Source organism: Taudactylus pleione, unplaced genomic scaffold (assembly GCF_031769625.1).
Source record: "Taudactylus pleione unplaced genomic scaffold, aTauple2 ptg000575l, whole genome shotgun sequence".
In the NCBI taxonomy this organism is placed as follows: Eukaryota; Metazoa; Chordata; class Amphibia; order Anura; family Myobatrachidae; genus Taudactylus; species Taudactylus pleione.
Window position 1 is genome coordinate 794,330 of NW_028284977.1, and position 59,680 is coordinate 854,009.

The 59,680-nt window shown below is 43.8% G+C and overlaps 1 protein-coding gene across 1 annotated transcript; it reads left to right on the forward strand.

Moving 5' to 3' along the window:
* The first annotated feature begins 10,664 nt into the window (after positions 1–10,664).
* Positions 10,665–55,768, forward strand: LOC148481524 (vomeronasal type-2 receptor 1-like). The gene is made up of 3 exons (XM_088453282.1): positions 10,665–10,744; positions 10,852–11,143; positions 54,938–55,768. Exons 1-3 carry the CDS (start codon positions 10,665–10,667, stop codon positions 55,766–55,768), a joined length of 1,203 nt encoding a protein of 400 aa, XP_088309408.1.
* The last annotated feature ends 3,912 nt before the right edge of the window (positions 55,769–59,680 follow it).

Here is a 59,680-nt window from a genome sequence, read left to right on the forward strand (position 1 = left end):
AACGATTTGAACGATTTTAACAAAGTTTTGAACGATTTGAACGATTTAACGATTTTTGACTGCATTAAAATGAATGGAATCGTCCAAGTCTGACTGCAAACCCATCAGATGTCAGAAATCGTTATCTGACCATCGGGAACGCGCATCGTTGATCGTCCATCGTTCAGGCATGTCAGATATGAACGATTTTCCTTCAGATATAAACGACTGAACGATTTTTAAATCGTTATCGTTCATATCTGAAGGAAAAATCTGATCGTGTGTATGCACCATAAGAGTGGGAGGGAGGGACAATTCCATCTTGCGCCTCTTTCCTTTATATTTGGCACAATTTGGGGCATTGCCGACTGACATTATTATAGTTTATTAAACTGCCATCCTGTCTGCCTCTGCTGTGTGCAATGTTTCATAGATGTCTGATATTTTTTTAAACTGTCGTGCGTTTGTGCCGCTGCTCTGTCGCTTACTTTACCAGCCAGTTCACTGCAGCCTTTGGCCAATATTGGTGAAAAATAGTTAAATCAATATTGTGAGCTGTGAGGTGGTTAAAAATGCCTATAAATGACTGAAAGTCATTGTTATTAATGTTAATAATACTGTAGGAACAAAAACAGGCCCACATTACGTGGTTTTAGCTGTTTTTATGACTTTTTAAGTAAAAATCCAGATCCAAAACCAAAACCAAAATACGAAAACAAAACACGGAGTAAAAAAATCCAAAACCAGATTTAGATCCAAAACCAGGGGAGATCCAGATCCAAAACCAAAACACAGGGGTCAGCGCATATCTCTAGTTTATATATTATAAAATATGAAATAGTTTGGACAAATTAAGTTTAATGCATCCGAATACTTGAATAAGTTTGAGGATAGATAAGCACCCTGTTTGATATGTAATTTTGTTAGGTAAGTTAAGGGTTAAAAGCTGGAGGGAGATGTGGTTAGTATTCGTCACTTGAGGAGTATAAGCCTATGGTAGGATTTATGGGAGGGCTTAGAGGTCCCATATAAATAGCCTGGTGAGGGGAGACATCTTCCTCTTTCGGCCATCTTGTGCAGCCAGGCGCCGCATGGTTCTCTGCTGCACCCCTCCACCCCCCCATTCCCCCACTACTTAAGAACAGGGGGGCACCTCCCTGCACAGCCCCCCCTGCTCTGCCAGCACCAGAGACCCCCCTTGGTGTGGTGTCCCCTAGCGCGCCACCCACCAACTTGTCCCCGATCCCCTTGTGTTTAGGGGCGGCTGGTGCACAGCACAATAATCCTGCCCCATTCAAGCCTACAATGACGCGCCGCCGGGCTGCCCTCCCCCTTATTTCCCTGCCACGGGGATGCTGCACATAAGCCCAATGCATTTTTCAGCCCCTTATCATCCGCCCCGCTTCTGCACTGCCAGCCACTGCCCCCACTCTCCTCCAGTTCGCCCCCTCCACTGCTAACATGGCCCCCCCTTTTTTTACCAGGGATTGGCGCCTCACTACAAGGCGCAATAGCTATGCCCTTCCAGCCGCATGCCACTACAGCTGTTTTCCTGAACCCATACTTGTTTTCACCCCCCCTCACACCCCTCCCCCCCAAAACCTGATCCCGTACCCCCGCTGGCTACAGCATCTCCTGCTCTTTCTTCTGCGGTGGGACTTTGTTGCGTGGGTTTCAACGGATATTTTTTCGAGCCCCCAGGTTACAGTTTTTTGAGCGTCTAGGCCCATTGTCCAAGTCCTGCGGACAGATGGTGCTGATGTCGAATCATGTCATGGTGGGCGCACCGCGCAGCGAGGGACTGTTGGCGACCACAAAGGAGCCAGTAGCTGGGCCTTCCACGTCAGGATCAGGTGAGCATGGTGTTAACCCATTTGCGCAGCACACATTCCCCTTCCACTAATGTTTCTAGCGATTCTTCCAGTTCATTTGTAAATCCACGCAAGCTTATGCGTTACTTAGTGCACATTTAATGGGAACCAAGGGTGCCCTTAGAGATTTAACACAGTGTCAGCAATTGAGGTACCAGATGAAGCGCGGGTTATGGTTCACTGAGCGAATACGGCTATCCTTAAAGGTTTAAAGTTTTAAAGTAGGGAGCAGTTAGGGAAGAGTAAATTTGTGGATATGTTTGTGATTACGGCTGACGCACGTAGGTTTAGTTCAGGCTAAGTCAGCAGGAGTAATGGCGGGGGCCTTCGGGTATGTTATGTTTTTGCGGCGTGCTACCTTGAGTCTAGACACAACAGGAGGAACAGGCAGTGTTTTCAATTAGGTTTCAAGGATGTTGAGGTTTGGCTTGCTCGACCAACTGCCTAGCTTGCCTGTGGAATCCTTTGTTGGTCGGAAGCAGCCCTTTCTGGCCTGCCCAGATCTGTGGGCATCAGCCGCTGGTAGTGCTATGCGTGTAATAACATGCAGGGTCATATGGGGCAGGCTGTGGATACAGTCATATCTGCATGCTCTGCGGGAGCATTCATCCAGCCAAGGTGTGCGGGTTGGTCTGCCGCACAGGGTCAATGAGAATATTGAAGCAGCAGCGCAGAGGTGTTCAGAAAAGCACCGTCATTGATTAATTTGGGGTTTTTTGGCGTGGGTTTCCATTTATCTTTGACACAGGAATATCCGTGGTTTCTGAGAGGAATCTGAAAGCGGAAGTCGGGTGGGGGCCCATGCGTGGTTCCTTTTGCTCCACCCACTTTTTGTTGGGTTTAGGTGCACCGCCTTCAAGGGGGTGTCGTAGAAGGAATTGGGTAAATTGGGGTTGTTACAGAGTCTCTTACATAAATGGAAGGGTTCGGCAATCACACAAAATATCTGTCAGATCACTGCGTCATTTAACAAATGGGGGGAGGGCTGTACTAGCTAAGGCAGATATCGCATCTGCTTTTTGACTGATGCCCATTTCACCCTGAGTCCTTTAAATATTTGGGGTTTGGAGTTGCAGGGCTCAATTACGTTACATAGAGGGAAAGCCCTTATGGCCTTGTGGTTAAGATGACTGTTTTTACATGCCGGCCGATTGGCCTTTTCATTTCGTGTACTTTATTTGAAGGTTTTAGTTACTTTTTCAGTAGTTGTCCATGCGGGTATTGGGACATACTGTTGTGTCCCGCTACCTGGATGTTTTCATGTTATGGGGCTAGTAGATACCAGAGTTTGCCCATATTTAATTAATTTCCTTAGTTTAGTCGTTATGGGAGCCCCAATGGCTCGTGACAGGTAAGAAGGTTCAGTTATGCGCATTATCTTATTTGCGGATAGAAATCGATACCTTGATAGGATTATGCCGCTTGCCTAGGGCGAAGGCGTGGCCCTTTGGGGAGTTACTAGTAGCATTTCATTTTGGCAAAAAAAAAAAATAAATAAAAAAAGTTTTGCTACTACAGTTGCAGTCGCTATCGGGCCCCCTCAGTTTGGCATTTAGAGTCATACATAGGGGTCGGTTTTTCAGTAGACAGCTAGAAGGAGCCACAGAAGGGGTTAGGAAGCCTCGTTACCTCATATGCGTCCCTCTGGAACGAAGTGGACATGCTGTGCATTTGTTTGTTTTTTATGCGCAAATTCAACGGAGTACAGTTCTGCTCGCGTCACCCGTAGCCAAGTCCGAACTTAGACCATTACATATGCATCCTGTTCCTTAAGTGGTGCATTTGAAGGGGAGTGTGGCATGGAGCCTTGGCCGGTTTCCTGTGGGGTTCAGGGCCTAGACAGGAACATCCTTATTCTTGAGAATTTTTCAATTGTAGTGGCGGTCGAACTGCAGTCCAGCAAGCCTTGCATTAGGCAAATCCTGTTTGGTGATAACTTAGGTGTGGTATAAGAAGGCTGTAATCTAGGACGGACTTGGATCTGGCCTCGTAGTGGTTAGGCATCTATGTGTTTAAGGAAAATTGAGTTTAGGGCACGGCATGTTTTCGGGCTTTGCTACCAAGATAGCGGACATCTTATATCGTTCAGTAAGACATGTTTCATTCGCTCACTCCTCCTGCTAATTTACATGGTTTCTCCTTCCCCTTCCATGCCTGGCGGATCATCACGCCGGCATCCAGGGACTAGCACGGAAGTCATGGGCACCAGTACATTAAGACCTACATGCTAGTTTTGTGCGATTGGCAAGGTGTTTAGCTTCCAAGAGCGGGCGGTTTCAGATGGTTAATGATTGTATGGCAGAGTTTGACTGTAGCTGCTATGACAGGGGTCGTTCCAAGGCGGCTTGTCTCCAGCATTACCCAGTATAATTTTCCAAGTTGCACGTTTGGCGGATCCTGACAAATTATTTGTATTAAACAAGGCATTTACTAGGGTGTGCAAGAGAGTATTAACAAAGGCATTTAATAGGGTGTGCAAGAGAGTATTAACAAAGGTATTTAATAGGGTGGGCAAGAGAGTATTAACAAAGGTATTTAATAGGGTGGGCAAGAGAGTATTAAAGGCATTTAATAGGGTGGGCAAGAGAGTATTAACAAAGGTATTCAATAGAGTGGGCAAGGGAGCGTCCTAACAAAGGCATTGCGCGGAGCCCCATCAATGCAGCCCTATTACAGGATTTGATTGGGCCAGTAAAGGAGTGGCTTCGGTCAAGTGCTAGGTGCCCCCCCCCCCTTTTTGGTTAGCATTTTCATTAGCTTACTTTAGGGCTTTTAGGATGGGCGAGCTAGTTGCTGCTACTAAGATTTCTGCGCTATCAGGTTTAATGTTAAAATATGGTGGTTATCAAACCGGTATTGAGCTTGTGCTGAATAGATGGGTCTAAGACAGATTAACTGGCAGGGAGCGAGGGATTTCTATTCAGATGCATGCAGATCCAGTGATTTGGCCAGTTGCTCTTTGGGGTACTTTAATAGGGTTTGCCCTCCAGGTGGCGGGCAGTGGTTATCCATGTTAATCTAACTCCCTTTGTCCAGGTCGTAGTTTACGAGGGTGTTTCAGAATTATATTATAGCTAGGGCAGTGGAAGTCGTATTTAAAACAAGTAGCATTAAGTAGTTGCGCTCCTTGCGAGTTTGTTGGGAAACCCTGGGGCCTTATGCCTACTGCCGCTAGGGATTCTGAAAGGATTTTCAGCTTTTGCCCTCAAGGAGGTTTTGCTGTTTTTCATCTTCAGATGGGTCACCCAACTATTTGTTTCCCTTTCCTTGGTTGTTGTTGTTATTATACATAGCAATTTCTGTTTGTATTAAATACCAATATCTGTCTGTATAAATGCCAATTCTGTCTAGGTGAACTTTCAGACAGGGTTGTCCGGGAGTGGTAACTGTCGGGTGTGGGAAAATTCCTATATTTACTGGGCTAGCCAGCACCCTTTGGAGTTACATGCCCAATTTTGGTTGTGAGTGCGTAAGTGGCATTGCTTAGGATTACGAGAAATGCACTGTAAGTGCCTGCTAGATGCCCCATGGGCAGCAGAGGAGAAGTTTGGGGCCAGACTTGGGAGGCAATGATTTGGTCGCGTTCGTGGGTATTGAACAGATATGGCCATTGCACGCTTGTCATTTAGCGTTTGGTGGACGCGTCATACAATACCCAAGTTTATGTCACGGGGCAGAGAGCTTTCTTAGGCCCGACGGGGTACATCTCACGAGCGCGCGGCAAGAGCGGTTGACCGATGACCTCTGAAGTTTTCAATTTCATTAAGAAGGTCACAGTTTTGGTGGCGGGCCTGGTTCTGCGAACCGGGCTTTGGCGGGAAGCAGTGCTCATGGGCGGCCTATTATTAGCGCAGGAGTGCCTGTGGTAGCATTCTTCCTTTGAGAGCGGCCAGTTTGTCACCGCCTAAAGGGGGGACATGGTCATTGTTCCAAGGGAGGGACCAATGCTGTGCCAATTAGGGAAGGATGGTACTGCCCCAGGTCAGTCTGTGCAGGGCGGGGATCCGCCCCTATTATTTAGTATTGGTATCCATCGGGCTGTGGCCTTGGAGCACTGCTTTCTTCTTGCCACCTATTCTAAAATTTCAATTTGATCAATAAATTCTGGCTGTGACCTCTTTGAATTCCATATTCATGTGTCAGTGTGTTTATTTCTAGGTTTAGGTTTAAGTTAAGTTAACAAAAGGGAATAATAAAACAAATGGGTGACTTAAGTACTGTAAATAATAGGTTCAGCAGTCACCAATAACATTGTACCTGCAAGATTGTTTTTTGACATTTTAATAAACCATCAAATTTGCCACATCTAACTGTTGGAGATAATCATTACTATTTGCTGCTGTACTGAAAATGTCTAAACTTAGCCCCATTATTAAGTTCAATGCAGCACATTAGCCAAAATCTAACAAATAACGCTACACACATGTCGCCCATATTCATCCCATAGTATCATTCTTTCTAAACTTGGACCCTAGCTAACTTTTTAATACTTTTTGTATTTCTGCAAAAAGTGCCTTAATCTTCCTCTACAATGTGTATGCGAAATAGAGACCGTAATAAGAAACACAGAGTTATACATTATTGAAACATCAAAAAGTATAACAGTGTTGTGGTAAAGGACACTTTTTGTTTTAGAGGTGATCCAAAAAAAACATGTAACATATGCTGGATTGTAAGGAATATACTTACCCTTGGTTTATTCTTTAGAGCATGAAGAGGATATCCTGCCTGCATTCTGCAGCCATCATGGAGGATCCTTGAAGTGAAGAGACATTCACAATGAATTTGGAAGCTGTGTGTCGCCCGCCCCTAATACACCACTAACAATGCCTACACCCCCGGCTCAACAATTTATTGATAATTCTGATGTAGTTCATAGTCAGGATGATCAGTTTTGGGGTTCATGATCACAACATCAGACCAAACTATTAGAATTCCTGAAATCCCAGATTCAGCATATTCCTGTCCAAACAAAATCTACCCAGCGTCTTAACATAAATGTCAGCACATTAACCAATGAGGTAACCATGGTGGCTAACACACTAGATTTAATGCGGGCAGAGCACAATAGCTCCTTTCTGCAGCTTATGGAAGACAACCAATGCTTCCATCAAACCTACATAAACTTGCTGGAGACCAATACAACCAACTAGCAGACCCTAATTGGGCTATTTCAATCACAAAATGCAGCTTTTCATGATTTAAATTCAACAATTTACCAAATAGAGACAAATAATTTCCTGCCTCTATGACGCATCATCCAGTACATCAGGTGTCACCAGCACTATAAATACACATGTTCTGAGCCCAGGAAAGTAAAACCTATGCAGACGAGCTTACCAAGCTTCTCATCCGCCAGCTTCCTGACCACTAGGGGGCGTCTGTGAGATCAATGTGATATATTTTATGTGTTTATACTATAATTCTAAAGCTCAAATAGTGGATAATTTTTTGGAAAATGTCTACATCAAACAATCATTTATGCACATTGGCAAGAGAGCTATAAATAAATATATAGAAGGGTGCTGACATGAGATGCTGCCCCAAGCAGCTGCAAATCAGAGATAGCTAGGCCCGTATTCAATATGAGAAGAAAAGTCCGGATCTGCGATACTTTTTTGCCAATGATGTCACTTTTGCCTGTTTTGCTTTTACCCCGTATTCAGTTTGAAAGACTTTCCGCCTAGGCGGAAAGTCAATGCAATGTAATAGGTGGAAAAGTTTCTCCTATGAATGGGAGGCGGAAAAAAGTGCTGAATTGGGATTTTGGGGTGCAACATTGCTGGAACACCCATGCAGCCTTCAGACAGTCCCCCAAAGGTAAATTGTGTAAAGTCAGCTGCTTAGTCAGCCAAGCTAGCTGGCTGACTAAGCTGCAGCAGAGAGCGGCACAAACATGTGGTAGAGGGAGTTGTAGTATGTATGTAGTTGAAGGCAGGACAGGAAGGGTTGGTTGGTAGTAAATTCAATGTAACTTTTTTATTCTGAAGCAAATTTATGAGGAAGGAGGGGAGGCATTTACAAAAAATATTTTACCCATTTACATCAGTCCTTGCCTCAGAAGAATCCTTGAGTGCTATGCTTGCTGCTTCTGGGAGTGGATTTTCATCCCCAGAAGGGGACCAGGAAGACTACGAGTAGTGTTTTAAAAAACAATTGACTTTTAAACAATCCTTTGATAAAGATTCCACTTCACTAGAAAAGCATTTCCCAACCTGTAAAGGGACATTAAAAAAAACCTTAATTAGTGGCCTCCAAAATGCAGTTGTACCCACTGTTCACTAAACCAAAGATATGTGAACAAGCCGAACAGAGAAAATGCAAGATTTAAGTTTTTCGATTAAAGTCTTACATTGTGTCTTTATTGAAAATCATTGAGTGCTATGCCTTCTGCTGCTGCTGCTTTGAGTGGATTTTTAATTCGCATTGCGAATTCAGGCAATATCACAGGGATTTACTATAAATCCCTTGCAGGGACAGAGCTTGCGATAAAGCTCTGTCCCTGCGGATCCCATCCGCACTCTAGACGCCGTATTTTCGGAAAAAATACCGTGACTAAGAGCCCATGCATGCGCCGACCCACCGTCGCTGCTACCCCCCACCGACGCTAAGCCCCGGCCCCGGTGCTAAACCCCACCCCCCATGATTGCGGACCCCTGTAACCCCCCTCCCCCCCGCTACCCCCCCCTCCCTTCATTACACTTACCTGCATCCTCCTGGCCTCCGGTGATCTTCTCCAGGCTTCCCGATCAGGTGATCTCCCATACTGCACTGGGGCCCGATCACCTTATGACCGGGCAGCAGTGCACTGTGGGAGACCAGCTGACCGGAGAGGAGCCATCACCGGAGGCCCGATCACCGGTCCCTGGATTCAGGATAGTAAAAAAAAATTGTTTCATTTTTTTTTTCTTTTTTTTACAGCAATCAGCTTGCGGTCTATTTAGACCACATAGCTGATTACTGGGACCAACTCCCGCCTCTGCTCTCCCCATTAGAGCAGAGTGGGAGCCCGGTAACCGGGGGAGACCCTTGATAACGTCACCTCCAGGTGGCGTTATTATCACAGGGATTTCCCTGGTATTTTTTTACAATTTATTTTTAGTAACTATGGTCAGATCACATTTCCCATTACAATTATGGGAAATGCGATCTGCTTTACTAAAAATAAGTGATAATTAGGGGTTGGAGTAGAATTTTACTAATTCTACTCCAATTGCCCTATAGTAACTACAGGTGAAACTAAAATAATGTGAAAAGGGTGTGAAAACACCCTTTTTCACTTTATTTTAGTAAAAATAATGTTAATAAATAGAGCCCTTAGTGTGATAAGATTAATTACTTATGAATAAGAATAACACACTGCACTACGACTTATAGTGTCACAATGTCGACAATAAACTGAGGTTTGGCCGACAGTGTTACCAAACAATAATAGCGCAGCTAAGTTGCTATCACACACATCTTTATTTTTTTTGTGGATTGATAATGATATTAGTAATTTAATTTCACTTTTATTTTTTTCACACTGGGGTAAGGCCCCCCTGAATGAGGCAGCAGCCCCTTGATTAGCAACACAGACAGCACCCCTTTTTATGGACAACAAAGCCCCCTTGCCGAGTGCAGACGGATGACCTGCAGAGTCACAAATACGTGGACAATAAACTGATAAACCTAATGGACAGGACAACAACACAGCAGCAGCCACAGGTAAGTGACAGGACAAGTGACACAGCAGCTGCAGCACCCACTGAAGGAAGCCCCCCTTTATATACTGCAGCCTAAGCCCCTTTATGAACAACACAGCAGCAGCCTTCAGCCCAAGACCCCAACTGGACACACACACTGAGTGACTGACAGTGATTTCTGACTACACATCTGCTAGCCTCTTTCTATCTACAGTTGGAGTGAAAATGGCGCAGATCGCGGGGACCTTTATATAATCCAAAACCTGCAAGAATCCTCCAGTGAGAGGAAGACGTTTTGCCTCGTTTTGAGATCTGAGTCAGGTGGGAAAAGCCGAGCCTAGCTCAGTTCTCACCTCGGATCTGAAAGTTTGGGTGGGTCCAGTTCTCAGAGAACCAGACTGCTCATCTCTAGATATATTTAGTCAACATTTATAATGTCATCATGCCATATGTCTACATTCACAATATAGACACTGACAATACCAAACATTTTGCATTTTTAAAAAGACATTTCCTATTCAGTTTTTAATGTAATCTATGCCAATCCCTAACCTGTTACCGAACCTTAACCACAGTCTAACCCTAATCACAAAATTAACCCTCACCTGAAACCTAACCATAACCACAGTCTAACTCTAATCACAACCCTAACCCTGACCTGTAACCTAACCCTGACCATAGTCTAACCCTAATCACAACCCTAACCCTAACCGGTAACCTAACCCTGACCATAGTCTAACCCTAATCACAACCCTAATTGCAAACTATCCCTAATACAAATTGCACTGTAACCTTAACACTGAGCATAAATAATCTGGCTGTCAACATTCACAATGTTAAAATTATATCAGTGTCGACATACAGTGCTAATTGTTAATATGTTGAAGGTCTACATTCTGTATATGTTGACATTCAGGCCATACCGATATTATGGTGTCTACATTCTAATCCTGGTATCTAATTAGCCCTGATCATTGTTCAATAAAAAAAAAACAGGTTATCGCGACTTGTGCCTGATGGACATTATCAAGCTATCTAATTAGATCCAATATTATTGTGAGAAATATGTCATGTTTTGTGGGAAAACACACAGGGTGTGTGAAATCTGTGCGTTTGTGCGATTTCTGCCATGAAAACAGGGCTGTTTTCTGGGATTTTGTTTCACTTTATTTGGCTAAAGGCTAGGATTACTGTCTTCCTTCTTCATGGGTAAATGCTGACTACACATTGGGTACAGCCACATTATATTCTAAAAACTGAACTTCTAAAGATAATTATTGTTTTAGTAAATGTAGAACATGCTCAATATTTTGCAGTATTAACATTGAAGAGTACAGGAGCATCCTGGCATTTATATTTGCTGTTGATGAAATTAACAAGGACCCCGACCTTCTCCCCAATGTTACTCTGGGCTATCACATATATAACACTTGTGGGGATCCAAAGAAGACCTTAGACTATGTCCTGCAGATATTGTCTGGAGAGAAGAAGGAAGCTCCTAATTATTCCTGTAGGGAACACAGGGAAGTAGCTGGATTTATCGGTGATTCTGGTTTCCATACAAGTCATGTGATGGCCCAGTTACTGAGCCTGTACCAGTACCCACAGGTAAGTGGTCTTAGCTTAATATTTGTATTTTATTATACCTGCTAATAATCTAAAATATCACTGTAATGAATTGCAAGAACTGTTCCAAAAAAGTTTTTGGACAAAGAGCCACTCAAATGTAAACACAAGCATAGAACAGGTAAAGGCAGTGGGATTGAATTGTATTATTGTATAGTAAATGTAAAACAATTCTGTGAATATCATTCATAGTCAAAACTACAGAAAAATTGGAGCACTAGAAACGGTACTAATGTTGGGTACACATGGAACGACTTGAAAAATATCTTTCAGTGAAGTCATCTTGTCGCATCTCTGAACAGGCAACATTGACGACATTGTCCAGATTATGTGTATGCGGGAACGTGCATTGTTGGTCATTCACTGCATAAAAATGAACGATGTGAACAATATATCATTGAACAATATTATTGTTCATATCATTCATAGATATCGTATGTATGCACCTTAAGTTGTAGTAAAAATGTCAAGCTTCGCTTTCATGAAAGTTGTTCTGAATATCTTTGAGTTCCCAGTTACCTGGTTATCCCACAGAATTCCATTTCACACTGTTTTTGTAATTTTTTCATTTTGTTGGCTCTATAAGACCTCCATTGGTTTATTGGCAATTAAACAATAAACACACCTTAACTTAAAACTAAACTTAAACTAATAAATAAAGACATATACACAATAACTAGAGCTGTGTGCTGACCCCATGTTTTTATTTTGGTTTTGGATCTGGATCGCCCCTGGTTTTGGATCTGGATTGGTTTTGCCAAAACTTCACCTCCATGTTGTGTTTTCGTGTTTTGGTATTGGATCTGGATTTTTTCTAAAATAAAGCAGCTAAAGTCACATAAAATGGGCCTTTTTTGTTCCTACGGTATTAATAACCTCAATAACATTTATTTCCACTTGTTTCCAGTCAATTTTGACCACCTCACAGCTCACAATATTGATTTGTTCATCTTCTTTAGGCCCAAACTTTGCACCAAGATAGCTGGCTGACTAAGCTAAGCTGCAGCAGTGGGTGGCACAAACACATGGCAGTTCAACTTCAAACATGGCACATTAGGAAACACTTATATTATTCAAGAGAGGCCTGTGGGAGTTGGAGTATGTATGTAGTTGAAGGTAGAATAGGGACTGGAAGGGTTGATTGGTAGTAAATTTAATTTAGTTTTTTAAATTAAAAGAAAATTTATTAGGGAGAAGGGGAGGGGAGGAGGCATTTACAAAAAAATGTGATACACTAAATTTGCATCAGTCCTTGCCATAGAAGAATCCTTGAGCATGGCTGCTGCTGCTGCTGCTGCTGCTGGGAGTTGATTTTATCATCCCAGATGGGGACCAGGAAGAGTGCTTTCCAAAAAAAATAAACAATTGACTTTAAATAATGCTTTGAAAATCTTCTATAAAGGCATTTCCCAACCTGTACAGGGACATAAAAAAACATAGTTAGTTAGTGGCCTTCAAACTGCCATTGTTCAAACAGTCCACTTAACCATATGAGATATGGGAACAAGCGGAACAGAGCAGCAAATGCAACATTTCAGATTTAAGGTTTAAGTCTTACGTTGTGTCTTTCTTGGGAATTCTTTCTTGAGCGCCATGCCTGCTTGCTGGGAGTGGATTTTTTTCATCCCAGAAGGGGACCAGGAAACGTGCTTTCCAAAAATAAATTAACAATTGACTTAAGTAATCCTTTGCAAACATTCTGTTTTGTAACAGAATTTCCCAACATGTACAGGGACATTAAAAAACAGAGTTAGTTAGTGGCCTTCAAATTGCCATTGTTCCCACTGTCCACTTCTTAGATATGTGAATATGTTAGAAATTAATGTAGAAGGCCAAAAATTGGGTGGACCACACGTGGCTGATTGATAAACCATGGCGACTGGATTAGTGTCATAAGGAAGAGGAGACTGCAAACTGGGTGTCATATTATGAGTTGGCCATATGGGGTATGTTGCTATTAAGGGATCAGGCTGGTTATCAGTGGACACATTATTATAGTTGTTGTTATTTTGGGTTGCCATCTCCTGAAGGGTGTTTACCAACAGACAGAGACTACCTATCAGCTCAGGCATAGACACTTCCTAAGGAACAGAGCTCTATTCTCTGGAGGGAAGACAAATAGGTGGGAGCCCCTGTTCCAACATCTGAAGCTCTTATCTCTCCACATCATCTATTATAGATGAATAAAAAATCTCATCAGGGACATCTAGCTCCTCTTTCTGTACCCTGCTCAGGCTTTTTGTACAGGAAGTCAAGGATGGATGGTTTGGAAGAAGGGCTAGCAACCAGTGCCAGATTAAGTTCCACATGGGCCTGGAGCTGAAATTTCTGAAGGGCCTATTGTGTGCCACCACAGGGGGTGTGACACATGTGCCGCGGGTGTGTGTGTATTGATGTGGGGTGCATGATCAGTGCTGTGGGGGTGTTATGTGCACAGGGAGAGTGGCTAGCATCATGGAGGGCATAGCTAACACATAAACATATAGTCTAATTTATGCATAGTAACCAGAGGAGATATGCACAAACAATAGCTTCAATTCATAGAGGGTGCTTAGTCAATAACATAAAGATCCAGATAAACATTGACATAAATGCCAGATTGACACAGCACCAAGTAGTATATATCAAAATACGAGCTTATTGCTAAATGATTTTCAAGCAGAAAAATTCCAAGCCATGACATTTTTTAAATAAAAAAGTTCAAATAATGGCATACTTATATTCATTATGGACAAAGGGCCTGATTCACTACAGATCGCTATTGCAATCGCAGCTGCAATTAAGAATGCAAGTCTGCTGCAAAATTATGCTAATGACTGTAATCGTAAAGCCGTCACACAGCCAGCATAGAGGCGCTCAAAGCCAGCATGGACGCCCTCTACCGCTTTACATTGCAATCCTGTGTATACATCAGGAACATCGAGTACCATCGGCCCCTCACACACACTGACCTTACTCAGAAATTGCTAACTTCATCGCACGCAGTGAGTATACAAGCTGCGTATGTCGTCACAGTGGTTAATTTATGCACGCCCATGCGATGGTGCTCAAATGGACAGTCACACCTGCGTTTCTGCAATCACTCCCCTGTCACCACCTCAAAATGCTCACATCCCGTCCCTCTATCTGCAGTGGCTTTGTATCTGCATGAGCAGTACGCATCATCGACCAATTTGCATACTCTGTTGCAATTGTGATCAGTGATGAATCAGGCCCAAAGTGTCAAGCCAGTAAAATCATCGGCCTGACAGCTGTTTCTGATGTACAATTTATTGTACACTCTTAATTTCACATTGATTTGCTGCATTTGGACAGTTTTGGTGAGAACCTACAACAGTAGGAGAAAGTGCAGGTTTTCCGAATTGATTAATGAATCTACATATTATTGTTCTTTATATGGTAAATGGCAACTACAGCTGGGACTAAACCAAATTCCAAAGACAGGTTTTCTTCTTTTTCGACATATTACACACATAGGGGCCTGATTCAGAGATGTACGCTCGCTAATTCCACCGCAGCTGCGAATATATATGCAGCGGCTGTGCGAAAATATGCAATTGCTGAGACGCCCACCAGCAGCTTCACAAACCCAACTGACTGTGGGCCTGATTCTGACCCGCTCGCGAGCGCTGAGGGAGCTCCGTCGTGCGCATGCGCGAGACCCGAATAACGATGGCAAAGCCGTCGCTATGGGTCTCGCACCAAAGGGGGCATGCTGTCGATGTTGATTGAGAGCACGCCCCCTGTGGTGGGCGTGCTGGGGGCATGGCTGCCCAGACGGAGGCGTTCCCATGGGAAGGCCTACCATCTGGGGCCGGCCCCACTGACATCACTAGTGATGTCAGTGGGAGTGCTTTTGGCTCTGATAGAGCCAAAAGCACTCCAGGGCTTGCGGCAGCGAGACCCTACCGCAGGGTCTCGTCGCAAGCCCAATGGTCGTGATGGTTTTGACCATTGCGACCATCTTTTTGGCCGCTTGCATAAGCTGTGGGTGGTCACCCACAGCTATGCGAGCGGCCAGGAGGCAGCTCCAATATTAGGTAGGAGGGCCCTGATTCAGAGCGAGCGCTCTTGTCAGAGCGTCTGGCTCTGAATCAGGCCCTATGTGCAAAGACACAGTATTGGTCGCGGATCAGTCAATAAATAGACGTTCTGATTAACCCTACAGTTGCGCAATATGGATACCAGAGTCGTTTTTACCGCATATGTCGGATCACAGTCGCAGTCGCAAGAAAAACCCTTCAAATATTCCCAACACACCGGTATTTGAGTCACCACCCAAACAGTCCCTGTGTGTCAATAACTTTGTGAATATGCTCACTGCCAGCAAATATGAAACTTGATGCGTGCGCAGGCGCAGATTACCGATAACTGCTCAACCAAACATCAGCATTGTGTCTGTTTCTAAATCAGGTCCATCGTACAGTCTCAGACACGTACACATGACAAATGCATAAAAGGGCTTTGGACAAAATAATAAATTACTTATCTTTTACACAATATTTATTTGTTAGATGAGGAAGGGGGTAAGGTGCTATTAATCCCAGTTTACCCTGTAACAGATGTGATGAAGACAAAATCTTTCACTGAGACTATCCTTTCCATACAGAGCACCAGATGGCTATTGTCTACAAAATGTCCTGTACCCCATTTAATAAATATATTCAGTGGGTAATTTCTGCTTTTGCAGTACCTTTTACATAGGCACTTATGGTCATGCTGAAGACACTGGTAAATGTTGATAGCAGCACTGCAGCCACCAGAGCACGACACCGTTAGCAGCAGCGACCAACCTAATGACTCCCTGACAATTCACACAGCAGCAGGATAAATCTCCGTTCTGACTGAGCTGCCTTCACGGAGCAGAGCATGTATGGGCTTAGGAAGCTATTCTGGGCGCGGAGTCCAGACTCGCTGACGGTGATAGGGTGGCTTCTATATGATGTCACGTGTTGCATGGTAAGAAAGGAGCTGTGCTATCCATTGAGTCACAATGCATTAGCCACGCAGGGAGGGGCCGGGCCAGAGACATGCTAACCACTACACCGGACATGTATCTATGCCCAGTCTTTTAATGATGGGATGCCGGGGAGGTAGGTTGCCGGCCTCCAATGTTTGAGTGGGCGGGGCCTCGGGCTGCTCTCATGCTGCAGCAGCCAGCAGGAAAAAAAAAATCCTGTCTACAGCAGTGGCTGTCTGTGGGCCTATCTCAATGTGGGTCCTGGAGCTGTAGCTCCATCTGCCCCATGGTTAATCCAGCCCTGCTAGCAACAGATGGGTATGGTCATTATCAAGACCTGGTCCCCCCAGTGGGTGTAGTCTGGGAGGTATTGGTTGGCATGCAGGCAGCGGAATAACAAAGGCATCCATGTTGCCTGTGCTTAGTATTCCATATTTTAGTTTGCGATTCAGGTAGGAATAAAGTCAGCTACAAACACAGAATCACTGGATGTCTTAGTGCATTCAGGCCAGATACGGTCCATGAATTCCCAGACAGACTCCGAACAGATGAATCTATTGCTTGTAATAATCTTTGATAATTCCTGGCAAAGGTGGATGTTATAGCCAGACACTTTGAAGGCTGTAACTTTGAACTGCTTTATAGAAAACATGTGAATGAAAATTTTCCACACTGCAGAACATGATGGAGAAATCCCTTGAAGTTCAGCACCTAGAGCATCTTTTTTCATGTTCTCTGAGGCCCCTCCTGACTTTTGTTTATGTTTTTGAATAGAACAGTTTTAGAATTTAGGATGTCTACTCTATATAGGTTTGTAAATAAATATAGGCTTTAGTTTTTTAGATCATATAACTTTATAAGCTGTTAGGATAACATTTCTGCTATATTTAAGATTAAAGAAAAACTTTTTGTAACCCAATAACTTAACAAAAGTTTTCATTGCAATATTTATGCAGACCGCTTGACAGACAGCAGCACAGCACACCTGCGCACCTACGCCGTTGACAGTGACAACCAGGTGTGGCTGACATACACACAATAAAAATTGTTTATTATTTTGGGCAGCAGCCCCTTGACAGACAGGAGCACAGCACCCCTGTGCACCTATGGCGATGACAGTGACAGCAAGGAGTGGCTGACACGCACAAAACAAAAATTGTAAAAAAAGACAATATGTATTTTATTTTTTCAGCTCCAGAACTTGGGCCCAGAGCACAGATTAATCATGACTGGAGTCGGGCAGCACTAGGTTGCAACTTGCATTGCTGGCTGTATCTTGTGCGGTACTGTGGTTAAACCTAACACGCATGCAAACACACACACAGAAAAATAAAAAAGACACTTTGATTTTTTTTTAATATATATATATATATATACATATATATATATACAGTATATATATATATATATATATATATATATAATTTTTTATTCCAGAACTTGTGCCCAGATGGACACAGCACCATCCCAGATGTATCTGCAGTTCTGCACTAGCCCATATGGACACAGCAGACAGCAAAGCACCAGCCCAGGACAGAGCAGACAGCACAGACAGCCCAGATGTACACAGAAGACAGCACAATGACAGCACCAGCCAAGCCAGAATGGATGAGCACCAGCCCAGGACACATTAGACAGCACCAACACTTCTCCCAGCCCTACACTACCCACCCTCCCTGTTCAGTCTCCACAGCCGGAGTGAAGTGGCATCCATCGCGTGGTCCCTTATATACTACATTGATCATAGAGACGAAAGCTCGTGAACCACGAGATTTCAGACTCTATAGTTTTACCTCGGTTTGAGATTCGAGTCAGGCCGGAAAATTCGAGCCTGCTTGGATCCGACTCGGATCTGCTAAATCCTGCAATTTTGTTTATGGAAGGATGTCATACGGTATATTATGTCAGCAATCTTTATAAAGGACTATTTAACACATGATTGTACCTAGGGATGAGTGGGTTTGGATTTCTGAAATCCGAACCCCCCCGAGCCCCCCCGATCCGAGCTGGGAACCGAGTCCGGCTTGGGTTTTCCCGCCTGAATCGGATCTGAAATCGAGCAAAAAATCATCATCCTGCCTTCTGGATCTCATGGGTTTTGGATTCTGTAAAAGGTCCCCGTGTCGGCGCCTTTTCTCACTCCGGCTGTGGACAGTGAAGAGGGAGGGTGGGAGCTAGGGCTGGCTGGGCTGTATTGTGCTGCTGTTGTCCATAGGGGCTGTGTCCACAGTCCAAAGGGGCTGACTGGGCTGTGTTATGCTGCTGTTGTCCATAGGGGCTGACTGGGCTGTGTTGTGCTGCTGTTGTCCATAGAGGCTGGCTGGGCTATGTTGTGCAGTCAGTTGTCCATAGGGGCTGTGTCCATTCCAAAGTCTATAGGGGCTGGCTGGACTGTGTTGTGCAATGTCCCATAAAGGCTGTATTCCTAAATGGGTGCTGTAGTGTTCTCCAGGGGGTGATCTGTCCATCACAGGTGCTCCCGCACAGTGCACTCCAAAAAAAAATATTTTTTTTTCTCTGTTTGTGAATTATGTGCACTGTAGCCACACGTGCATCTACAAAGCAGCGCCAAGTGTGCACCTGTATCATAAATCAAGGGCTGGCTGGCTTGTCCATTAAAGGGTGCTGTAACCCCCAAAGTGCACTCCAAAAAAAATATATATATTATTTCTGTGTTTGTGAATTGTGTGCGCAGTAGCCACCCGTGCATCAACAAAGTACTGTAGCTCCAAGCGTGCCCCTGTGTCATAAGTAAAGGGGCCAGCTGGCTCATCTGTTAAAGGGTGGTGTAACCCCCAAAGTGCAATCCAAACAAATAAAAAAATAATTATTTCTGTGATTGTGAATTGTGTGCGCTGTAGCCGCACGTGCATCAACAAAGTAGCGCCAAGCGTGCGCCTGTGTCATAAATCAAGGGCCGGCTGGCTTGACCGTTAAAGGGTGGTGTAACCCCCAAAGTGCACTCCAAACAAAATAAAAAAATATTTTCTGTGTTTGTGAATTGTGTGCACTGTGGCTGCACGTGCATCAACAAAGGAGTAGCGCCAAGCGTGTGCCTGTGTCCCATAAGTAAAGGGCCGGCTGGCTCATCTATTAAAGGGTGCTGTAACCATCAAAGTGCACTCCAACAAAAATTAAAAATTCTTCTTTTCTGTGTTGTGAATTGTTTGCACTGTGGCTGTATGTGCATCAACAAAGGAGCAGCGCCAAGCGTGCGCCTGTGTCCCATAAGTAAAGGGCTTGCTGGCTCATCTCATAAAGGGTGATGTAACCCCCAAAGTGCACTCCAAACAAGATAAAAAATTATTTTCTGTGTTTGTGAATTGTGTGCACTGTGGTTGCCCGTGCATCAACAAAGGAGCAGCACCTAGCATGTGCCTGTGTCATAAGTCTTTTAAAGGGTGGTGTAACCCACAAAGTGTGCTCCACAAAAAATAAACAATTCTTCTTTTTTTTCTGTCTTTGTGAATTGTGTTCACTGTACCTGCACGTGCATCAACAAAGGAGCAGTGTCAAGCATGCGCCTGTGTCATAAGAAAAGGGCCAGCTGGTTTGACTGTTACAGGGTGCTGTAACCCCCAAAGTGCACTCCAAACAAAATAAAAAATAATTTTCTGTGTTTGTGAATTGTGTGCACTGTGGCTGCATGTGCATCAACAAAGAACCGCCAAGTGTGCGCCTGTGTCATAAGTAAAGGGCCAGCAGGCTCGTCCATTAAAGGGTGCTGTAACCCCCAGAGTGCACTCCAAAAAATATTTTTTTTTTCTGTGTTTGTGAATTGTGTGCACTGTACGTGCATCCTCAAAGCAGCAGCGCCAAGTGTGCGTCTGTCTGTTAAAGGGTGGTGTAACCCCCAAAGTGCACTCCAACAAAAATAAAACATTTTCTTCTGTGTTTGTGAATTGCGTGCTCAGTAGGTGCATCCTCAAAGCAGCAGCGCCAAGCGTGCATCTGTCTATTAAAGGGTGGTGTAAACCCCAAAGTGCACTCCAACAAAAATAAAACATTTTCTTCTGTGTTTGTGAATTGTGTGCACTGTATGTGCATCCTCAAAGCAGCAGCACCAAACGTGCATCTGTCTGTTAAAGGGTGGTGTAACCCCCAAAGTGCGCTCCACAAAAAATAAACAATTCTTCTTTTTTTGCTGTGTGTGTGTGAGAAATGTATGCGCAGTAGCCGCACGTGCATCAACAAAGGAGCAGCACCAAGCATGCGCCTGTGTCCCATAAGTCTGTTAAAGGGTGGTGTAACCAAAAAGTACTCCAAAAAATAAAAAAATATTTTATTTCTGTGTTTGCGACTTGTGTGCACTGTACCCACACATGCATCAACACAGTAGCAGCGCCAAGTGTGCACCTGTGTCATAAGTCAAGGGCCGGTTTGGACATCTGGACCGGACTGAAGGATGTGCCAACAATTTCTGACATGTCTACTGTCACTGCATATGATACTGTTACCACTGACAGAATGGTGGAGGATTACATTGGTGACAGCATCTAAGTAGGCATGTCAGACAGTCCATACCTGTACTGGCAGGAAAAAGAGGCAATTTGGAGGTCCCTGTCAAACTGGCTTTATTTTACCAGAGGTGTCCCCCCTCCAGTGTGTACTCCGAAAGAGTGTTTAGTGCAGCCGGGAACCATGTCAGCGAAAGGAGTAGGAGGTTGCTTTCACAAAATGTGGAGAAGATGATGTTCATAAAAATTAATTATCAACTCTTCGAGGGAGACCAGCCTCCAGAACGTACAGAGGGACCTGTGGTGGTGGATTCCAGTGGGGATAAATTAATACTCTGTGAGGATGAAGATTTTACAACACTGAAGAGGGTGAGGAATCGGTGGATGAGGAGGATGAGGACGACATCTTGCCTCCGTAGAGTCAGTTTGTGCAGGGACAGATTAATTGCCAGCTTGTTTTGTGGGGGCCCAAACGAACCAATCATTTCAGCCACAGTCGTGTGGCAGACCCTGGAGCTGAAATGATTGGTTTGTTAAAGTGTGCATGTTCTGTTTATACAACATAAGGTGGGTGGGAGGGCCCAAGGACAATTCCATCTTGCACCTCTTTTTTTTCTTTGCATTATGTACTGTTTGGGGCCTAGTTTTTCAAACTGCCATTCTGTCTGCCACTGCAGTGTCACTCCTAGATGGGCCATGCCCACTCGTGTCGCTTAGCGTAGTCATCCAGCTACCTCGGTGCAACCTTTTGGACTAAAAACAATATTGTGAGGTGTTCAGAATAGACTGGAAATGAGTGGAAATTAAGGTTATTGAGGTTAATAATAGCATAGGAGCAGAAAAACCCAAAAATTCTGTGATTTTAGCTGTTTTTATGCTTTTTAAAAAAAAAAATACAGATCCAAAACACAAAAACCCAGAACCCAAAACACGGAAGGGTGGTTTTAGCAAAACCAATCCAGATCCAAAACACAAAGAAAAATCCAGATCCAAAACCAAAACACAAAACACAAAAAGTGGTCGGTGCACACCCCTAATTGTAACCATAAAGGTATGCTTGGTAGAATTTTTTCACTTTTGACTATTGACTATTATGGCTCAATAGAAAAAAACAGAAATCTCCATAGAGAATTCCGAAGGGTGGTGGGGGGGGCGGTGTGTTTAGGGGGATACACCTCAAAAGCTATTTGAGGTTAACGGGTTGAAATTTGGCACAGATGTGTAGAACTGTTGCTCAGTGCTGCGTGCAAAATTGAGGATTTGGGCGTAATCTAAAGCTCCAACTGTCACTTTTTTCTGACATTCTCAATTAGGACAACTTTTCTGCTGTTCTTTATGGGGGATATTTGGGAAGGAATAACTCAGGGTAGGGGGTGAATTTAGACTTGGAGTTTGTTTTATTAGGTAGCTATTGTTCCAGAATAGGGCCTTTTGGAGTTCCGGTAACTTAGAAAGTAAAAGTTTTTAAACTATTACCTCACAAGTCTGCCGTTATATTGATAGGAAGTTTCAATTCCTTCCACAGCCACAGTAGGAGCCTTCAGCAGGTGTATTCACTATGGCTTCACTTGGGTGCAGCAAGATGGCTGCCTTTTGCAGGCAGTAGCGAGGGAGAGGGGGTAGTGGGCATTAGCTGAGGCCGGGAACCGGGGACAGTAGCAGGCGTTAGCGGCGGCAGTGCGGGCGGTGTTATAGCAGGCGTTAGGACCAAGGGGATGTAGCAGCACACAAATGTAGGTTCGGACCTGGAATATCCATAATACCTGCATCTGTGTTTAAAAAAACAAACAAAGAATCAGGGATGAGTCAGTGAGACCGTCTGTGCTTATGTGTTTAATAAAAAATTAAAAAATAATAGGGCATAGCCCCCTCACCAAAAACAACAACCAGCACCAGGCTTTGGAAAGAGAGTACTGGTTGTGCTAAATACAGGGGACAGATGATGTAGGGGTCCCCTACACCATTTGTTCCCTGTATTTTAGCAACCAGGACTGGTTCTGAAAAGCCTGGTGCTGGTTGTGCTTCATACAGGGGACCCATACATCATTTTTCCCCTGTATTCAGCACAACCAGTACTGGCTTTCCAAACCTGGTGCTGGTTGTTCTTTTTGGGGAGGGGCCACGCCATTTTTTTTACATAGGGTTTTTTAATTAAACAGAAGCACAGATGGTTCTCACTGACCCATCCCTGCTATTGTGTTTATTTAAATATAGGTATCACAGATCATTCAGATCTGAGCCTGCATCAGTCTGCTGCTACCTCCCCCAGGTCCTGCTGCCTGCACCAATGCCACCGCTAACACCCATGGGTCCCAGCAACAGCTAATGCCTGCTATCCCCCAGATTCGGCCACAGCTTACAACTGTTTCCTTTCCCCAATCCCACCGCCATTATCACCCACACTGACCTGCCATCTTAGTGCACCCTAGTGCAGCCACAGTGATTGCACCTGGTGGAGTCTCCTACTGAGACTGCACATCAAGTTGAAACTTCATATCTCTATAATGGTGGATTCATGAGATAATAGTTTAAAAACTATAACTTTCTCAATAACCTAAACCCTAACAACACCTACCCTGGAACAATAGCTACCTAATAAAACAAACCAAAATTGTAAATGTGCCCCCTACCCTGAGTTATGCCTTCCCAAAAATCCCCCATAGAGAACAGCAGAAAAGTGGTCCTAATTGAGTGTCAGAATACTAACAGTTGGAAATTTAATTTACTCCCAAGTCCTCATTTTTTATGTTTTTGCCCTGAAATTTATCATGCATCCCTGAGCGACAGTTCTTCCAGCCCATTCCAAATTTCAACACCATACTTCCAATAGCTTTTGAGGTGTAGCCCCTCCCTTAAACACCATGTCCCCCAGGATTTCTTCATGGAAAAATAAAAATTTTTCCAAGAGGACCCCTACGTCACTTGTCCCCTTTATTTTGGCAACCAAGACTGGCTCTGATTAGCCTGGTGCTGGTTTTGATTAATAAAGGGAACCCCTACATTGTTTGTCCCCTGTGTTTAGCACAACCAGCACTGGGGCTAAAAGCCTAATACTGGTTGTGCTGTGGAGGCACGTAATTTTTTTTATGTTACACATTCATTTTCTAAAACAATACATAGATGGATCTCACTGATACATCCATGCATCTGTGTCTTATTGATTTGATTTTCTCAGGTGCATGCCCAGTACCAGTTAGTGAGTCCCTTTGTCGCCCGCTGATGCTTCTGTGCACGCCCATTGCTTCCACTGCTCTGCACCTCCACTGCTGCCTCTGCACCACACACCTGCAGCCTGCCCCCACAGCTATCTTTCCCTCTGGACACTTAAATCACCTCCTGTGTGCTGTCTGCTTCTTCACCCATGTTAGTGTACCTATTTGTTGTCCTTCTGCCCTGCAGCTGGCCTGGTTTGCTTGTAAAAACTATAATGGTTAATAAATTATAAAAAAGCAATGAAGTTCCATAGACAAAAAACCTTACGGTTTTACATATTCCATTAAGGCTTCTTAGACATGATCTGAAATTTCACAAAACCTACTGAATTTGTGCCACTCAAACTAAAAAAAGCAATTAAATTACAATCATTAAGGCTGATGCCTTAATGGACGTGTGCCTTGTGCAATACGGATATGGTATGCCAACACGCCCTGTGGGTAACTGCAGATTCAGTACTCTCACAGAATGAGATTACATAAAATGGTGGAGCTGCTAATTCATAGAATTGTATGCTCAATGGAATACACACATGCAGCCTATGCAACTGAGGTTTGAGCAGTTATGTGGCTCACAACCCACTCAGTGCCTACAATCTTCCCATTTAATCACCACAACAATCTCACTGGCTTCCAACATCCTTCTCACTCCATACATTTATCTCATTTAGAATACACGTTCAGCTCACTTATTTTCAAAACTATCATACTCTGTCCATGCATGTACACTTTCTTCCACCTTGTGCCTCCATGCTGCAATATAGTCCCCAATCACTACTGCTGAGTGGTTTCCCAACTGTGCCCTTTCACCAGGCCCCTCAACTGAAGAATTAACCCTGACTGCTAGTCAGCCCAGACCAGGGATCCCCAATAAAGACTTCCCCCTCTCCATGGCTCCCCAGGCCTAGGCTGATAGCCCACATCTATCCCCTACACCCCTGGGGCAGTGCATGCTGGGTTGATAGTGTAATGTGGTGTAAAATATAGAAGTATAATGTCTTTTGTAGTATAATGTCTTTTACAGAACTCTGCAAGCCTCCCCTGCATGCTGGTACTTGGAGAACCACAAGTACCAGCAAGTGGGGCATTATTGGCATGCTGGTACCTATAGTACCCCTTTAAAAATATATATAAAAAACAACAACAGACACCATTTGTTTTATTATTTTATTGTTCTGCACATTCACCTGGGAGGCAGCAGACTTTAAGCTCTTTCACAAGGCTGCCGCCTGCCCCTGGACTTCCATGGTGACTTCACTTGGAGGCCTCCACCCATCCAGGACTTCCCCAGTGTCTTTTCTCTTTGGCAGCTCTTTACTGCTGCATCCCCGCTGATGGACTGGCCTGACGGTGCCTCACACTGACTTTATAAAAGCCAGCCAAGGGGACGGGGCAATGCCATCATGAGCCATGATTGGCTCATGGTGGCCCTATTTAAATTGCAAAATGGGGCTAAGGCACCATTTTTAAAATGGGAATGGACGGTTCTCATCATTTAAGTCAATGGTGAGAACTGCTCATTGGCTGAGAGGCGGAAGACTCATTGGCTCAGCGGCGGGGTTTCCATAGTGAAATCCCACTGCTAAACTCATAGATGTAAATTTACTAACAATTGTGTTGGTCCCGATTTGCATTGGTTGAAAGGCGGAAGGCTCATTGGCTCAGAGGAAGGATTTCCATAGTGAAATCCCGCCGCTAAATTCTCAGATGTAAATTTACTAACAATTGTGTTGGTCCTGATTTGCATTCTCAGGTGAAAATATCACTTTCTTGAAAATAAAGAATTTACTATCATTGATTTTTTCATCATTTGGGGTTGAAATCTGGTGATTTAATGCTGCAAAATCGGCTGTTTTTAGCACTAGAAATGAATTCACCATCGGCTAAAATTAGGAAGTTTTTTTTATTCATTTCAGCCTAAATCAGGAATTTACCATTATTCATTTTGCTATATTTGGCTGTTTTTACTGCCAAATCGGGGTGTCAATAGAAGTTTACAATGTACCACCTCCTAATCTGCGAGTTTACATCAAAAATTCACAAATCAGTGTAATTTCTTTATGTTTAATACTGAAAAGTGTGTGTTAAGGATTAATTAAAAAAAATTAAATGGGGTCCCCCCAAAGGTATAACCAACCCCAAACTGGTCAACCAGTCCTGGTTCCTAAAGTTATGGAGAACAAAACATGTAGGGTTCCACCATAATTTAGGAACCAGCACCTGGTGGCAGGACAAGTCCTGATTTTTAATATATGGGGGAAAAATGCATAGGGTTCCCCCTATATTTAAAACCAGCACCAGACCCAAACTGACTGGAGTGTTTGCCACAGCCAGGAGACCCTTTCACTGGGTCTCCATAGCCAAAGCATTCTCACTCCAAGCCATTCAAGATAAGCCAGGGATCTCAGTGGAGGTGGGGACCACCAAAGAAGGTACCCCCCTCTCCCAAAACCCCAGGATGGATCTGAAGCCTGGGACACTTCCCTGCACCTCTGGGCTGTGGGGACAGGGGTAATAAAGTATAAAATATAAGTAAACTATTGAATTTTACAGTGGAAGTACAGGTGCCAGCATGCCTGCCTTTTGGAACTTATGGAACTACAAGTGCCAGCAGACAGCCGGCACCCGTACCCCCACTGTAAATCAAATAGCTAAAAAACCACAACACTCACACACCATGACAAGTAAATTTTATTACATACACCTATCCTATTTACACATACTTACCAATGCATCTGTGTAATTAATACAGAAGCATGGCAGGGTCTGTGAAACCCTTCTGAGCTGCTATGTATTTCAATTACATAGATGCATGCATGAACGAGGAGATCTGTGCTACATATATAAGGGACGTAGAGGAGGATGACATATACAGCAGAAAAAGAAAAACAAACACATATTAAATCATTTAAAAAAAAGGAATCTTCAACTTGTCATCTAGGAAACTTAGTGCAGAGGAACTTTCTGTTTTGAGGAAAGGTCTCAAATTTTCTCTTGCAGCAGATCCCAATCTCTTTTACCTATTTGTTGAATTAAATAGATTCACTAGGTCTCTTTGGCGCAGGAGATATTTTTGTAACAAATCACTAAAGCAGAATAAAGAAGGCAAACCGCTGATTTTGGACATAGATGATTCAGAAGCTCTCAAGATCTTTGAAGAACTCCAAAAAGAATCAAATTTGGAAGAGGCTTCTATCTCTCCTATTAATGATTCAATAATCCCTGTATTTGATATATGAAATACTAACAAATTCCGAAACAAATCTGAATTTTTTCCTATGTTTGCTAAGACAAACAATATCAATTTGTTTTTTAAAACAACTTTGGAGGATTTTAGAGATCTATGTTCAAGAAAAGCAAAACCTAAATCAAATCTTAATAAATGGGAACTAAAAGCTATTAAGGAACTCACTAAAGATAATTCAATCATAATTCGAGAAGCCGATAAAGGTGGAGGCTTAGTAATTGTAAATAGAGAGGATTACATAAATGAAGCTTTAAGACAGCTAAAAGATAAAACATTTTATAGGGTACTTAGTTTCAATCCCTTTGAGTCCCACTATGTGGAGGTTGGCCCTTTTGCGGCAAACCTGGTGCTCTATGGGCAATATATAGAAGACCTCTTTATAGTCTGGAATGGAGGCCTTGACTCAGCCCTTTCCTTTGTTGATTATTTAAATCACAACATGTATAATTTGTCATTCACTAACACTTATAGCACTTCTACTATTAATTTCTTGGATGTGACCCTTAAAATCATAGATAATAAAATAGAAACTTCTAACCTTCACAAACCTACAGATGCAAATAATTATTTGCATTACTATAGTGGACATCCTAAGCCTTGGGAAACTAATATCCCTAAAGGGGAATTACATAGGATTAAAATAAATTGTTCTTCACAAGATACTTTTGAAAAACAAGCAATAGAGATGGTTAACAATTTTAGAGATAGAAAATATCCTAAACCACTTCTCAAAAAAGCAATGGAAGAGGTTAGAGCTTTAGATTCATCTAAACTTTTATCGATGAATCCTAGAACCGATAAAAATATACTAAAAGAAGATTCTCTGCTCTTCATATCTAAGTACAATAAGAACTTAACAGATATAAAGAAAATTATTAAAAAAAACTATCCCATTCTTAGAAGTGATCCTTTACTTGACAATTGCATACCAACCTTACCAACCATCATCTATAAAAAGAACATGAATTTAAGAAACATACTAGCCCCTAGTCATATTAAGATGATTTCACCGAATATAGAGACTAAAACTTGGCTACCGATACACCCAAAAGGTTTTTTCAGATGTGGAAAACAACGATGCATCACATGTACACATGTACAGAATGGCATAAAAAGCTTTAAACATCACAATGAAGAGACACGTATTGAAATTAAGCAATTTATTAATTGTGATACAAAATTCGTTATTTATTTGCTCTCTTGTAGCTGCCCATGTTTCTATATAGGTAGGACAACTTGCTCACTCAAAAAGAGATTTTTGAAACACAGGAGGAACTTCACAAATCAGGTGATGAACCACAGTGTTCCAAGACATTTTTTTGAAGTACACAATAGTGATGCAACACATCTGAGATTATTGGGAATTGAACACATCCCACACACAGACCTAGGTGGAGAGAGATTTCAACAACTATGCCAACAAGAATTATTTTGGATGTATAAACTAAATACCATCTACCCTGAAGGCCTCAATGAGGCTATAGAGTTAAATTCTATTAGATAGGAAATGATATCATTATCCAGATTTTAGAGCCTGTTCAGCCTCACTATCTGATTCCGGATTAATTCCTTGTTTTTCTTATATCATTGTTTTTATTATACACCATTATATTTTTGTCATTTCTTCTTTTTGCTCTTTCTATGTTCTCTCTGTTTATCATTACATTTCACTCAACTCTAAAATTTAAGGGAATAAAAGAATGAGAAAGAGATATTTAACAAATTGCTGCTTGATACATTTACTATAAAATCTATACGTGATATCATTGTTATGACATCTATGTTTTTTACCTTTCTCAAACTATATCAGATCCATTTTTATTTCTACATCTTTCTCATCCCCCCAAATAAACTTATTCCAACTGATAACATGTTTCTACAACAATATTTAGATCTTGATAATAAATATGAATTCTATATCTCAGTATTTATACAACGGGACCTTTTGGTTTAGTTATAATAATAATTAGAGAATATATATGATCTAGACATTGTTTATCTCAGATCGACAAATTATATTTACATGTAATTTATGAATGTGATATACTACTACTGAATACTAATACCAACTATAGAATATTATATTCAATTTTAGTAGATATATATTATGTGAATTGCATTTATAAATCCTCTGATTAAGAACTTTAAAAAGTTAAATGAACTCTTCCGCTGCACATAATGGTCATTAACTTCACTTGTGATTTATTACACATCTGTGAGTTCTTTACTCAATTGCAGAGGGTATTTAAACCCATAAAGGACATACTAGGTAATTTGAAGCCTCTGACAAAGCTGTAATGACAGAGAACCGTGTTAAAAGGACCCGTTCATCATCAAAAGAGTTTCTGATTTTCTCTGATATATATTCCAACATCACCATCAAATATCCCACTGGATATATCATCTACACCCCAAGTGGGACTGCACTAAGCTGCAGGGGTTTACCTTTCATCAAAGAACTTTCATCAATCACCAAGGGAATTCTTCATGGATGGTATGGATATTATTATTTGAACAGAGAAACTCTCTTACCTGCAGGACAGGTTTAATTTCTTCAGAGTTTCAATATATGAGTATCGACACCTTTGCATATAACAATACTCAGACTCCAATGACATTTGTGTAATATAAGCATTTATTCTTTAACATTTATCATTTTTTATTCATCTTTTAATTGTTTTAATATGCAGATTTTATATTTAATAAACCCATTTTGAACCATTACATGCAGCTAATTATATTTCCATATTTTGCGCTGTTTCTTCTATTTAAATATAGACCATTCCTATTCACACATTCTTACCAATGCATCTGTGTAATTGATAAAGAAGCATGGCTGGGTCTGTGAAATCCTTCTGAGCTGCTGTGTATTTCAATTACACAGATGCATGCATGAACCAGGAGATCTGTGCTACATGCATCTGTCATTGAAACAGAGCACATATGGGACCAGAGAGATCCATCTGTGCTGCTATGTTATAAATATAAAAAAAAGCTTTGTTAAAATGAAAATTAAATGAAGTGCCCACCCCCCAAAGAGCAACCAACACCGGGCTTTTAGTGACCCAGTTCTGTGTGTGCTTAAATACAGGGGCAAATTACATTGGGATCCCCTGTACTTAAGCAAAACCAGCACCGGGATAGTCAGAAACAGCCCTGGTTGCCAAAATACGGGGGACAAATTATGTAGGGGTCCTCCATACATTGCGTAACCAGCACTGGACTCTGATCTGGTCCTTGTTCTGGAATCACATAGGGGTTCCCCCTTTATTGTAGAAAACCAACACCAGACTTTTTCTAGCAGCTGGCTAATGCCACAGCCAGGTGAGCCCTTTTACCAGGCCCCCCCAGCCAAAGCATTAGCCCTTGTTGCTCTCATGACTCTAGGAAAGTTGGCCTCCTAAGATGAATCAGACTCTGTTGGCTAAGACTATGGTAGCAATAACTGAGGAGGTTTTAGAAAGCTTTTCCTCATAGGAGAATTAAGACTTGAACTTTAGTAGCTTTTGAAAGAACACAAGGTTTTAGTAAACAAACAGCAGAGATTTGGGAATTATGGTTAGAATCAGAACAAAAGTCCAGAACGATAAGAACATGAACCTATGACAAGAATGCAGCAGTGAAGTAGGAGTGGGACAACTGGTATTAGTGAATGAACTCAACAAGCAGGACACTACTCAGATGGTGCCGAGTTATCCTCAATAGACGGAGGCAGGAATCCTGAGACCTAGTCACCAGGGATCAACCAGTAAGATGAGAAGGGAATCATGGGTCAAAGCTGTAGAGGTAAATCCAGCTAGACTGTGACATCTTAGGCATGTGATGAGTGTGAGTCTTGTATACACAATGCTGTGTCGAACTCCAGATATAGGACCTTATTCAGAGGCGGCTGTATGGTCTACGACCGCACGGCCGCATCGATGTTTTGCCAGTGCGCATGCGCACGAGGGAGCCGGCTCCCTCGTGCGCATGCATGAGACCCGCTACGACCAACAGCGCTGGTCATAGCAGGTCTCTTTCGAAAAGGGGTGAGCTGTCGATGTTGATTGACAGCTCGCCCTGTTTGGAAGGCGGGCGGGGGGGTGGCAGCCCAAACGGAGGCATTCCCATGGGAACACCTGCCGTTTGGGGGAGGCCCCACTGATGTCACTAGTGATGTCAGAGGAGAGCTTCAGGCTCTGACAGAGCCAGAAGCTCTCCGGGGCTTACGACAAGTGAGACCCTACCCTAGGGTCTCGTCGTAAGCTCCGACGGTCGTGATGGTCTCTGACCATATCGACCATCACCCGAGCGGTCGTTAGAGCTGTGGGTGTTAAGCCACAGCCTAATGACTGCAACAGAGGTGGGTGGTCAGGATGCAATTGGCCGCCCAGTTTCTGAGCGACCGCTTGCATCCTCCGACCACCTCTGAATGAGGCCCATAGAGTACTGAGATGTGTCATGGTGATATGGACAAAGTACACAGATGTGCATCAATGGGTGCAGTGGGTTTTGTACCCAAAGCGGCGTATTTAGGTGCTGCGGGCTTTGTATCCAAAGTGGCATCTTAGGTGCTGCGGGCTTTGGATCTTATGACATGGAGCAGGACACAAGGATAACAGGAAGTCCAAGATCAAGTGATATCAGGAGCCAAATACTAGGACTTGAGAAGACATTGTACAGGCACTGAATGATCATACAGGAAGTGTTTTTAAATGCAGTGCCTGTTGCTGATTGGTGATTGAGTCCCAGCTGACTTGAGAACCAGGAAACACAGGTAGGCTTTGGCTACAACAAGATGGCCGTGCCAATGAGCTTGAGACTCTATCGGCAATTTTGGAGGAAGACATCTTACAGCTCTAGGGACGCTAGTCAGTGTGGAGGAGAATGCCTGCGAACTGCTGCTACAGTGCTGTTGCAAAGATGTATGGCGGTTGACCAGACCCACGAATCAGAGACTGCAGGTAAGTAAAGCTGCTGGCTGGGCTCTGCATTGGGACCTGGTAATGGAGTTCCTGACAGTGCCTCCCCTTTTAAGGGCGGACTCCGGACACCCCTTAGGTTTCTGTGGAACTCTGAAATGGAAGTTATGCACAACCGAGGAGCATGTACATCTGTAGCCTTGATCCAGGACCTTTCTTCTGAGCCATACCCTTTCCAATCCACAAGATAATGTAATCGACCTTGGTACCAAAGAGAATCTAAGATCTTCATGACCTGGAACTCCACAACCCCGAGCAGTCTGCACTGGTGGTGTCGAGGGAATCTTGGCGTGGAAACAATTCTGTATTAATGGCTTGAGTAAAGAGACATAAAAGGTGTTGGGAATTCGCAGATTAGGAGGAAGGTGTAATTTACACATCACAGGGTTAAGGACCCAATCAATCTGGAATGTCCCAATGAACTGAGGAGCAAACTTCATGGTGGGGACCTGGAGTGTCAAGTTTTTAGTGGAGAGCCACACCCGATCACCAGGAGAAAACTTGGGCACAGCGGATCATTTTCTGCCAGCAAAGACTTTGTAGCTATGTGATGCTATCTTAAGGGACAGCTGAATTTGTCTCCAAATCTGCGCAAACTGTTGTAGGGCTGAACTGGCAGTGGGAACTTCCACAGTGGTTAAAGACTGGAATTCAGGAATACGTGGGTGTAACCCATAGTTGGCAAAGAATGCACTTACTCTCGTAGATGAATGGTAGTGGAAGTTATGGGCGAACTCCGCCCATGGCATCAAATCTGCCCAATCATCTTGAGAGGAGGACAAGTAAATCCAGAGGAAAGTTTCCAGGTCTTGATTTACCTGCTCCATCTGACCATTCGTTTGCGGATGGTAGGCTGTGAAAACTGTAATTTAATTTGCATAGCTGCACATAAGGCTTCCAAAATCAGGCCACAAAGTGAACTCCTTGATCTGAGACTACAGTATCTCCTGGGGTAGTCTGTGTAAATGAAAGATCTCCTGAATGAATAGTCGTGCTAATGTGGCAAAGGTAGGAAGACGAGGCAGGGGGACAAAGTGAGCCATCTTATTGAAACAGTCCATAATTACCCATATGACGGTAAACCCTTTGAACTCTGGTAAATCAGTGATAAAGTCCAACCACAGATGTGACCATGGTTTGGCTGGAATTGAAAGAGGATGAAGCAGTCCAGCAGGAGATTTTTGAGAATTTTTATGTTGGACACATTTGGGACAGGATTGAATAAACTCTTGTACCTCAGTTTTCATAGATGGCCACCAATATTTTCATTGAAGAAAAGAATACATCTTGCGAACTCCAGAGAGACCAGAAAAGAGGGAGTCATGAGCCCAGGACAACAACTTGCTCTGTAATTCTGGAGCAATGACAGTTTTTCCCCGAGGAGGAGTGGGAGAGACTTCGGTGGTTGTAAAAGCCAGAGGGTTGACAATAGGATATTCTTGCAAAGAGGTTTGCTTTTTTACTCCAACATGGGCATGGACAGGGCATCAGCTTTGATATTCAAAGATCCTGGCCGATATTTGAAGACAAAGTCAAAACGGGAGACAAAGAGCACCCAGTGAGCCTTGGAAGGATTCAAGCAGTGAGTCGACTTCAAGTATAGGAGATTTTTGTGATCCATGTAAATGGTTATTTTGTGTTTTTCTCCTTCTAACAGGTATTTCCATTCTTCCAGAGCCAACTAAATGGCTAATAGTTCTTGGTCCCCGATGGAATAGTTCCTTTTGGTAGGGGAGAATATGTGTGTAAATAACCCACAGGATACAAGCTTCCCACCCGGAGATGTCTAAGACAAGACTGCTCCTACTCCATACACAGATGCATCCACCTCTAGGACAAAGGGGTTTTCAATGTCAGGTTGAAGAAGAATTGGTGCAGTAGAGAAGGCTTGCTTGAGAGTATGACAGGCCGTAAGGGCTTCTGTTGACCAATCAGCCGGATTGGCTCCCTTTCGGGTCATAGAAGTTGTAGCAAAAAAAGTGGATTTTGCATCTGCATGGGCATAACTGCACATGATTGCATCAGCAATATCCGTTACTTTCCATTGTAAATGTGTATGTACTGTTGTTTGTGTAAAGGAAATGACAAACCATTGAAGAGGGACAGAAAGGTTGAAAGAGAGGCTATAGGAAGTTTGTTTCTCTGCAAGCCATAAATGTCCAAATCATTTATGGCACAGAAGACAGATGTCCCTGGAAATGACTACATATCTGACCAAGCTTTGCTAACACCAGCGATAAAAAGCCCTGTGTCCTGTTTAGGGATGGAGATCAAAGAATTGTTATTATACCAATAGACAGCCAGGCTACAGTGGTGTATGTTTAATTACTTAATTTGTGTGCATGTTTATTGACCTAAGATGACTTATCAAACTTCAGAAAGGGCTTAAAGGAAATTAAGAACTCCAGCTCAAATGATAGAGAAACCATGTAGTCCAGCTAGAGGAACAATACACTCTGAGCTGAGAAGGATTAAAATTACCCCAGGGAGGGGGGGTAAGGGGGAAGTAGCTGGGCACACAGGGATAAAATACAGGTACACTGGACAGAAGGCATGATTCTCTGCTTGAGGTTGTTGACAAGAAACAGGGCACCTGAAGTCATCACTGGGAAGGCCTCATCCCAAAGGTGTTCTATCTGTCGTGATCTGAATGGTCTGTTATCTCCAATTTTATTATTTTCTTTGGTTTACTTGAAATTGTGATTCACTGTGTTTGTGACTTTTTGTAACATCCTTATATCCCTTGTAATTTTTGTACATAAGATTTGAAGATATTTCTTGTTTTAAACTAAACTACCCACTTGCAGAAAGCCCAGCCTGAGGGAGAGGAGAGACATGCTGCAGCATCTCACCTCCCTTACTTCCCCCTCTGTGACAGTAATCCACACACACAGGAACAATACCCCCCCCACTGAGAGTACATTACAGAATTTAGCCTTTCAAGCAGAGCAGAAGGCTGACTTTGGACAAGTGATGTCACACTGTGGCCCTGATTCAGAGCCGCTCGCTCTGACAGAGCGCTCGATCTGAATCAGGGCCGGTCTTTTTTTTTTTTTAGAACGGTCTCCTGGCCACTCGCATAGCTGTGGGTGACCACCCACAGCTATAGCGAGCAGCCATGATGATTTTCACGATGGTCAAGACCATCATGACCATTGGGCTTGCGATGAGACCCTTGTGGTAGGGTCTTGTTGCCGCAAGCCCCTGAGAGATTTCGGCTCTAACAGAGCCGGAAGCTCTCCACTGACATCATTTGTGATGTCAGTGGGGCCAGCCCCAAATGGTAGGCATTCCCATGGGAATGCCTCTGTATGGGCAGCCACCCCCCGGCCTGCCCACCAAAGGGGGTGTGCTGTCACTCAACATAGACAGCACGCCCCCTTTGGTGCGAGACCTAGAGCGACGGATTGCCCGTCGCTATCTGGGTCTCGCACATGTGCATGACAGAGCCGGCTCATTCGTGTATGCGCTCTGGGCATGCACACCCCATCGACCCGGTTGCGACCACTGAGCACATGTGACTGGGTCTGAATCAGGCCCTGTGTGTCTACTCTCTCTAAGTCTATTGAACCAAGTTACTCATCTTAGGTGTTATGTGATGATTTTCAATCTTGCCACGATGTGATTCTGTGTAAAGCACCTCAAATGCCTGGTGACCATTGCGCATATTCTAATGGTATAGGGAAATGTGGAGGTGAGAGGCTTATAGGTGCTAGAGGTGACTCTCACTATTCTGTGGACTTAGGCAAAGAACCCGATATAGTGTGGAATGATGAAGAAACCCCTAGCAGTGATATGTTTAGGGAGAGTACTGTCACACATGCTACTGGGTTAGAAGGTAAAACTGTTTTTCCTCTTTTGTGGGAGTATCTGGACTTGGAAGCAGGGCGAGACATTAGGGATGAGAGAGGCCTGTGCCTACTAATGATTTGCCGGGGACAGATCTTGGGAAATTGTTGATTGTTCAAGATGAATGTCCATTTACCATGATGTCTGCTAACACTAATCCTCCTCAGGTACCCATGGATGCTCGTCCAGTCATTGGTAATGATATTAAGGGGAATGATAATTGGTCCATGTTGAGAAATGGCCTATGAAACTGTAATGCTGTACTGAAATTTCCCCTGAACTGGCAAATAATTATGTGAATGTCTGTGGTATAGGTGGCAATGTGTTTGCTGGTAAAAGTGTATCAGAGACAGGCAGTGGGTTTTGGGTGGGCTACAGTAGTCTAAGTAAGTCCACCTTGTGTATTGCCTACCCCCTACCCAGGATGGAGGAACTGTTAGCTCAGCCCATCCAGGCAGGGTAATGACAGCTACCATTGTACAGCATAGGAGACTGTGGCATGAGGTGCTAACTGTTCCCATGCTGATCTTAAAAAGGGGGAGGTCTAGCAAAAAAGCTGATCTTGCGTCCTTGTGGGCATAACTGCACATGATTGCATGAGCAAAATCCATAACTTTCCCTTGTAAATGTATATGTACTTTTGTTTGTGTATAGGAAATGACAAACATTTGAAGAGGGACAGAAAGGTTGAAAGAGAGGCTATAGGAAGTTTGTTTCTCTGCCAAGCATAAATGTCCAAATCGTTTATGTCACAGAAGAAAGATGTCCCTGGAAATGACTACACATCTGGGCAGGCTTTGCTAACACCAGCCATAAAAAGCCATATGTCCTGTTTAGGGACGGAGATCAAAGAATTGTCATTATACCAATAGACAGCCAGGATACAGAGGCGTATGTGTAATTACTTATTTTGTGTGCACGTTTATTGACTTAAGCCCACTTCTCAAACTTCAGAAAGGGCTGAAAGGTAAGTAAGAACCCCTGCTCAAATGATAGAGAAACCCTGTAGTCCTGCTAGAGTTGCAATACACTGAGCTGAGAAGGGTTAAAATTACCCCAGGGAGGGGGGGTAAGGGGGAATTAGCTGGGCACAAAGGGAATACAGGTTCACTGGTCAGAAGGCGTGATTCTCTCCTTGAGGTTGTTTACAAGACACAGGGCACCTGAAGTTGTCACTGGGAAGGCCTCATCCCAAAGCTGTTCTATCTGTCATGATCTGAATGGTCTGTTTTCTCCCATATTATTATTTTCTTTGGTTTACTTGAAATTATTATTATTATTATTATTATTATTACTACCAGTTATTATATACCTCACACATATTCCGCAGCACTTTACAGAGAATATTTGGCCATTAACATCAGTCCCTGCCCCAGTGGAGCTTACACTCTGTATTCCCTATCACATGTGCACACACATACACACTAGGGTTAATTTGTGTTGTAAGCCAATTAACCTACCAGTATATTTTTGGAGTGTGGGAGGAAACCGGAGTACCTGGAGAAAACCCACGCAAGCACAGGAAGAATATACAAACTCTGCACAGGTAGGGCCGTGGTGGGAATCGAACTATGACCTCGGTGCTGTGAGGCAGTAATGCTAACCATTGCACCGTCTGTGCTGCCCGTGATTAACTGTGTTTGTGACTTTTTGTAACATCCTTATATCCCTTGTAATTTTTGTACATAAGCTTTGAAGATATTTCTTGTATTAAACTAAACTAATTTTAGTTCTTGGAATCTGTGATTTTATGACCCAAATGCCTCATGTTTGGCATGTTAACTATAGTATGTTAAAATATTGCTAAGTTGTGTGTACAGGTGAGAGCAGAAGATTGCCTAATGCTGTAGCGTTAAATTGGTCTTCTGCTGGTGGCAGATACCAGAGTTAATAACCACATGCGCTGAGGTATTGGTGTCAGGTCACGGCGGCGACTCTCACATTGTCGTATCTGGGAAGAATCATCAGGCACCACAGTGGTGGAGAAAGACCTGATAAATTTCCTGTAATAGTTTGAGAAGCCTAGAAATCTCTGAATAGCCTTCAACGAAGTGGGCAAGATCCAATCCTGGATAGTCTTCAGTTTCTCTGTGTCCATCTGCAATTCTGAACCGGAGATCATGTATCCAAGAAATGCAATGGTAGGAACTTCGAAAACACACTTTGATATTTTCAGCAACACTTCCATCACATGTTGTCGGTGGGTACTGAGGTCACTAGAAAAGATAAGAATATAGTCCAGATATACAATTATGAACTGGTAAAGAACGTCCCAGGAGATCTCGTTGACGAATTCTTGAAACACCATGGGGGCATTTCAGAGACCTAAGGGCATAAATAAATATTCATAATGCCTGTCCCGGGTGTTGAATGCGGTTTTCCATTCATCCCTTTCATGACCCCTTATCAGAATATAAGCTCCTATGAGGTCTAGTTTAGAGAAGATATGGGCACCCTTAACATGGTCGAAGAGTTCTTTGATGAGAGGCAATGGATATTTGTTCTTAATGGTGATGTTGTTAAGGCCTCAATAATCGATACATGGTCGTAACCCACCATCTTTTTCTATATGAAAAAGAACCATGCACCTGCGAGAGAAGAGGAAGGCAGGATAAATCCCTTCTGTCGATTCTCTTGAAAATCTCGGGACATGGATTGGGTCTCAGGAATTGACAGGGAGTATGTACAACCCCTAAGAGGCACTTTTCCGAGCATCAGATCTATGGGGTAATACCAAGGCCGATGAGGTGGCAGTTTATAGGCCGCTTGTTCAGTAAATACATCGGCAAAGTCCTGATAAAGACAGGGAAGTTCATTAGCAAGAAGAGCCTTAGTGTCTGCAACTCGAATCACTCGATCCAGGCATTGCTGATGACATTGGGAGCTGAGGACAGAATCTGAGCAGTAGACCAATTAATATGAGGATTGTGCTGATGTAGCCATGGCAATCCTAGAACTACTTTATGAGTGGTGGCTGGGATGACTAGGAACTCTATCTGCTCCATATGTAGGGCTCTGATCATCATTTTGAGGTCCTTGATTGTGTTGGTGACTATGCCGTTACCGATCTATGTCCGACTGACTGCAGTGAGAGTAATATGACAAGACAAAAGGTAAAGAGGGACAGCTAGTTGCTGAGCAATAGATGAAGAAATTAAATTTCTGTCCGCACCAGATTCAATTATATATATATGCAGCTGAGCATGTGATAATATAAATATATATACACACATAAAAGCAGGGCACAGTGACAGCCACCACAGGATGAGGTGAGTACAGAATGGCCAAAGGATGATGTCAGGTTGTGGCCTAGGATTGGCTGTCTCTCACCCCAGCACCGGCTTCCCCAGATCCCTCGAGTGGTCAGCTGATGCTATCCACCAATGATCTGCTACCTCAGGGTATTTAGCCAGCCTCCAGATAGCAGGAAATTGCCTGTGCAATGTTGTAGCTACCTTGTGTATACTTGCTGTTACCTCGTTCCAAGTTTCTGATGTGATTTCCTTCAGTCTCAAGTGCCAACTCCTTGTGCAACAGTGCGTCCGAACATCTTGCCTGTGTGCGATACAAGTGCCCACTCCTTGTGCAACAGTGTGTCCGAACATCTTGCCTGTGTGTGATACAATTGCAATTCCATGGAGCAGCAGTGTGCTCTAAATACCTTGCCTGTGGACACTTACAAGTACCACCACCTGGTGCGACATTGCGTCAAGTACCCCTTTCCAGTGTACAGTTACAAGTGCCACTCCTTGGCACAACAGTGCATCAAAACACTCACCTACATACCAGTGCAAGTACCAATTTCCTGTGCAAAGGTACTTCTTGTAGAAGTATATCTCTTGGGCCATTGTTATATTGTCTCTATTCCCACAGTATCAGACACCTGGGGTCACTGGTGAACGCCTCCCAGCTGGTTAGACTCCACGTCTTTCGACAGGTCTCGCCAACATTTGATATTCGTGGATGAGGAGACCATATATACTGTCCCCATGCCTCCGACTTTTCTCTCCTCCAGGGACCTTAGCTTCCATCTCCTCAGTAGGGGGTCTTTCTATACCAAATCTGACAGATGAGGTGTACAGAGGCTGCTGTCTCCAGTCGCCCGCCCGGTACTGGCCGTGTCACTGTTAGGCGGAGGCTGTGGATATCGATCACTGAAAGCTGGTACCTTTACTCTGCCCTCTACCCTCCCACATAGGGGGATGTCGCAGCATGAGGATGACAGTAGCCCTGTCCTCTCTCTGCTACCAGAAGCCCCGCCATCACCAGACATGCCCTATTGGTGGAGCTGTATCAGTGAGGGCTCAGGCTGCCGGCTCCATGCACTTCCAGACATGGCTGTTGTACCATGAGGGGCAACTGCAGCTGTGGGGCCATCCCACAGCCTCTGCTGGGTGTGTCATCTCCATCATCATCCTCCTCCCCGAAGGCTGGGCTGCTACACCTCAGTTATTCACCGTAGCCCATTCAGCGGCTGCCCTACCCCCATCACCCCTGTCACTGCTATTTACCTGGTCCCATTCATTGTACTGCTCATCTCCTACCTGCACCTGTCCCACTTCCCATTCCTGTGTCCCCAGCCCCTGCCCCCCATCTTTTATCCCCAAGCCCCTGCTCCACTGCCCCCATAACCTGCCACACTGTTCCACATCCTTTGCCCCAGCATCTGCCTCTCTGCCTCCATCCTATGCCCCCCTATGTCCCCACTGCACCCATATTGTGCCCTTAGCAGCTGCCACTCAGCCCCACTCCTGTGTCCCCCAGTGTCTGCCCGTCTGCCCCCCAGTACATGCCACACAACCACCATACTATGCCCTCTGCACCTGCCTCAATGCCTTCATATTTTGCACCCACCAGCACTTGTCTCACTATAATCATCCTGTGCCCTTTGCACCTGCCCATCTGACCCCCATCCTGTGCCTCCCCAGCACCTACATCATGACCCCATCATTTGCCTCCTCCAAAACTTGCTACACTACCTTCATATTGTACCCTCAGCATCTGCCTCAATGCCCCACATCCTGTGCACCAAGCACATTCTCTATTACTTCCTATATGGTCTCTTCTTACTCTCCTGTGCCATCCCAGCACCTACACCATGACCCCATCCTTTGCCTCCTTCAAAACCTGCCACAGTACCCTCATATTGCACCCTTAGCACCTGCCTCAATGCCCCACATCCTGTGCACCAAGCACCTTCTCTATTACTTCCTATATGGTCCCCTCTTACTCTCCTGTGCCTCCCCAGCACCTACACCATGACCACATCCTTTGCCTCCCCAAAACCTGCCACACTACCCTCATATTGTACCCTTAGCACCTGCCTCAATGCCCCACATCCTGTACACCTAGCACCTTATCTACTACTTCCTAAATGGTCTCCTCTTACTCTGTGAATCACCACCCCTTACCCCAAACATATATACCTCTTAATGCCTGTCTTATCATCCCCAGTCTGTGCACCTCTCAGCAGCTGTGCCCCTTTTATTCTATGAGTCACCAACCCTTACCCCCAAACACATATACCTCTTAGTGCCTGTCTTATAATCCCCAGTAAGTGCCTCTCTCAGCAGTAGTGCCCTCTTTCCTATGCCCCTCCACTACTTTACCCCCAAACAAATATACCTATTAATGCCTGTCTTGTTATGCCTAGTTGGTGCCCCTCTCAGCAGCTGTGTCCTCTATCATGTACCCCTGTGGACCATAACCCCTTACTCCCCAAGCAAGTCCAACTTTCAGTACATGTCTCATCGCTCTCTGCTTGTACCACCATTATACACTGGCAAATACTTTTCAGTCAGTGCCAACCTTAGTCCCTGGCTTTTTCCCCAGCATTGCCCCCCTCCAACTGCAAGGAGAACCTGTTCCAGTGAATGAACCTGTGCTGAATCCCCAGCATGTGGAGATGTGATGAGGATGATGATTGCTCCAATAACAGTGATGATACATGTGTGTGTCTAATGTCTGGGTGCCAGTTACAAATATGCCAGGCTTCCAATAGCAGCCAGAGCCAAACTCTATGTGTCTATAGTCCTGGTGCCAGTGTCATATCTGCTAGGCTTTCCATAGCAAACAGTGCACCACTGTATGTGTCTAATATCATGGTGCCAGTTACATACCTGCCAGGCTTCCCATAGCAGCCAGTGCCACAATGTATGTGTCTAATATCCTGGTGCAAGTTACATACATGACAGACATCCCATAGTGGCCAGTGCCACAATGGAATGGGTCTAATGTCCAAGAGCAAGTTACATAGCAACCAGTGTCATACTGTGTGTGTCTAATGTACTAGTCTCATGTACATATCTGCCAGGCTTCTTATATGGGTCAATGCCACACTGTATGTGTCTAGTGTCCTGGTGCTAGGTACATATATGCCAGGCATCTCATAGGTATCAGTGCCATAGTGTATGTGTCTCATGTCCTAGTGCCATGTACATATCTGCCAGGCATCCCATAGGGGTCAGTGGCATACTGTATGTGTCTAATGTTCTGGTGCCAGTAACATATCTGCCAGAATTCTCATAGAGGCTAGTGCCATACTGTATGTGTCTAATGTCCTGGTGCTAGGTACATATTTGCCAGGTTTTCTATAGTGGCCAGTGCCATACTGTATTTGTCTAATGTCCTTGTCCTAGGTACATATTTGCCAGGCATCCCATAGTGGCCAGTGCCATACTGTATGTGTCTAATGTACTGGTGCCAGTTACATATCTGCCAGGCATCCCATAGTGGCCAGTGCCATACTGTATGTGTCTAGTGCATACTTGCCTACCCTCTCGATTTGGTTGGGAGCCTCCCGAAAATCGGGTGCCGCTCCCGACCTCCCGGGAAAGCAGGCAAGCCTCCCGCGATCAGCGACACGTCCGCCCCCCCCTGCACTTACTATAAAAATCCCGGCAGCGGAGGGGCCAGTGACGTGATTCGCGCTGAATCGCGTCATCACGGCCCCGCCCCCTGCCTCACAATGCCTTTAAAACCGGCATTGTAAAGAGGGGGCAGAGCCGCGATGACGCGATTGCGATGACATGCCCCCATGCTCCACCCCAAAATACACGTCATCGCCGGGCCATGCCTCCTTTTCGCCGCGACCCGCCCCCCGCTGAGAAAGCCCGACAGCTCCCTCCCGAAAGGAGGGAGTGAAACATCGGCATGTATAGTCTAGTGTCCTGGTGCAAGTTACATATCAGCCAGGCATCCCATAGTGACCAGTGCCACACTGTATAGTTCTAATGTCCTGGTGCCAGTAACATATCTGCTAGACTTCCCATAGAGGCTAGTGCCATACTGTATGTGTCTAATGTCCTGGTGCTAGGTACATATTTGCCAGGCATCCCATAGGGGTCAGTGCCACACTGTATAGTTCTAATGTCCTGGTGCCAGTAGCATATCTGCCAGACTTCCCATAGAGGCTAGTGCCATACTGTATGTGTCTAATGTCCTGGTGCTAGGTACATATTTGTCAGGTTTTCCATAGTGGCCAGTGCCATACTGTATTTGTCTATTGTCCTTGTGCTAGGTATATATTTGCCAGGCATCCCATAGTGGCCAGTGCAATACTGTATGTGTCTAATGTCCTGGTGCCAGTAACATATCTGCCAGACTTCCCATAGAGGCTAGTGCCATACTGTATGTGTCTAATGTACTGGTGCTAGGTACATAACTGCCTGGTTTTCCATAGTGGTCAGTGCCATACTTTATGTGTCTAATGTCCTTGTGCTAGGTACATGTTTGCCAGGCATCCCATAGTGGCCAGTGCCATACTGTATGTGTCTAGTGTCCTGGTGCCAGTTACATATCAGCCAGGCATCCCATAGTGGCCAGTGCCATACTGTATGTGTCTAGTGTCCTGGTGCCAGTTACATATCTGCCAGGCATCCCATAGTGGCCAGTGCCATACTGTATATATCTAATGTCCTGGTGCTAGGTTCAAATCTGCCAGGTTTCCCATAGCTGCCAGTGCCACACTTTATGTGTCTAATATCCTTTTGCCAGGTACATATATGCCAAGAATCCTATAGCGGCCAATGCCGCAATGAATGTTTCTAATATACTGGTGCCAGTTATATATATGCCAGGCATCACATAGCGCCAGTGCCATACTGTATGTGTCTATTGTTCTGTGCCAGGTACCAGGGTCAGATTAAGGTCTGGGCAACAAACATGTGGGAGCCCCTATTAAATGTGATGAACTGGTGGTATGCGCAATGGGGACATTATGCAGAGCCCCCAGTAGTGTCAGTGTTTACTGTGGTAGTGCCCCAGATGCTGAGCCCACAGTAGTGGTGCCCTTTATGCAGTGCACCCAGTAGTGGTGCCCCTTTTGCGGTGCCCCTATGCAATACTCCCATTAGTAGTGCCCCCTGTAGTAATGCCCTCTGTATAAATGCCCCCAATAGTAATGCCCCCCAGTTGTAATGCCCCCTGTGTGTACCCAAAAGTAATGCCCTAGTAGTAATGCCACCTGTATAAATACCACCAGTAGTAATACCCCTGTAGTGGTGCCCTCAATAGTAATGTCCCCAGTAGTCATGCCCCCTGTAGTAGATCCCTCTGTAGAAATGCCCCCAGTATTAATACCCCTGTGTTAGTGCCCCCAATACTAAAGTTCCCTCTTTAATAGAGCCCCCAATAGTAATGCTACCTGAGTAATGCCCACAGTAGTAAATCCCCCCGAATAATGCCCCCCTGAGTAATGCCCCCAGTAGTAATGCCTCTACACTACCCAAATAATGCCCCCAGTAGTAATGCCTCCCCTCCGAGTAATGCCCCAGTAGTAATGCCTCCCCCCCAAGTAATGCCCCCAGTAAGCCGCTTGCACTAAAAAAAGAATAAAGCTCATACCTTAAGCTAAGCCCCGTGTCCTATGCAGTTCACTCGGTCATGATGTATCTCCCTTAGTGCACTGTGTGAGCCAGAGGCCAGAGATCACAATTGAGCTCCAGCCTCTGGCTCCAGCTGCCACTGTGGGGAGAGAGCCGGGTGCCTGCTTGTTACAATCTCAGTGGGCGCTTTGAAAATGGAGCATCCCTGCGGTGCCGAGGTTAGGTTGGCCAGAGGAGGCAGATCCATAGCGGCCAATTACGCAATGTATGTGTCTAATGTAGTGGTGCCAGTTACATATATGCCAGGCTTCCCATAGTGGCCAGTGCTACACTGTATGTGTCTAATGTCCTGGTGCGAGGTACATATCTACGAGGCATCCCATAGCAGCCAGTGCCATACTGTATTTGTCTAATGACCTGTGCCAGTTACATTTCTGCTATGCTTCCTATAGGGGCCAGTGCCACACTGTATGTGTCTTTGTTTATTATTAGGGATGTGCGTCAACCCCTGTGTTTTGGTTTTGGATCTGTTTCTCCTCATGTTTTGGATCTGGATTTGGTCATGATGTATCTCCCTTAGTGCACTGTGTGAGCCAGAGGCCAGAGATCACAATTGAGCTCCAGCCTCTGGCTCCAGCTGCCACTGTGGGGAGAGAGCCGGGTGCCTGCTTGTTACAATCTCAGTGGGCGCTTTGAAAATGGAGCATCCCTGCGGTGCCGAGGTTAGGTTAGCCAGAGGAGGCAGATCCATAGCGGCCAATTACGCAATGTATGTGTCTAATGTAGTGGTGCCAGTTACATATATGCCAGGCTTCTCATAGTGGCCAGTGCTACACTGTATGTGTCTAAAGTCCTGGTGCGATGTACATATCTGCGAGGCATCCCATAGCAGCCAGTGCCATACTGTATTTGTCTAATGACCTGTGCCAGTTACATTTCTGCTATGCTTCCTATAGGGGCCAGTGCCACACTGTATGTGTCTTTGTTTATTATTAGGGATGTGCATCAACCCCTTTGTTTTGGTTTTGGATCTGTTTCTCCTCATGTTTTGGATCTGGATTTGGTTTTATGGGAGAAGGTAGGCACCTTTATTGAGGGGGACCCCATCTCCCCTGAGATCCCCAGCTGGGATGACTGGCTTTGGGTGATAATGCTTTGGCTGGGGAGACCTGGTGATAGGGTCCCCTGGCTGTGGCATTACACCCGGTCATTTTTTGGTGCGGTGCTGGTTTTAAATATAGGGGGACCCCTACGAAAAGTCCCCCCTATTTTTAAAACCAGGACTGGCCAGTAGGCAGGTGCTGTTCTTAAAATATGGGGGGACCATACTCAATCCCCCCCCATATTTTTAGGAACCAGGGCAGGCTGGTTATGCCTTCTGGGGGGGGGGGGATCCTACGGACCCATTTTTTTTGTTTTGAACAATTTACACTGTTTCCATGCTGTAACATACACAAATCACACTGATCTGTGTATGTTTGAGGGACACTCGCAGCTCAGGAGATGGTGTATTTAGAACTTCTATTGATTCCTCAATTTGGCTGCAAAAATTGGCAAATGGAGCAAATTAAGATTGGTATGAATTGGGATCTTCACTGCTGCAGGTCTTCCGACATCGGGATTTGACATTGGGAAAATTGGCAGCAGTGAAAATCCTGATAGGTAAGTAAACTAGCTGTACCTAGCACTCTCCCCCTAACCCTAACCCTCCATTAGGGGTGCCTAACCCTAAACCCCCCTATAAGTGCCTAAACCTAACCCCCCAGTCCCCGCAGCCTAAACCTAACCATCCCGGGGGTGCCTAACCCTATATTCCCGCCGGGGGTGCCTAACCACCTCTTCCCCTAGCTTAACCCTAATCCTCTCGGGGGGTGCCTATCCCTAAGTCCCCCTGGTAGCCACTAACCTAACCCTCCCCCCCATGGCTGTCTGCACCCACCACCTGGCTTACCTTCATTCAGTATGCCGAGAATAGGACTTCCGGCGTAGCAATAATGATAGGCGTTGGGTTTTTGTTGTCTATCATTACTCCCCTCTCGGGATTGCACAGGCGGGAAGCCAGCAAAAATGAATAATGGAAAAATCCTGTGTTATGCTGAAGTGAATGAAAAGTACTTCTGATTTAAGTCGATGGTGTGATTCATTTCTAGTGAAAAAAAAGGCAGATTTTGTAGGATTAACATGGCCGAATTCCCCCTAAATGAAAAAAAACACCCAATTTTAGCAATAGAATATTCCTGTGTTGGTAAAAAACAATATTTTCACCCAAGATTGCAATCTCGGAGCAACACGAATCTCAGTAAATATACCCCTTGAGGTCAATACAGTCATGTGTTACCTGTATCTCCTTGTGTTTTGGATCTGGATTTGGTTTTGCCAAAACCGCCCGTTGCGTGTTTTGGTTTTGGATCTGTTTTTTTTTTTAAATGATAAAATCTGCTAAAATCACATAATTTTGTTTTTTTTGTTCCTACAGTATTATTAAACCCCAATAACATTAATTTCCACTTGTTTCCAGTAAATTTTGACCACCTCACAGCTCACAATGCTGTTTTAATCCTGTTTAGGCCCAAAATTTACACCAAGCTAGCTGGCTGACTAAGCTAAGCGGCAGCAGTGGGTGGCAGTACAACTTCCAACATGGCACATAAGGAAACATATGTTTTAATTAATCAAGAGGCCTGATGGAGTTGGAGAATGTATATAGCTGAAGGCAGGTACAGGAAGGGTTGATTGGTAGTATATTTAATTTAATTTTTTGATTCCGAAGAAAATTTATGAGGGAGGAGGGGAGAGCATGGGTGAACAATATATCCGATGATTTTTCCACAAAATCAACTTGGTGGTCCAGAATAGTTTTTTTAAATTAAAGGGGCAAGCAAGAGATGCTGTCTGTGGTCATAAACATTTCTGGAAATTTTTGGAATTCAGCAAAAGCATATCAAAGATTGCAGCATCAGTGGCAGTTCAACTTCCATCATGGCACATCAGGAAACAAATGTTTTTATTATTCAAGAGGCCTAAGGGAGTTGTAGTATCTATGTAATTGAAGGAAGGGAAAGGAAGATTTGATAAGTAGTAAATTTCATTTAATTTTTTGATACCGAAGCAAATTTATGAGGGAGGAGGGGAGGCATTTACAAAAAATATTTTTCTCATTCACATCAGTCCTTGCCCCCAGAAGAATCCTCGAGCACTATACTTGTTTCTGCTGCTGGATTTTCATCCCAGAAGGGGACCAGGAAGACTAATAGTAGTACTTTAAAAAACAATTGACTGTTAAACAATCCTTTTCAAAGGGGAGCAAATATGACAGCATTCATCCAGTTGCATAGCGGATCACTGACACCATAACATCTATGCTGGTATTAGATGTGTGTCCAATATCCACCAATAATGTAGTGGGTTTTAGACAGTTAATTGAGGTCCTTTGTCCCCGCTAAAAAGCCCATCAAGATTCCACTTCACTAGAAAAGCAATTCCCAACCTGTACAGGGACATTAAAAAAAAATTAGTAGCCTCCAAAATGCCGTTGTACCCACTGTCCACTTATATGTGGACAAGCTGAACAGCACAAATGCAAGATTTAAGATATAAGGTTTAAGTCATACATTGTGTCTTTTTTCTCAATGGACACAGATCTAAAGAGATGCAAATAGATGTTTGTCAAGATGCGGCCTGGGATCAGCTACTACTCACCTCTGTGCCGGCGTCCTTGTGCTTAGGTGTTTAGTCACTGGGAGCGGAGGTGAGTTTTGTCTGAGTATTCTCCCCAGGGTCTGCTAGGGTTTCCGTGCATCTGTCCTGGTTTCAAGGGTGCCAGGCATGGTTGCAGCCATGTTGGTCCATATCACCTGACTAGTCTCTCCCAATGTTAGTTCTGTGGTCACTCAGCTGATCCAATGACCAGCTACCCATGGGTATTTAAGTCTGCCTCCAGGAACTGGAAACTGCTGTTCAACTTCGCTGTTCCAATAATTGGTTTGCTCTCCAGTGTTTTCCACATTATATCCCCAGTGTGTTGTTTCAGCCCTAACACTGACCTCTCCAGTGTCACTTGTATTAGCTCCCATGCTAATTCTCAGTGTGTTACTTCTGCTTTCTCACAGAACTCCACTGTTTAATGTAACAGTTTCTGTGTTATCTATTAGTGTGCTGCTCAGCTTCCAAGTAGACTATGTTATATGTGCCAGGCTGCAAGCTAATTACTAATTCATCTGTCAACCTGCATTCCTGTGATTACTTCTCCTACATTTTTTAGTGCATCTCCTGTGTTCAAGTATTCAGTGCAACTCCTGTGTTCAAGTTTTTAGTTCAACTCCTGTGTTCAAGTATTCAGTTTATCTCCTATGTTCAAGTATTCATTATATCTCCTGTGTTCAAGTTTTCAGTTCAACTCCTGTGTTCAAGTTTTCAGTTCAACTCCTATGTTATTACAGTGTCATTCCTTAGTTTCCTCATCTCTCCCAGGTACCTAGCTAAGGGGCCGTGACCTGCTCACTTGGTGTGGCAAAACCCACATACCAATTGGAGGGGTCACTGGTGAAGACCACTGAGTTGGTTAGACTCCACGCCTCTGGCAACGTCTCGCCAGAACTCCAGTGTCTGATGTAACAGTTCCTGTGTTATCTATTAGTGTACTGCTCAGCTCCCAAGCTGACTATGTTACATGTGCCAGGCTTCAGGCTAATTACTAATTCAGCTGTCAACCTACTTTGCTGTGATTACTTCTCCTACATTTGGGTTTGAACTTTATTAAGGTAACTAGGACTGTTACTTCCCTAGCCATCTGAACCCCCTGGCTCACATTCTTCCATAGAGTTGCTCTTGCATCGGATCATGACACTGTTGGTAAGCAAATTGTCAGCTCAAGTGGCACATGATGCAGTGATGGCTTTTCCTTCAGTTTTTCCAGCAAGTGCATCTGCCAAGAAAAAACTAAACTTTCCCAAAAGACCCACTGGTGATGCAGATGAGTCCACACAAAACACAAAAACATTTTGGATGGATATGCTGCAGATGACATAACAGGGAGGAAATTTCTAGATGGTTAAAGTTCATACATCTACTTACAATGGCTTTACAAAAGATACAGATGACGTGACAGTTGCCCGGATTTGGGTAGAAATAATTCCAAACATAAGAAGTGGATTTTTTTTATTGACAATGGACATTTCCTAATCATGGGCAATAATTTTTTGTTCCACTATTGCCTGATTTACACAAACAACATCCTCATCAACAGCATCCTTATTAATGTCAGCTACACAAATATCCTGCTAATCCTGGTGCAATTCCATTGAAGCATCCTCGATTTCTATGTCAGCATGTTCACTTGTGCTTACATCATCATAAGAGGCAGAACCACCAGTCATAATTAGTCTTTCCTTGCCACTTCATGTGGTGAAAGGTATATTGCCAATTTGATGTCTTTTTGCAGTTAACTTTCCCTTTGATTTTTTTTCTTTACCACTGTAAAAGATTGGTTCATGATTTTAGATGCCCTGACTTAAGCCCTGTATAGCCTTGGCCATCGACTTTAGTAGGTGATGTATATGGACTAGTATCGTCATGACTGGGGGCACTAGCAGCAGGTCCAGCACTAGCATGTGGTTCCTGCTTTCCTCTCAACTAAACATTCTCCTTATCAACAAACACAAATGAAGTGGGGTACAGCACATATGTCAATTTGTGCCAATTATAAATAATACACTGTGGTATCAATGACCTACAGTGTCACAAGGTTTTTTATGAATAAGAATAGAATAACACACTGCGCTACCACTTACAGTGTCACAAGCTTATTTATGAATAAGAAAATAATAACACACTGCACTGCCAATTAGGGGTAAATTTACTAAGATAGGAGTTCTATTAAGAAGTGATGTTGCCCATAGCAACCAATCAGATTCCAGGTATTATCTTCTAGTAGGTGCTAGATAAATGAGAAGTAGAATCTGATTGGTTGATATAGGCAATATCACTTCTTAATAGAACTACCATCTTAGTAAATTTGCCTCTTTGGGCCATATTCAATTTGGAGTGAAAAGCCGTTTTCGGTGAAACTTTTTTGCCGATGATGTAATTTTTGCCGATTCCACTTTTCCCCATATTCAATTTGTCTGACTTTTTGCCAGTGCGAAAAGTCAATGCATCAGACTCGGAGAAAAAGTATCACCTATGAATAGGTGGCGAGAAAAAGTGCAGAATTGGGGTTTTGGGGTGCAGACTTCCGAAAACCACCATGCACCTCTTGGACAGTTCCCTAAAGGCAATCTGTGTCAATTATTTTTAAAAAAGTACCTTAGGAGACCCCAATTATGTACTTTTTTTGGGGGGTGAAAAACTTTAAAACTAGCTAAATAGACTCAGCGGGGGTCCCCAAGTTTGCCCCAGCTATTTATTTGGATGCAAGTAAAACTTCATATTAGCAACTTTAAAATATGCTAGCACCCATTTTCATGTACCCCAAATTTGATGGGACTACTTATTTTTCCAAAAAAAGCCTTTTAAATGCTATTCTTCACCACCTTCTTAAAAAATGCAAAACAGCACCTATTGAGACTGTTTAAAGACCCCCACATACTTTTAGCAGGGCTATTCGGGGGTACCCATAGTAAACCCAAATGTCAGAGCATCTTTTGTGGGGTGTCAGGATGATTTCCCCAAAAATGATAGGACTTTTCGCCAATTCTGTTTTCGCCGGGTCCCGTTTTCACCGATTTGGAATTGAATACAGGGATAAGCGGGGATGCACATGATAACTTTTTGACAGCAAAGCCTCCGATGTTGGCAAAAAGTTTTGACACTGGGGAAGAGCACCCCTGAATGAGGCAGCAGCCCCTTGATGAACAACACAGACAGCACCCCTTTTTTTGGACAACAAAGCACCCCTGCTGAGTGCAGACAGACCACCTGCAGAGTTACAATTACATGGACGATAAACTGCGGCAGTGTCACCGAAAAATAATAGCTTAGCTAAGTTGCTAACACACACACAAAAAAAGAAAGAAAAAAGGTACACTGGAGGGTGGGCAGCTCAAGTAAAGCAAAGCCAGTTTGTGCAAGGGCCTCCATATTGTCTTTTTTCCTGATAGTAGTCAAACAGACTGTCTGACATCCCTATTTGGACACTAACATTAAAAATAGTCCTCAACCATTCTGTGAATGGTGACCATATCAAATGGACTCATTGTAGAGGACTCATTAGTTTAATTGCAGGCAATTCTTTTAGACCCAACCAGATGTCAAAACTTGGTTTTGTTGACTCATCTGCATCACCAGTGGGTCTTTTTGGAAAGTTTAGTTTTTCCTCTGCAGCCGAATTTGCTGGAGAAACTGAAGGAGGAACCGTCACTGCATCACGTGCCACTTGAGCTGACACTTTGCTTACCAACAGGTCCTTGCATCTCTTCAGAACTCTGTCCATTTTGAAGAAGTAAATAACTTATGACTAAAACCTAGGATCTAGCACAGTCACCAAAATGTATTGATCCAATTGTAAGGTCTTGGCAACCCTTGGATCATGTTGAAGCAAATAAAAGACTTGGTCTACAAGTCCAATGTACTGTACTTTTCAGAATTGCTTCATTTCAGCTCCTGCTGCAGTTTTTCAAGTTGCTTTTCCAACAGTCTAATTAGGAGAATTCAAAAAAAGAATAAAGAAAAATGTTCTTCCCTATGGGGCACACTTAATTCGAAAGCTATAAAAGGATATTACCAAAATATAATTTATGGCTGGACTTACACAAAACATACAAAAAACACACAGGTCATTTAAACCTAATTGGTTATGTATAAATGCGTATCTGAACAGGATGAAATCTGCAATTAATCAATTAGAGTATATTATCCCATTAACAAGTCATTTAAAAAACATAAACACTAGACTAATAGAAAAATGGTGAAATATGTGATATACATAAGAATATAACAAAATACAACTTATAAAGACAATAATAAAATGATACCACACCTCCTGAATAAACATATATGGTCTTTTGGTCAAAATGCACGTGTAGTATTTCTGTTTTTCCGTATAATCCCTCCACAATAGGGATACTGCTGGGTATAATGAATTAAATATTTTCATATATAACCTCTCCTCTTGATCCTAAAGGTCTGCTGGTCACCCTGGACAGCAAATAACCTCTTTATGGACTGCAGCCATAACCTAATGGACATGACTACAACACAGCAGCAGCCACAGATAACTGATAGGACAAGTGACACAGCAGCTGCAGCACCCACTGAGGGAAGCCCCCTTTATATACTGCAGCCTAAGCCCCTTTATGGACAACGCAGCAGCAGCCTTCAACCTAAGACCCCGACTGGACACACACACTGAGTGACTGACAGTGACTACACATCTGCTAGCTTCTCTCTCCACTTCCGGAGTGAAAATGTCGCCGAGCACGGGGACCTTTATATAATCCAAAACCCATGAGAATCCGACAGCATGAGGATTACTTTTTCCCTCATTTTGAGATTGGAGTCATGCAGGAAACCTCAAGCGGCATTCAGATCTCAGTCTGGATTTTCAAAGTTCGGGTGGATCCGGTTTTCGGAGAACCAGACCGGCTCATCTCTACTTATGTTCTGTGCCAGTTACATATCTGCCAGACATCCCATAGCAGAAAGTGCCACACTGTATGTGTCTTATGTTCTCTGCCAGAAACATTTCTGCCAGGCATCCTATAGCGGCCATTGCCACACTGTGTGTGTGTCTAATATCCTGGTGCCAGTTACATATATGCCAGGCTTCTCATACAGTAGCTGATAGTGCCAACAACAATACAACAATAGCACTGTAGGTTCAGGTACCAAGAGTCCACAGTATACAAGGTGCAGGTGGGAATAGTATTGGAATTCAGGATACAAGTACCAAAGTTCAGGGCAGTACAATGTATGTTCTAACTTAAATACACCACTTGGCGGGAGACGCCCAATGCAACTGAGATGCCATATGTTAGTCCATGAGGGAAAGAACTGAGTACAAGAAGACTTCATAGAAGCTTGGTGTGGTTTTCTGAAGAGTATAGAGATCCCCTTGGCGCTGAAAAGAGAGATTCTCACAGTGGTCAAGATATATTAGGGTTACTTAACCAACAGCAAATGTTAGACGGTTGCCACCATCTAGAACTAGAAATATCTCAGATAAAAAGGGATATGTCCTAAGGAGGAGTCCAGTGGTACCCTGTGACATTATTGTATCCTGGCCGTGATATTCACCAAATTCGCTGTACTTTGGAAGCGGCATTCGGCTCTGACACACCTCCCACTGCCGATAGAAGCTCCCTCCTTGCAAACTGACCAGTCATCAGTGAGTTCCATATACTCTACGTGGCAGGCTTGCCTCCGTGGTCACAACCGGCCGTTGTGTATCACGTGCAGCCGCCGCTTGGATACCATTCACTCCGCAGTTGCCTTGGACTTCTGGGTCTGCCCTGCACTCGCCTGAACGGCTGACATCAGGTGTTCCAGATGGGACGGACAAGCGGGTTAGTCTAATAACACAAGCACCGGGCTTAGAAGTAATTTTCTCAATATTCCCCACACACCATCAAGTGGGTTGATTTATAGCTTGCAAAGTATATTAGTTAACATCCGAGACTATACCAATAACTGTCTAGAGAATTTCTCAGATACATACGAGCCAGCTCACCTTCCAGGATACATCTATTGCCGTTCATACTGGAAACTATGTTGCAACCAATTAAATGATTCCAGGAGATTATTAAATTGCACATTTTGGGATTTATCTATTTCTGTGCAAATAGAAGTTACCTTGATAGGCATATCCTTTAATAATCAGTGGTACCACTGTTCAGGCAATGTAGTGGTTTTATTTTTATGTATGTAATTGTCCTTATGTGTTTGTTTGCGTGTACCAATTAAATTGTGATTGCTATTTTTTTACACATCTGTGGTTGATTTTCTATTTTTCATATACTATTATATTTCTCCATTTTTGGAGCAATTTCTAAGGTTAATTACTAAGTGCTAGTGTGTTTTCCCTTTTTTTGGTGTGATTTTCTGCTTGGCTATGAACTCGAAAGGGAACATTCTAATTGTAATTAGATGTACAGTGATGTACATGGTGCTCTAGTAGTGCAGATGTAGTGGAATGTACATTGTGCATGTGGTGTCTTTGGGGAACAAATTACTCTTGTCCATGACAAAAGTGATTGCTGCAAATGATTAAATATTGTGTTGAATCATATATAAAATATTTTACAATATGTGCAATAATATTCTCTTCGCAGATCAATTATGGAACCACTACACCCGTCCTAAATGACAGACAATTATACCCAACCTTTTACCGGATTGTCCCAGATGATCGGGGCCGTTATGCAGCGATTGTTAGGTGTCTGCAACATTTTGAATGGAACTGGGTTGGAGTCATTACACCAAGTGATGGTAGTGGGGACACGGAATTACGAGAACTGAGTACAATGATGACCCAGCATGGGATCTGCATTGAGTTTATCATGACATTTACTAATAATGTAAATATTAATATAAAGAAAATTCAGGCGATTAGTAAATCAACTGCTAGAGTTATAGTAATCTGTGGTCTTTTTTCCGTATATTATGTTGACTTTTTTGAAACTATTAAAAAAAATATCACATTAATCCTACATGAATCATGGACTAATATGAAATATATGGAACCTACCTTATACCCATCTGTAAATTGTAGCTTTATTTTTATGTTAAATCCCCAAAAATTCCCTAACATTAATAACTTTATTTACAATGTAAACCCATCTAATAGACCCTCCGATCCAATGCTGGAAGATATTTGGCTCTGGATTTATCATTGCCTTTCCCCAAACATGTTCAAAAATGCTGTTTATCAGCTCGTATACAGATTTTCTGGAGTTAACTGCACCGGCAGAGGTCGTCTCCCACGGACATTTCGTGGTATTGCAGATATAAAGCCCCACTATGCGTACATGGCGGTATATGCTCTGGCTCATGCTCTGCATAATATGAATCTGCATAAATACTCATTTCTAGCATATGGATTAAGAGAAATAGTAAGTTGTGTGTCCTGTATGCAAATAATAAAGAGATCATTTATGGTATAATTAACTATTGATAACATCTCACTCTCTGTCCTACATCAGACAATTACTGAGGTCTGTAGCACAAAGGCAAATGTCCCACATTGCAGGTTTCTTTAAAGGTCTATGGGAAGCAATAAATAAAGATAACAACCAACAGTCCCTTTCTGACCTACAAATATTCATACACATTATTGGGGGTGGAGCATGGGGAGGTGACAATGTGATTGCGTCATCGTGGCTCCAACCCCTCTTCACAATGTCGATACTAATGGCATTGTGCAGCAGGGGGCAGAGCCACAATGATGAAATTCAACACAAATCGCATCACGCCCCTCCCCCCCTACTTCCGGGGTTTATACATATAACAGTGGGGGGGTGGACACATTGCCGGGGGCCGGGAGCCTTGTTTACCTTTCAGGGGGGTGCAATTTTCAGGAGGCTCCTGGCCAAATCGGGAGGGGAGGCAAGTATGGTGCAACAGAGTAAAAAATAAAATGCATTACATTATGTTCCCTCTGTGAGGTCAATTATGTAAAATGACAGAATACTGAATATTAGGGGGAAGATGTAGTCCATCCACGGCTGACTGCCCATCCAGCAATACTGGCAAATGTCAAAAGTCATAGGCTAGTCTGGCCAGTGCCGCTAAGGGGAGGCCCGGGTGTTAGTTTGGTACCAGGTCACCATCTGATTATAGTTGGCGAAGCAGCATCAGTTCTTAAGAGACAGTGCCGCCATCATGTTTATTAATATTATTATTATTAGTAGTAGTAGTAATATTATTATTATCTTTATTTATATGGCGCCACAAGTGTTCCACAGCGCCTTACATAGTACATAAAACAAGTAACTTACAGTACATTACAGTGCAGGACAAGGACATGGTTTATATACATTGCTGCAATATTAATTAAAATACTCACAATAAGTGGCAGGGACTTAGCAGTCACGTGTTAGGTGCCCTTGTGGGGAGAAAGGAGTAGAATGGAAGAGGGCCCTGCTCGTGAGAGCTTACATTCTAAAGGGGAGGGGCAAACAGACAGGCATGCAACAGAAGGGGTAGACAGGGAATGGGAAGTTGGTTAAGATGAGAGGCAGGAGTGGGAGGAAGTAATCAGTTGGCATGAGAGCCTGCGTGTATTTGTTGAGCGAAGTGGACGGGCGGGAGTGTGAAGGGAGATAAGGTTAAAGATGTAAGTGGGAGAGGAATGTGTGGGGGCTTTGTATGCGAGTGTAAGAACCTTGAATTTGCATCTGAAAGGGAAGGGGAGCCAGTGTAGGGCTTGAAGGAGAGGGGAAGCAGATGTTGAACATCTGGAGAGGAAGATGAGCCGAGCAGCAGCACTGAGGACCAATTGTAGTGGAGAGAGGTGGAAGACTGGGAGGCCAGCTAGGAGAAGTTACAGTCCAATCTGGAGATGACCAGTGAGTGGATGTTGTTTTAGTAGAATCCAGAGTGAGGAAGGGTCTAATCCTGGAAATATTTTTGAGATGGAAATAGCAGGACTGTGAGAGGTGCTGAATGTGTGGTTCAAAGGAGAGGGAGGAGTCTAGGATAGCTCCAAGACAGCGCACTTTGGGGCTAGAGGAGATAGTTATGCCATCAATAGATAATGAAATTGTATGAAGTGAGGTAACGGAAGTGGGTGGGAAGATGATCAGCTCAGTCTTGGATATGTTAAGTTTTAGAAAGCGCTGAGACATCCAGGAAGAGATAGCAGAGAGACAATTGTAGATAAGGGAGAGGAACGTGGGGAAATGATCAGGAGTGGAAAGGTAGATTTGATTCTCATCAGCATAGATATTATATTGGAGGTCTTAAGAGTTGATGAATTCACCTAAAGAGGATGTACATTATATAAAGAGAATAGGAGTGGTCCAAGAACAGAACCTTGGGGAACTCCTACTGTTAGTGGAAGTGGGGGGGAAGAGGAGTCATGAGAGGAGATAGAGAAGGAATGATCAGAGAGGTAGGAAGACAGCCAGGAGAGAGCAGACAAAGACAAAGAAGAATTTGCAGGAGGAGAGGGTGGTCTATAGTGTCAAATGCAGCAGACAGGTCAAGGAGAATGAGCAGAGAGTAGTGGTCCTTGGATTTGGCAGCAAGAAAGTCTTTGCATACTTTCATGAGGACAGTTTCAGTGGCGTGTAGAGAATGGAAGCCAGATTGAAATCAAGTCAAGGAGGGAGTGGGAGGAAAGAAATGTGGTAAGGGGGTGTAAACAATATACTCAAGGAGTTTTGAAGCAAAAGGGAGGAAAGAGATGGGTCGGTAGTTGGAGAGTATGTTATGATCAACGGTATGTGTTCTAAGAATGGGGGAAAAAAGTTCATGTTTGAATGCAGAAGGGACAGTGCCAGATTATAGGGAGAGATTGAGTTAGTGGGCAAGATGGGAACAGGCAGAAGAAGACAGGTAACAGAGGAGACAGGAAAGGATAGGGTCAAGGGGGAAAGTGGAAGGAGGGGAGGACTGAAAAAGGGCCAAGACTTCCTCTTCAGAAAAAGGGGAGAAAGATGACAGAGTTGTTGAGACAGATGGGGAGGGTTGGTCAGGGAAAAGAGGGGCAGGAGTGCTGAGGGTCTGATGGGATATGATGCTCTCACGTATGGAGTCAATTTTAGAAGTAAAGTAAGTGGCAAAGTCAAGGGCACAGAGAGAGGAGTGGAGTCAAGGAGGGGAAAGGAAGAGGAGGGAGTTAATTTGGCAAAGAGACACTGGGGCTTTGAGGACTAGGAGGAGATGATGTACTTTAAATATGATTGTTTGGAGAGTGACAGGGATGCACTGTAGGATGAGAGAATAAATTTGAAAAGGAGGAAGTCTGACGCCGGTCACGAGCCAATCAGCATTAGCTCCAGCTCGCAACCAGTGCAAGATTCAAAATTTCCAAGGCTACGGCTGCATGACAGTTCACTGGTGTCATGACTAGAGTTGGTCCTACCGGTGGGGGTGCTGGTGTCTGGAGATTGGTGCAAGGTGCACATGGATGTCTGAGGGGTACAAGCCATGTGGTGACAGGTAAGACTGGCAGCACTGCCACGCTGGGGAATGCTGGTGCCGCCATCTTGGTTTTGGACATCTGATCTTAATGGGCCAATCAGATTGGAGCATCTTGTGTTTACTCTCGGCAGCCTATCATGCACATTCCCATGGTACTTAAGGGTGTTCAGCACACCCTCTAGTTGCCAGTGCAATGTATACACAGTGCAAGCTCCTTATCTCCGTGTGTTATTTGCAGTCCCAGCAGTGCTCCGTCTCCATCTCAGGCTGTTCCCAGATACCCGCATCTACCTTGCTATATCCCAGTACTCACCCCACGGTTTGTGTACCCTCCAGCTCTCCAGACTCAGAACCCACTCCAGCACTTCAGATCTCTGTTCCTCAGTTACACCTCCATTGGATTAGTGTTTTCTCTGCCTAATACCTGTTTTCAGCATCACTAATTAGACTTTGTTTTCTCAACCTAACACCGGTATCCAGACTCACTAATTAGACTTGTTTTTCTGCCACACATCACTTGGACTTTCATTAATTCCAATACTCCCATTAAACCTGCTGCATTTCAATACTGCAAACCCGTTCCAGTTTTATCTCCTGCATCCACCCGGGTTCAAAAAATATTCCAAACCTGACAACTGGTAGCCCGACACCAAATACCAGTGGTGTGCGGTCAGGTGAGGTAGAGCCCTTCCTGTCATACTTAGGTATACTCCAGAGTTTTGACTATAACAATTATAAGAAAAATGTAAAGAAAATAATATAAATATTATCTTTGTATTATTGTTATAATTTTTATAGTCAAAATTATGGAGCACAAGTGTATGGAGGGTGAGGCACTGCCTCCCCTGTCTACCTTTTCTGCACATCCCTTATCAAAACTCACCAAATTTCCAGCATTATATACTACTGCACCTGTGTATAATGCTCAT

Coding starts and splice junctions, on each gene's coding strand:
- LOC148481524 (XM_088453282.1), top strand. CDS start 10,665: ATGAAAACAGGGCTGTTTTCTGGGATTTTGTTTCACTTTATTTGGCTA. Junction 10,745..10,851: donor ACTGTCTTCCTTCTTCATGG/GTAAATGCTGAC, acceptor AATATTTTGCAG/TATTAACATTGAAGAGTACA. Junction 11,144..54,937: donor GCCTGTACCAGTACCCACAG/GTAAGTGGTCTT, acceptor TTCTCTTCGCAG/ATCAATTATGGAACCACTAC.